The 70186-nt window shown below is 41.0% G+C and overlaps 1 protein-coding gene and 1 long non-coding RNA gene across 13 annotated transcripts in view; one reads left to right on the top strand and one right to left on the bottom strand.

Moving 5' to 3' along the window:
* The first annotated feature begins 9498 nt into the window (after positions 1–9498).
* On the top strand, positions 9499–53256 carry FAM126A (family with sequence similarity 126 member A). Of its 6 annotated transcripts, none has more exons than XM_035317120.1 (12): positions 9499–9618; positions 30120–30199; positions 32624–32725; positions 35911–36090; positions 37572–37652; positions 38028–38143; positions 38466–38561; positions 40504–40620; positions 41424–41511; positions 41976–42135; positions 47560–47774; positions 48708–48870. In XM_035317120.1, the coding sequence occupies exons 2-12, from the start codon at positions 30149–30151 to the stop codon at positions 48720–48722; spliced, it is 1221 nt and encodes a 406-aa protein (XP_035173011.1). In that variant the 5' UTR covers positions 9499–9618; positions 30120–30148; the 3' UTR covers positions 48723–48870. The 6 variants fall into 6 exon arrangements, with proteins under 6 accessions (XP_035173011.1, XP_035173009.1, XP_035173005.1 ...); XM_035317118.1 differs by having other exon boundaries at positions 47560–47854; positions 48708–48844; XM_035317114.1 differs by lacking the exon at positions 47560–47774 and having other exon boundaries at positions 48708–53256.
* Positions 53257–66792: 13536 nt separating this feature from the next.
* LOC118162272 overlaps positions 66793–70186 on the bottom strand; it is an 11031-nt gene continuing 7637 nt past the window's right edge. For 3 of the 7 annotated variants that reach the window (XR_004748370.1, XR_004748371.1, XR_004748372.1), the window contains exons 4-5: positions 69535–70186; positions 66793–67592 (exon numbers count right to left, since the gene is read on the bottom strand). The exon at positions 69535–70186 is cut by the window's right edge and continues 1874 nt beyond it. This is a non-coding gene — a long non-coding RNA (uncharacterized LOC118162272). The remainder of the gene's footprint in view (positions 67593–69534) is intronic. The other 4 variants (XR_004748376.1, XR_004748375.1, XR_004748373.1 and 1 more) reach the window with 4 other exon arrangements.

Below are 70186 nucleotides of genomic sequence, written 5' to 3'. Positions count from 1 at the left end.
TTACAGTGGGTAACTGACAGAAATGAGGAGAAGTAATAAAACTCAGCACTGGGATGCAACAAGCCAAGGAAAGGTACATGTCTGGGTCAGGGAGAGAAAACAGGATCTGTACAGGCTGAATTCCGGGTGTCCCATCTTCTCCAGCTTCGCCTGAGGCTGTGGGAAGAGCAAACAAGGAGCGGGCTGTGCAGTCGGTCCCCGCACAAGACCAGCCAGGCTCACAGCGAAAAGATAACAGGCGAAGCCAGCAGACTCAGGGACACTGCACACAGTCTCCAGGGAGAAACAAACTTCAGTCTGAGACCTTGAAGATGAAAAGGAGTCGAAACACTTGTAAGCGCTTTGACGAAACACAGGAGGGGAAGATCACCTCTCAGCAGCTCCCCGTGGAGACAAACTGGCAGAGGCAAGGGGAGAGAGGTTGTGAAGGAAATTCAAACAAATCCAGTCCTGCCGGACAGGAGGATGGCAAGCCTGACAATTGTACGTGTGGACAGTTTCACTGTTTTAGAGATATTCTTTATCTAATGGCTTTCATATGCAAGTATAAGATAATAGAGTTTAAGTTGGCTGTTCGTTATCGCTGTCATTGATTCTGGAGAAAACAGAAATAGTTATGTGTGAAGGACGAGGGGACTCATAACTCATCGTCTGGAAAGCACAGACAGCGCCCTGGCTGAAGGCAGAAGCATCATATTTCAGCACACACACACACACACAAGTAAAAAAAAAAAAAAAGGTGATAGCCAGAGGCTTGGGCTGTGGGAAGAAACCTGCTCAGACTGAGGTGAGAGGCATTCTTCAAGCACAGCAGTGCTAAGAAGCTGCTTTCCCACATTTCAGAAACACTTTTTGTGTATTTTCCTTCCTTTTGTGTCTTCTTCCTATGCCATATTTGTGACTTTACCTTTTTTTTCCCCCTCCGTTATGATGCCCCTACCTGTGCTGAGGGCAGCGTTTCATGGAGGGAGGCGTTAAATAGTTGCATGCTCTGGCAGCTCCTGTAATTACTGCTCCAGCTTTTTATTTATTTATTTATTTATTTTAAATTATTTATTTTTTCCCCTTTCTAACAGGGGTACATCACTACCGGGGGAGAGGTGCTCTCCTTTCAGCTGTGTGACCCCCACCTCTCAGATCACTCCCGAGCTGCCAAGCACTGACGACATGTTTCTGGCCTGCCAGCCCTAATACCTTGGGCAGGAGACGTCTTCTTTGAGCAGCTGCCATCTGCTGCCAAATTGCTTTGCCAATGCTCTTCTAATTTCTAGGCAGCCTGAAATCCAGGACAAGCATGCTCAGGAAGCTGGGCAGAGGGCATTTCAGGCTTCCTACCTGTTCATAGATGGAGCAGCTGCTCAGCACATGCAATACACAGTGCTCTTCCTCACTGCCCTCCCAGACGCAGGCACTGCTTCTTCCCAGTTGGTCCTACAAAATCTTCCAGTGCTGATTTTGCACTTTGAGTCCTTGAGTGTACCTTTGCCTGTTGCCAAGCTCAAGCCCCAGGGCCCTGCCTCCAAGCCCCCAGCGATACCCACGCTCGGCTGCCCCAGCGGTCTCCTTTCCTCTCCTCTTTCCGCCACGTTCCTCTCATCAAGGATGCCAACTGCAACGATTCCTTCGTGTTCTTCTGTTCTCATCTCACTCTATTATCCCAGTGAATTTCCTTCTTATGAAAAATTTCCTGACTTGTATATTGTGAATTTTCTGAAGAATTCATAAATTTCAGACCACCCACTCATCTCCAGACCCCTGTTATTGTTTCTATTCCTACACTAGAAAGAAAAGGAGACTCCAGGAGACAAATACCTTGTTTTGTTAACGACACTTCCTTTTAGTTTTTTTGGTAAGTCTGGTTTTTTGCAATGCTAGGCTGCAAGTTTATTTGACCAGGACTGTTTTTGTTTGGTTTCATGGCAAAATTTGGCCATGGGAAGGGAAGGGAAGGGAAATGAAGGGAAGGGAAGGGAAGGGAAGGGAAAAGGGCAGTAGATGGACTTGACGCCTACCTTGCCCTGTGCACACAGTGAGACCTCCTCAAGTGAAAATGTAGCAAGAATATATACTAGTTTTTTCATGTAAACATTCAGTATTTTTATTGTGAATAAAATTAAACACCTCAAACATAAAAGCATTGTATACACTTTCTTTTCAGTCTATACTGGTTTGCATAACCAATTTCTAATATCTCATTTATTTTAACAAACCTGTGGACTTACGTATCTTTGGAGTGCCACAGCGACATATTCTTCTAAAGTTAGTGATTGTTATATCTTTCAAGATATATTTAACAAGTTCATTTCCTTTTCATCTAATGGTTTAAAAATATCTGGCTGGGTCATTTTTATTTACACGTTGTAGGTTTGAATCATTTCCTTTAATTCCTTTTTTATCGCGCGTCTCCTGAGGGAGTGTAAAATAGAGCAGTAACATTGACGTGTTGCTTTCTGCCCATTTCACCCCTCCACCAGTTTTTAGTACGTGGATTTGCACTGGCCCTGCTGGCGCTGGAAGTGCTAACACCTGGACAGAGAAATCCGTGTTCAACCCATCCCCTCCAGTAGATGTCATTGTGACAATGGGAAATACCGCTGGGGATCCTTGTGATGAGAGGTCCTGTGCCAAGGGAGGGAAAAGCTTTAGTAGGCTTGCTTTCTGTCAAAATGTGATCGCTCTCTCAGTGTTAGCATCTACAGAGTGCATTTCATTTCTATGACGCTTTGAAAAGCATGGTGACTCTTAGAACATAGCCACCAGTCAGGTCACTGGGCTGTGGTTCGTGGCAGTGGGGTTTATACACCCCGAGGGCGGCCACAAATACAGATGTATACGTGCACACATGCATGTGCAGTTCTCTTTGTCAGCTGCTTGCTTTTTCCCAGCTATAGAGCTTCATTCGTTCGGTGTCCCTTGCGCAATGCCATCTCAGGCTTTCTGCTATACTTTATTTATTTATTTATCTATTTTCCCCCAGTTCCTCCTTAGAAGTGATTTCTCCAAAGGAAAAGCAAAACCCTCCCACTTTTTTTCTATCAACAACGAATCTCCCCGCACCTGCCAGCACCCGACCTTCTGGCACCCGGTCTGTTTTAAGACTCGGGGCTGTCTGAGTGAGCGATGTGTCTTAGGATGGTTATTTAGTGGTGAACAAAGCCACGGCCTGACAACATAACTGGCTGTAATTTTAATCTGTCAAACAGAGAGCAAATCCCCAGAAAAGGCAGGAGACAAGTCAGTCAGAGCAGTGACGTGCACAAGGGCTGCAAGGCTGGAACATGCACATCTACAACAGAGTTAGAGAAATGGGCTGGAAATGTGTTTAGCTATTGTCAAATGCTGATCTGATTTTATCAGGGAATAGCATCTAAGATCGTGAAGTTCTTGCACAAAACAGAAACCTTTTTTCCCCTTGGCAGTCACAGCAGTTTGATGGGATATGTGATACGTACCTAACGCGTGTGGTCCCTTTTTAATTTCAGCCAGTGCTACACCAACGTTCTTCACGACAGAATGATGCTACGGTGAGGTGCTGTCAGATAACACAGCACAAGCTGAGCCACGTGAAGCGAGGTGGCTGCTGGGCTGAGATGTGACTTTCTAAAAATCAACAGGGTGCATCTATATCAAATAACAAGTCCATAATTTGAATGTTCTCTTTTCTCCAGATAGTAGCTCTATGAATAATAATTTTTTTTCTTTAAAATGTCAGGCTTTGAGACAGTAGACAGCAAGAAAGCAGGGCACTAATGGCCTGATAAAGAGTCTGCTTCTCCTCCTTAGCATGGTGTCTAAGACTGAAGCAGGTCTCTGCAATCAACATTGTAAGTTCTAGGGAAAATGGCCAAATGATTAGACCAAGTTTGTGACCTCCCACATTAAGAGGAAAGCAAGCCTTATTGGCAAGATTTTTTTTTATTGTTCACATAAAAAAAAAAAAAAAAAAAGTTGGCTGGAATCTTGTCCTTGACCAAGTAGAAAGGCTCTCTGCTGTCAGGAAAACAAAACAGTTGATGCTCTTGACAGAGCAAGAGCTGGCACCTAGTCTGATTGTTTTGAGTAAGTGAAACCATCTCAAATGAAATATCGGAAAAGCCCCATAAGCATCTATTAAAATGCATGGAGAGAGAGGGGTGCAAAGACTCGTTTGGAATTACATCTCATTTGGGTGCTGTGAAAGTAGTATGGAGCTGGGGAAAATACAGTTCTTTATCCTCAGGAAACATACGAGGTTTTATTACCAGAGTTAATAATAAAACAAACAATAAAAAATAAAATAGCAACACCTTAAGAATTGGAAAGATATAGATGCCAACTATAAAAGGAGAAGGCAAAGTTGGTTATAATCTGTCAGAAAAGGTAACAAAGGTAACTGCTACCTCATGTCTGTTTTGGATTTTGCTTCAAATAGGTAACTTTTTGGTACATACATATTCCTATTTAAGAATACTTACAGTCCCATTAACAGTGTTCTCATTCTTATTCTAAAAGCATTCTATAAAACTGTAATTTAGCATTTCAAGTTTCACTTAAGTCTTAAAATATTCGGTCTGCAACCCATTACTTTGAGAGAAGAGAATAAGTGCCGCTGATAAAAGCCCAAAAGATCAGAAGATAACTCACAAAGAGGTATCGCTCAGTTCTCTGTATCCTCCTTAAATCACGGTCAATACAACTGAACTGTTCTTAAAAACTGACCTGATGGTAATTCCACATTTTCTTCCCACGACCTGCTCCAGCTGCAGTGCTATCTGTGTGGTTGGAGCAGGACTTCCTAACGCCCACCTTCTGCCTCCCTTGCTGCAGTTTAGCCGTGTGATATGTTACCCTATTTGCTTTAAAATAAACGTTATGCTCCCTCCGGGCTATGAACCTTAGTAATGCAGCTGAAGCCTTAATGTTGCCAGGGGAATAGCCTGAAATGCAGAGTCTTTGGACCGACGCTGGCTCTTGTGTCTGGGAGGAAGTACAGCTGGGACTCAGATGGAGTGGTGGCACTCAGATTGGGTCAGATCAAACTGATGTTGCTGTATGGACCTACTGGTGCTGCTTTTTAGGGCTGCTTCCGCTGGTTCTGCAAGGAGCCAACTGCAGGATACATCCTAAGGGCCCACTAACACAGGACATCAAGCCTCTTATCCAGGCTGGCAGACGGGCTTTGTAGGCTTGGATCTAGCCCCTTGGTTTGGGGGTTAATGGGGTTACATCAGAAGGGAGAGCTTCCATTAGCAAAGCATGTGCTTGGGCTTCCAGCCCTTGAGATTCAAAGACAGAGCTCACCAGCATGACCCCGAGGGTCAGCGATAATGCAACGCCAACCACTAGCACCGAGCCCAACCCCACCCTCTTCGCCAGCAACCACAGGACAGCATTGCATGGGGATATTGTATAAAACGCCTGCTGGTTGGCAGCCTTTTGTTTTGGTACCTTGCTTAGCAGGGAGGGCTGTGGTGCTGCGGGATGTGCAAGAGGCTTTGTGCTGCGGTGGGTATCTGCCACCTTCTTCCAGCTCCCCAGCACAGCCTCCCCTGCTTACAGTCCTGTCCTGACGCTGTGTAGTTGCTTGTGTGTCTTGTGAGAGCAACCTCCATGCATTTCTCCTCTTCCCCTCCCTTGCCTCGAGTGCTGGTTTCTAGGACTCTAGACTGTGGGCTCTGAGGCAAGGTTTATGTCTGTCCCTTCCAGCAATTAATCCTGGTAACTGCTGCGCTACAAACCTCCGTGCGTGCTTTTAACCCCTGCTTGATGCTGGTGTTCATCACAGTCCCAGTGCAATGCATTCTCAGGAAAGTGTGAGGAAGAAGAAGCAATGGGCTTCCTGTAAGAACAGTTTATACATTATTTATATTTATTAAGATTTAGTTCCCTTATTTTTGTTAAACTTCGCATTACATTAGTGGTTAAGTGAGAAAAATCTTGTTTATTTTTTATTTTTTATTTTTATCTCTTACTGGATCCGTGTAGTAGCCCCTCCTTAAAATTTAAGCAAAGTCAGGAGCTCTTACATTTTATTTTCTAGTGTTGTAAACATTGTTCCTTGGTTTTGAGATAAGACAAAAAAAAAAAAAAAAAAAAAAAAAAGGAGACTGAGATCTTCGGTGTTTGAGTCAAGCAGACATTAGTGATTTTTCGCTTTCCTGAAAGATTTGGTAAAGAGATTTCGGCCACAGCAGTTTTCTGTCAAAATGTGGTTTTGATAAAACTTAACTTTTTGTAGGAACGTAGCAGTTTCATTTGTGTTTTCAAGAAAAAGTTATCCAAATATTTTATTTGTGGTTGAAACTAGAACATTAAGAGGAAAACTGTAAGTGCAAACTGAACATCTGATGCTGTCAAAATATTTTATTTCTGCCAGTTGTTTCCCAAAATAAAAACTGCAGAATTTGTTTTGCAGAAAGTGTTGACTTTTCATTTTCATTTGAAAGGAAATTTCAGAATATCCGTTTTTTGTTCTTAGGCCAGCATTATTTTCCTTGAAATTGCTTTCAAGGAGGATGTCAGAGCAGTAGCCTCCGGGGACCCTTGCATTTGGTTCGAAGCCCCTAGAACTCTGCTGCATAGAAGAATGACTTGGTGCTTGCTCATGGTCCAAATCAGAGGCGCTATCAAAGGCTCTGTGAAGGGCAGAGCGAGTTCGGGGCGTTGTTGGCAGTGTTAGCTGAATTTCCAATCAAGACAGGACTGCTCTTAATTCTGCAGTGAGCATTAGTCCATCCTGCCTGACACAGATTGCTCCATGGAGGTGCTACCAGCGTGCAGCCACAGTCGCAGCTCGCCTGGCCTAGGCTGGGACTGGGACAGAGCACTGACACAACGTCTGCCTCCCTAAACAGTGCCTTTCTCGGTGTCTTGCAGGCTGTGGATTTGGTATCAGATCAGATGACTGGAAATAACTGCTATTTTTTCCCCAAGGTCCAGATGCACTTTTTTTTTTTTTTTTTTTAAAATGACTGTGCGTTGAACTGAGCTTTAAGAACTTGGTCATATGACCGAGATTACAATTGTTAAGTGTTTATTTATCAAGGATTTCTATTTTTGAAGAGGCTAACAACTCCATCATAGTTTGCAATCTAAATATAAGAACTCACAAGGAAAAGCACAGATCAAAAATAGCCAAACAGGCAGAAGCTGTAGGTTCCAAATTATTTTCCTGAGCAATAAGATTATTTTGTGAAAACTAACGGAAAATGCTTCCTGGAAAAATTGTTTCTGAAACAACGCTGAGCAGCCTTGGCTGCTGGGCAAGTGGAACACAAGTCCTGATTCTTTGTGGCCCTCCTCTTAGAGGGCAACTTGGAATGGGTTTCTAATGGGAAAAAAAACTGCCACAAATGTAAGATTAAAAGGGAATAAATGACACGCACCTCTATGCATGAAAATACCAATACTTAGTGAAAGAATGCACTGGAAACAGTTTGGGGCATTTAGGGTATTTAAGGCTAATGTCTTAGGAATGCCTAAAGCACTAAAATAATTTAAGTAGAACCAGAAGGTAATACCAGGTAAACTATTTTCTTTCAGTAATGTGACCTGAAGCTGCAGAACTGACAATGTATCTCACATGCTGCATGTGAAGTATTTGCCTTTCATTTGTGCATGATTCATTACTTTTACTAATTGTTAGAGTCATAATGCATCAATAACAGTAACATTAATAGCTAATGACAGTATGATCTCACTGCCTCTCTTTGTAACTAACAGGGTCACCTAGCATGTCCTTTATGTCACAACCCACATCAGTGCTGGGATACAGCCTTCACATCAGCACCTGTACTCCTTCCTGATGCTGTATACACGATAGGTCTGAGGATACGGGCTGACAAATGTCGTTTTAAACTCCTCTTGCACTGCTGCATCTTTACTCCCATGGTTTGTTCTGTATTCCACGCTGCTGAGCACAAAACCAGGTCAGGGAACAGAATCAGTTGTTTAAATGGTCTTTTTTTCACTTGGTTATCTTCAGACTGAATTGGTTTGGCTGGTCAGGAAATTCCTGTGTGGTCCCAGAAACCAAAAGGATCTCAGGAACAGGTACAATCGGCAGGCGGGAAGCGTTCTGATGGGAGCTGCTTATGCTTGCACTGTTGGCAGAAAGTGATGGAAATGCAAAGACTCTCTGTTACTTGGTAATTAGAAGGGGGAAAAAGAGCATTAAGCATTCTGGCTCTGATTCAGATGTATGTTCTTTCTAAGGTGAAAAAAAAAAAAAAAAAAAAGATAAAATCTTACTCATAAAGTTCTGTTTAGTTGTTCCTAAGACTGTGTCATTTAACTGTCTCTCTTCATCTTACCGTAGTAAAATAACAGAACTCCCTTACACCTTCGTTGGAACTAATACCATCTCTTTCTTCAGGAAAACAGACCCATTTTATCCAGTGTCATAGAAACTGATGCCAGAATGAAGTTAGACCATAAAACAGTGGGAGTAGCATACAGAGAAATGACTTAGTAAGAAAGACATTTACAATCTAAAAGCAATTTTCATGTATTATTTGTGTTATTGAAGATCCTTGAAAATAACCCGTACGTTTTGTTGTCACCGAACGCGAATGACACGCTGGACACCCGTGGAAACGAGCGGTACGATGGTACAGGTTGAGACGCAGCTTCAGCACGAAGACACCCAAGTATGAACACAGGAAGGATGGATTTGGAGTGAAGGTGTTGAACCTGCCAGCTCCTTGGGCTCCAAGCTCCGTGTAACCAACTGGTGTGGGAACGGAGATCCTCTGTGGAAAGGAAAGGGCAAGGTGTGAGGGAGCTGGGCTGCTGGAGCAGCGGGTGCAGGGGACACCTCTTGGCACAGTGGGACACCCCTTGGCACAATGGGACCCCCTTGGCACAGTGGGACACCCCTTGGCACAGTGGGACACCCCTTGGCACAATGGGACCCCCTTGGCACAGTGGGACACCCCTTGGCACAGTGGGACACCCCTTGGCACAGTGGGACACCTCTTGGCACAGTGGGACCCCCTTGGCACAGTGGGTGCAGGGACACCCCCCGGCACAGCGGGTGCAGGGGACACCACTGCGGGCCCTGCCAGCCCCCGGCGCTGATTACTGATTAATTTAATCCGCATTGATCCCGAGGATTACCCTGAGCATGTGCTTCTGAGGATTAAAAATTAATCCTCGAAGCACGCTTGCAAGGAAAGCGTCGCGGCGCAAACAAAAAAATAATAATAATAAAAAAAAACAGAACTATCATTAAAACAAAAAGTGGCTAATTATGCTCGCTCCGTTTTATTCCAAAGCAATTCTCCGGAGCAGCCCGAGCAGCACAAAGCCCAGGCAGCAGGGACAGGGCAGTGCTTATAACGGGGATCTGCTGCCGGGAGCCGTGAGGCGGCTGCGGGACCCCCGCGGCGCCGCCCGCCCCCCCCCCGTGCTCCCTCAGAGCCCCGCGGCGCCGCCCGCCCTGCCCGCGGGCCGGCCCCGCCCCCCGCGGCGAGAAGATAATCCCATTGGCTAGCGTGACCGCGCTTCGCACGCCCATTGGCCGCCGCCGCCGTCAGGCAGCTGCCGCTCGGGCGGTGCCAGCCCTCCGCCTCCCTCCCGCCGTCGCTCCCCGCGGGCGAGCGCGTCCGTGAGCAGCGGAGGCGCCGCGGGGCGGGCGGGGTGAGTGAGGAGAGAGCCGGGGCGCGCGGCCGCTGAGGGAACTCGGCGGGGCCGCGCGGGACGGCGGCGGCCGTTGGGCGGCCAACGGCTGCGGGGAGCCCCGCACGGCCCGGGGGCAGCCGGTACGCGCCGGTACCCGCCGGGGTGGGCAGGGCAGGGCTGGGCAGGGCTGGGCAGCGCCCCGCCGGCTCCGGTCCTCCCCGTGCCGAATCCGTCCCCCGAGGGCTGCGGGAGGCGGCAGCGGGCTGGGGGCGGCGGGCAGACAAAGAGCTGCCCCCCGGGCGGGCACCGGGAGCGGTGCCGCGGCGTGCCGCCAGCCTCTCCGTGCCGCCCGTCCCTCTCCGCCTTTTATTTTTTAATTCTTTAGCGTTTTCCGCGCCGCGTCGGCTCGAGGCGGTGCGGGCAGGGGTGCGAGAAGTGGCAGCAACAGTTGTAAGCGGCGAGAGTTGGCGGCCGGGCGTCGTGAGGAGGAAGTGCTGCGGGAGGCTGTGCCGGGGGAGCTTTCGGTATTGAGCCCAGCGCGCCCCGAATCGCGCCCCAAATGGCACCACCGCGCCCCAGATCGCGCCAGCCTGCCCCGCGCCGTCTCTCGAAGGGGATATCCAACGCAGAAATAACGCCCGCGGGCTGATGCCTGCGATGCTGAGAGCCGCCCTCCTTGTTTCTCTTCCAGCTGAAGCCTAGCTCTGTCAGAAAAGTTGTGCGTCCTCCAGGAACAGGTTTGGGTACCCGAGGAGTGTGTGTCTTGTAACGCCGACCGTTCCTGATCCGAGTCGCCGATACACGCGACGACCGTAGAGGAATAAAATATTAGCTTCTATTGATTGCCGCTAAATAGTTTTGTCAGCTGCACGTTCAGGCTTAATGATTAGTGTTATTTGAAAAGCGACTTGAGCAAATGACACCGCGAAGGAGCAGTTTTATGTGGCAAAGTGTAGAGTGACGTTGATGATTGGTTGTCACTGCATTTAAAAGCCTTTTCTGCAGTTTTTTTTTTTTTTTTTTGCCTCTAGATGCTACAAAGCATCTTTTCAGAAGCTTGTGCCTTTCACAGCATGCCTTCCTCTGTGACAGTGCCATGCTTTTGTTGTCGTCTCCACCTTCCAACAAGTTCTCTTTAAGTTGTGAAAAGTCAGTAGGGTTGGAAAACTTGGTGAAATTAACTTCCAGTCTATTTCACTTTCATCAGTGAAATACTTGAGCTAATAGTAACAAACTTTAAAGTTGAGCTGCATCCATCTGGCATTGTGCTTGGATACATTTTTTCCTCCAAAGTAAGGAGACAACATGAAAATACTACTTTTGAAACGCAAAGCTCAGCTTCGTCTTTTCTGTGGTAAGCTCTGTGCGAGACAGGGTGCTTTTAACAGGCCTTTTAACAGAGGGGTGACAATTTTGAGGAAGTTCGTGTTGCTGCGGATGATTTATTAATTTTAGCGTTTCACTTCCTTTCAGTGTTGAGCTGTTTTAGGGGACATGTTAAGTTTGCTCAGAATGCTTCTTAGAAGGAAGAAGGCTTTCATGGGCAGAATCATCGCAAACTTCTGCAATAGTTACATATATGGGAGGGTCCTTTTTCACTTGGGAACGTTCATGGTAGACATGTTCACAGGCATAGCTGGATGGTTAAGTCACTTGGATTCTAATTTGTAAAGACTTGTATTGCAAACAAGAATGCGCGAAAGATATTGTGAGGCTAGGCCCTGTAAATGCTATGTGTCATCTGTATTTTACTTAGCACAATGGGGCTGGCCCTAAGCTCTGAGCCCACTTACTGATGCAAATGTTATGACTGTATCAAGCCTAGCAGTAAGTCACGGAGTTAATCTATTAGTACATTATCGCTCACAAGGAAATGGTATCTTGAAGCTTCTCTGCGTGTTCATGTCAAGAAATGCCTTTTCGTTAAATCCTACCTTAGGGTAGGTGGATTCTCTCTGATCTGTGACTTATTTTAGTATGTGCAACGTGAAAACCACCTTGCTCATTCTGGAGATTTATTTTACTATCATTAATTTTCAAACGTTGACTACTGTCTGCCTATTTTGATTAGAAAATAAATATGCATTTTATGAGCCCAACTCGATGCTACTTTGTTTCAGGTTCTGTAGAAGTTTGAGAAATCCGCATGATTTGTAAGAGGGAAGTCACAGTTCCCCAGCTTTCCTTTGGGACTGGGAGCCTGTGGAGTGCTTTTTATGTTTGAGGCCTCCAAATGACATTTGAACGAGTCTTTAATGTTTATGATGATGATAATATGCAAACGCGCTAGGTCTGTTACTCTTGCAGAGATCACCTGGCTGCTCTGCAAACATACAGAGCCTCCACTGGGAACAGCTTAGACTTAACTCCGTTAGTTGGATCGTCATGTTCATTACCAAGCCCTCATTTAGGTAAATGCCCTCTTTGCATGACCTGGCACGCTTCCTGTCTAGCAAATGCAAGATTGGGTGCAAGCTTATGCTGAAGTCTGCCGCTGGATTTGTGCAGGTACTTTTGTTAGCATAGATGGGGATTACGCAAGAATCGCTGCACTTGTGTGTTACTGAAGATATTAACAGTTATCAAGCAGTCGGTCTGCCAGAGTAATAAGCGTGAAGTTTAAACAGGAGATCCTGTCACATTATGCAGGAAACAAGAAGCCTGATGATATGACCTTCGCTGTGTGTATGCTCTGTCTCCTTAAGAGAACTAAGAGCCCAAATCTCCTACGCTTAAAAACAACAAAAATACACAATAAACAAAAACGCACACAAACCCTCCCAAATTGAAGATTGTGCAAATACTGATGCATAACAGCTTGATTGCTGGAGTGGCTGTGTGTAACCTCCTGGACTTCTGTGGTGTTATGAAAATACAACATGCTTAAAACTTACTGCTCAGCATATTGGTTTGGTTATGGTAGGATGGATTTGGAATTTCTTATTGTACTGGAATCTGATAGTTTGCTGTCTGACAGAACTATAGCTTTTCGTTTGCTAATGCTGTTCTGTTTAATCATGGGAGTATTAAAAAAAAAAATAACAGCTCAACCACACACAAAAAACCCCAACCCCCCCCACCCACTAAGTAAAATTGTAGGCATCATATCTTTTCTTTAAATCTGTGTTTTCTTTCTTTTATGAAGGAGTGGCCCTTTTGGCCACCTGCTGCCTTCAGCTGCCAGAATTGAAATGAGTAGTATTAAATGCACATTTGACAGTGAAGAATGTGTTGGAATTAAAACATTGTTTTATTATAATCAGTTAATTAGGAACTTAAATTGGATTAATATATTTGCAATGCTTCTTGAGATAATCTTGGAAGGCAATAACAAAGTGGTGTCAAGATGAAGACTGAAATCTGTGTCAGGTCAGTATAGTTGAAGAAAAAAACGTACTCAAGTATGAAAAATGTTTTTGAATTGTGCCAGGGCTGAAAGGCCCTGCTTAAAGCTTCCAGGGCACTCAAGCTCTGCACACCATTAAAATGATTTCTTAGTTCTGTGAAGCTGAGGGTTTTGCTTCTGCATCTGCTCTGACTGTAAGTGGTTAGGGTTCTGTCAAAATTGGTGTTGGAACTTTGCTAGCTTGCAAACTTGAATACTTCTGGTTTAGATTAAAAGCCAGCTGAAAGAGCCAAGCTTCTAACGTACTGCTCATCTAAAACGATGCAGGATATTAAGTTTTTTAGTCCTCCTGGTGAAACTGCTGTGAAGCCTTTGTCCTAATTAGGATCAGGTTCGAGACCAGCAGAATAAAAATAGAGCACTGGCTTACTCTCGTCAGGCGCCTTACTTATGGTGACTTCTTTAGCTGCATCCCCACGTGAACTTGCATGCTTTGGTAACAACTGGGGAGCTAGTGAATGAACGTAACGTGCCTTGCAGCCCCCGTGAACGCTGCAGCGCTAGGGACATGACCCGTCCTTGTCATCTCACTGTCAGAAATGGAAGAATGGTGCTGTGGTTATTTCAGGGTGATGAATTAAGGGCTCAGTTTATAAGGCCTGGTTGTAAATTCCAAATGGTGCACAAATTTAACGTGTGCTCGATAAACAGCTGTTATCGGGAACATTATTTATTAGATCTGGAATCAATAAAGCACGTGGAATTTGGACCATGCTCAGTAATCATCACTCTTGTGTATGGAGAGTGCCATGAAAAATGAGAGCATGCATGAAAACGTTTTTTACTCTTTTTTAAATGATCAACATTGCAGGAGAGTCGGTCGCATATCATCTGATTGCTGGGAGGAAGATTGGAAACAGGCTATCTCTCCAAAACAGATGTATGTTTGCATTCTTCTGTCTCTAGCTCCCGATGATAAGAAATGCTCTGTAGCAAACAAAGCACAACAAAGAGATGTAGGTAAAAGCAGTACTGGCTGAGCAGTTAAACACGCCTATTGCTGGTGCACGAGTCACCGAGTGTTTGCTCTCCATCCTGACTGGAATAAGTGCTCTTTCTCTAAATTTAGTGGCAGAAGCTTTGTGTGTTTGGGGTGGCTTAGAGAGCTGTTAAAGACAGCTCTCTTGGGTAAGAGTTAAGATACCGTTAGCATTTTGTTACTTTTTTCTATTTTGAAGCTAACCTTTAGCTAAAAATAGCATAGCATGCTCCGAAGCCACGCTGGATGCTAATTACCGCCCTTCAGTGCTTTAAGCCTTGCTGTCTCCTAAGGGCTCCTGTTGTTTGCACTGGATAAATATTTATGCTTCAGCAAGGTGCTAACTCCAACCTGATGAACAGTGCATATGACCTTAATATTTTTGTTAGTACTAAACACTACTATTACAATGTTTTATTGCAATCCTTTTTTTTTTTTTTTTTCTTTTTTCCTTTTATAAATGGGGAGAAGAAGCCCGTTATGCTCTAAATATGCAGCCTTTGCAAAATGAAATAGATTCTTGTGGGAAGATTTTTGATTGGAGGTAGAGAATTAAGTCGAATGCTCAATAATTAAGCTGTCTAGCAGTCTGAGTATTGTACACAAGCTAATGTTGGATAATAAAAGCTCTTCATGAATGCCTGGTTGATGGACAAGGCTGTACTATATCACTGTGGTTTGTTTTCAAGTACTTGAATCTATTCTCATTTCTAAATACAATTGTTTTGTACTTCTAATTAATTTTAATCCTATTGTATTGCTGTATCAAAGGAAATTACTCAAATATCAGTAAAAGTTGTAAGATGGCCTAATAAATATTAAAAATCTTCATTTAATAGTTTTTATTGCCATCTACCATCTCTTACCATTAGGATGCTTGAATGTTGTCAAGCAGCCTATCCTGTAAGGCATGCTGGGTGTGCTGTATGGTCTCTGTTTGTCTCTATAGGATCTTCAGGCAAAACATTGAAACTTTTTCCATGGTTAGATTTTTCCTTAGTGCTTGCTGGCTGAACGAATTTATGTGGTATTCTTCCAGAGGTGAAGCAGGTTCAAAATCAGGCTGCGACTTCCAACATTTTGTGTTGGGCTAATGAAGGGAAGGAAGCTTTTTGAAAGCACAGGGGGGAGCGATGGTCGAAGGGGCTTGGTACTAAAGCAACAATTTAACGTGTCTTCCAGTAACTTCACATTTTGGCAGTGAGATTCTGAATATTCTCCTACAGTTTGCAGCTAGTAGCACATCTGGCTGAGCCAGTTGCTTTCTGCTCAGTTAAGATAATACCTTTCTTATTGCTGTTCTCGAGGTTGTGCTAAAATACTTACAGGTCTCATGTCACGTGCTGGGGACATGCTACTACTTTTACTCAGTTGCAGCTTTTAGGCATAATAAGCTGTAGTCTTTCCACTTACATATTTCACACTCCCAATTATACTGACTCTATATATCAGGTCTAGAAAGACTAATAGGCTCTTGCTTTTTTTTTTTTTTTTTTTTTTTTTTTCCCCCTTTTTTCCCCCCTGCTTTGAACTGAATTCCCAGTGCAGCCGCCAGAGGAGCAGGTGATAGGCTTTTGACAGTAATTCTGTACATCTGCTCACACAGCTTTGTGAGTGCTTGTATAGTATTTACCAATTCCTCTCCTTGAGAAAACGTAATTGACTTTTCATAGTAAAGCTGAGGAGGGAAAAAAAAGTTGTGCCCCCATTTTCTCAGCAGCATTTGCATCATTACTGTGACAGGTATTTTCACCACAGCATTGCTATGCTGTCATGAAGCACTGTATTTGAGACAATCAAATTTGTCATGTCACTTTGTGAAACACACCAAAGGAAACATCTGTTCTGCAAAGTACTTAGTGATACTGCTTGAAGTAGCTGGATTTGTTTTCACCTAGAATTGTTTGAAGTTGGTCAAGATAGCTTGAAGGCTTGAGCTCAAGTTGTGTTGCTATTTCAGTAATTTCTGCAATTTCTTCTAGCACTTGCTAATCTACTCTAACATGATGCAGTCTCTGCTCCTTTGAATTTCTTTTCTGCCTTTGTAACTTTTTTCATATGTATTTTTAATATGGTCCTTTTTGTCTTGCATCAAAATTTAAGAGACTCTGAAGGATGTGCATTAGCAGTGGTTCCCGGAAGGTCTTAGTAGGATGTAATGGTTATTTGTGCGGTGATATTTCATGCTAAACTATTGGTACTGGCAAGCCGTAGATGTAATGGGAAAACCTGACACATATTTTTCACCTGAAACTTAAGCCTAACTAGAGAAGATCTCTGAACTGTGCAGTTCCCATACGTAATGCTTACATTCATTCCTTAAGGAAGTCATGGGTATCTTTGATTTGTTCCCGTTTTAGTGGTACTTAAAAATGTCCTATTTTGTTCAAGGAATGCTTGTTAGTTCATCTGTGTTCCCATGAAATAGTGGCAAGGGCTAACTTGCTTAACTCACCCATTTATGACCACTTTTCAGTGCAGAGAAGTGAACGTCCTGTATAAATTTAGTAGCCTTGGAGGATGTGGGTATTCTTGACATTGGGAGGAGAAGAAACCCCTGCTTGTACAGCAACCAGAGGAGCTGACTGAAAAGCGTGAATAGGAAGTTAACAGGGTGATGAAACCACCAGGAACCAAATGCTGCCACATTTACCCTTTAAGAGGTTCCTCAAATGTGACTGGTGGTTTAAATGATGGGATTATGATCCTTTTGTATCGTACAGTTACACCTCTCCCCTTGAAAAGAATGTCATACTGTTTGAAAAGTGGCCATTCACTGAGATTTTATTTGTTATTTCCTCATGTGATAGCTTGTTTTGCTCTTATTTCATTGCAGTTCCTCTATACTGCAGGCACGGCAGTTTTCATGAGCGTGATGCGCTTCCTAGGGCTGTGAAGCTGTCCTGCTCTCACTCTGCTCTGGTTCATTTGAGTCCACCGTGTCCCAAATACATGTGCAGTCAATGACCAATTTCCATGTATTGTCATAATTGCATCTGCAATTCAAATGACTTTTCAGTTGCCTCTCGTAAGCAGAATGCACTGAATCAGCTTCCAAGCTGAATTCCGTAGACTTCAGGTTACTGCAGAAACAAATTTTGATGACTTTATTGTTAGGCTACAGAAATATTGTCAGACTCAAACTCCTGAAGCCTGTGCTACAAACTAGGGCTCAGAGCTTGTAACCAAATATTGAAGTACTGATCACTTGTTCTAGAAATACTAGGTGTGGAAATCTTAAAGAATAGACTTAGAAACTCAGGCCTGTCTTGAGCAGAAGACATCTCGAGTTTTAGTGACCATGGAAGCAGGAAAAGAGAAATTGAACACGTGCTTATAATTGTTGTTTCTTTAAATCTTAAACATACTGAATTCTGAATGAGACAGAAGTGTGGGTCTTTCTACTACATTAAAAAAAATAATCAGGAAAGAAATGATGCTTTTCTGATGTTTATAAATTGTGTAAAATACACAAAGCTCTATATTGGTGCTGGAAAGTGTTGTTCAAATTAACGTGTCCAGTCTTCTGATACATCAGGCTTGTGTGGGAGAGCTTTGTGGGGAAGGGATGAGGAAGAATGAGAAAACTGCCATGTGGAGATAAAGCAGCCTTTTCCGGAAGCTATTTAACACAGTATTATGTACATTTATTGATGGATCATTTGAGTTCTGCAACTGAACAGAGTGCGATCTTCAACCACTCAAAGCAAACCAAGTCCTAAGATTATTGTCAGTGTTGATGTGCCCCTCTTCTGGAAAACGCAGCTTCCTATAACTTCTTTGTGACAAAATAAGCTACTGAACCAGTCATCAGTAGATCACCACAAGTCTCTTTTTGCTATAAAATGTGTGCTGTATTCCAGATAGCAATGCTCCTGCTTTTCTCTTTGGGAACATGGTAGAATGGTACTCTGAAGGTGATATTTTGGATGCAGTAAGTTATCAGGAACGCTTATGTTGTTGCATTGGTAGAGCAGGGTGATGGAAAGTGCAATAGCAGTTGTTTAAAATAAAATAAATGCTCTGGAGTGAGAATAAGAATCAAACCTTTTCATTGCAGTTGTATTTGATCATGTCTGTTGATGTCAGTGTACTATACTGCAGGCCTGCCCTGGGTAAACACACCGTCATAACTCTTCCTAGGGGTGCTAAGTTTTTGAAGTCTGTTTCTGGTCATCTTAAATCGCTGACCTATCCCAGAATTTATGCCGATAGTATAGTCTGATGCTTGTTTCAAATGCAGTGAGTTAGGCTTTCTCAGTTATGTATGGAACTGCTTTGGAAGGATAGTTCTTATTTGTGGGTGCACGAAAACTTAGGAATGCTTTCAGGAGTTCAGGCTGCGCATGGACCTTTCAGCTGGGCATGTATGACCGGCTGGCAAAGGAGGGTGTGATTTCAGAGCAGACAGTTCTCTTTAAATGGTTTTCATGCTAGTAATATTACTTTAAAAAATTAGAACTTACAACTTAACTAATTTTTTTGCTAAATAAAACAGTCACTTCTGGAACACCAGTAACTTTTGCAACCTAAATCTCAGTTTGTGGAGCTCCCTGCACCTCGTGGAAGCAGAAGGAAGATGTTGAAAAGAAGTCACAAGAGCTGCTACGAAATTTCTTTGTCATGGGGCTTGTGTAGGGTCTTCTACACTTAGGTTCTGTTGGCTTGTAAGTAGGCATCTCTGCCTTTCAAAATAGATAGGGAGTGGATACCTAGAGCGGTGTTGGAAGTAGGCAGAACCTCTTAAAATCTTCTTGCTCTCAGCTAGTGGAGTGAAGAGGTTTTGGCAAAGTGTTGCCTTCTTAATGTTGTTACTGAAGAGTAAAAGGTGTAGAGTATTAGAAGTGCAAGGGGAAGAGCCTGCTCCAACTCCTGACCATTTGTGAGCTGAGTCTTTGTCGTCTGATAAGAGTCACTGCTCAACTATTTGTCAGATGAACTCTCTTCTGCTTGCTCTAGCCAAAACTACGCTGTTGTGGGAGAGGTGTTGGAATTGTGCCTTTGACAGCTGATGCTCGGAGGTGAAGCACAGCCACTGCTCAATTCTCTGCATGCTTTTTAGGTCATGCTTTTTAGATTAAGTTGTTGTGCAGCATCTACTTATGCATGATTTATATTAACAGCATCTCCAACTGCTGAATTACCTGCCACCTTTCTTTTTGATCAGTTCAGAAGAACCTCTGGGGTGACTTGCCATTTTCACAGAAAGGAAAACTTGTTTTTAAAATTAGCTTACAACAAGCAGAGTTCACAAACAGCTAGATTAAACGAGTAACTACTGGTAAAGGTAAATTGTAGTAGCACTAAAGTTTGAGGATGCAAAGTAGGTAACTAGAGATCATGCCATCACCACCAAAATAATGCTCTGTGCTCTTGGAGAGACTTGGTTGTTGGTTCAAGGCTTGTATGAGCACTGAAATAAGAGCTGCAACATAGTTATTCTCTCTATTTAGTTTATTCTATTTCACCATCTTAAATTTTCTTTTCTGGGTTTCAGGGAAACTTCCTGACTGCATCATGATGTAGTATGTGCTGGGCTTAGGGGAACGAGGGCGTAGGAGAACAGAAACTTTATTTTGCTCGGAGCTGTGTAGAGAATGCTCCTTCTGACTTGGTAACTTCTGCAGCACTGCATTTCTTTACAGAAGTCGTAAGAACATTTTGTCATGTACTGTGGTGTCTCTTACTTCTGACACAGGAGCAGGACTCCAGACACAGGTGTGCTGATACATTTTTATTTTTTTTTAAAGAGACAAATTCTAAAGCTTTCTAGTTCTTTCTTATTAGAGCATAAAGAAAACACCTTGATTTGAATAGTGTGGGGTTTTGTGGCTAATGCAAAACCTGGAAAACGTGTGTGGATTGGGTGACTTCAGTAGTATTAGCACACTTCTGTGTATTTCTGTTTATTTCTTATATGTTTAGTTAAGCTTTTGGCTGCTCTACATTTAACACTGCTTTAATTTAAATGATCTTTCCTAACACTGCTTTAATTTAAATGATCTTTCCTATACTGCAAATGAAATAGCTTGAAACAGAGTAGGGCTTGTGCAGGCTGGGGAATGGGATGCGACAAGGGTAAACTGGTTTCCAGTGGCTGGTTTTGACTGACCCCATTGTTGCCAGTACTGCCGTTGTACTTGGGTGTGCTTTTGTGCAGAAGGCAGCAAGGGAGAAATAGTGAAGTATGATTTTAAAAAATAACTTCCAAGCTTTTTAATTTCATTTTTACACCAGTTTGGCGCCCAAGTATTACAGTTGCTTTTGTACAGCTTTAGCAATACAAACCTGACTTACTACAGCTTGTATAAATTCAAGGGAATAAATCACTATGAAATCTCACTTCTCTATCTTGGTAAACCGTTCAGCTGGCATGAGTCGTCTGGTTGTGTTTAAAGAGTTATCTTTTGCCTGGTAAAGGGCAAGTACAAGGTGGGTTGTGTACAAAGGTGGTTTATAATTGTTGTTTGCTAATCTGAAGTTGAGCAAATGTAACTGCCAGCAGCCAAAGGTCAGAATTAAAATCTTCTAAAGTGTATGCTTATAGGGACCCTACCCTCCGCTCAAGATTTGAGAAAGCTTTCTGCAGACATGTTCTGGGCCCTGTGTGCCCATACGACTATGTATCAGCTCTGTAAGTGGCATTACCAGCTCAACTGTTGCTTTTTTCCTCTCCATGTTTACAGAAGTTGAGGGTTGTAGAAGGGTGAGTTATAGCTTGATACAAAAGTTAAATTTGTATGTTTCTGGGCTGCAAAGTGTCAGTATTGTATGGTGCTGTATCAAGAAACAACTGTAGCACAAGAAACAACTAGCACAAGAAACAACTGTATTTAAGACAGCTTTATGTTGTTTCTGTGCAGTTTAGTTAATATACACTTTCCTGCTTCGGCGTAACTATTTTTTTCATTGTCTACTATTATCAGAACTGAATTGTCTGTCTGAATATTATTAGCCTTGTGATTTTTAAGAACTTACTATGAGTATGGTTCAGAAGGATTTGCCCAAGTATCTGTAACTTGGTCATATCTCAGATGTAAACCGTTCAAGGAGAGTATATGCACAAGATGAGGAAATCTTGCTCAAGTCTCTGTCGTGGACAAATTCATTGACCTCTGACTCTCATCTGAAGTGTAACCTGCTAATGAGGTGCTTTGTGCTGATGGACTGGGGAGAAAAATAGAAGCAAAACTGAAAAAACAGCCTTGGCAACGTGAAATTCAAATTGACTGCAGTTTCAGTTCTGAAGGTTCAGTAACCTTTGAAAACCACTGGAAACAAGGGCGTTCAAAACTGCTGTCTTGGTATAGCTTTAGCACAGGAGTTGTGAGGGCGAGATGGCTGAAGGTGGGACCATACGGAGTCAGACCAGAATTTCTGAGATGTTCTTTCTAATGAGGGCTGTTAATTGATGCTTAGAGAGGAAAACAGGGCATATAGTGACAGGGAAAGCTGGAAGAGTATTCTGGGGGATCACCCGATCACTTGGGCTTTCTGAATGAGAGGATGTGCACTTACATTTAATGGCTGTACATGGTTTCTTCCATGAATGCATTCAGGCTTCTTTTTCTGTGCAGTTCTGTAGACTTAACCTACTCTGCCTTGGGACTCAATGCACGTTTCCTCTGCATTGTTTTCAGTAACTCCTCCCGCTTGTTTTGAGCCCTGGCACTTGTTCTCCTGTAAGAAGATGCTGAACAGCTCTTCTGTCATTTTAGGGACTTGTCTGAGCCTGAGTCAGTGATGCTTGGTGCAACTATAGCTAGCTAGCTGACATAGCCTCCTTTTTCACTAAAGGCAGCAATTATAAGAGAGTATTTGACACTGAGGCTTTGAGCATTGCTTGCATTGTGTATTTGAATAGAGCATGTGACTTTCAGGCTTAGCACAATGGGGTTTTTGTTTCTTTCTCCTAGAGTAAATTTGAAAAATGTCAAGAAGTCACACCTGGCCTTGGTGGTTTGTGGAACTTGCCAGAGTGGTTTTTGGAGCCCAGAGCAGCTTTGGTTTGTTTTCTTGACAGCCTTTAATTTGCTATCCATTAGTGCAGTAACAGGTATCTGTTTGAACAGGATAGCTTGACAATATTTGAAATTCCATAATAAATGAATAAAGCATTGTATCAGTAGAATAAGCTGTGCATTAACATCAGGAAAATACATTCACTTCGTTGACAATTTAGTCAAGAACACACTTGCCTGAGTGCTGTTTCCTCTTCAGAGGCCTACCAAGGTTTTGTCTTTGTCTCTGAAAAGAATTGGGATAGAAAAGGGTTCAGCAAGCTGAATTTTAAGCATAGACTGTAGTCCTTAAGTGAACTTGATGTGAGATACAGAGCTGATTTAAAAAACTTCCCAATGCTAATTGTACCACTTCAAAGAGTTTACAAATAGGAAAAAAAAAAAAAAAGAAAAAAAAAGTTTAGTCCTAATTAGCTGTTCCCTACTTTTGAAAATGGAACTGGCATAGAATACAAGATCAACAAGGACCAGGGACTTGGACTCTTACAGACCTGGTGCATCATAACAGAATGCTCACAAGTTTATTTTCTCCCTCTTCAGGGAATTAGGAACCAAATTTGGCTGTTGGTTCTTAAAAATCTTCTTGTTCCGCTCTTAGGTCTGTTTAGGTGAATATGAAGAAAAAATTATTTCTTAGCAAATAGCACAAACTTCCAAACAGATGCTTTTCATATTAAGTAAGGGCACAATATATGCTTTTCCTCTTCTTCCAGCAGTTCCCAGAGGATGGGACTTGAGCAGTTTTTGGCTCCTGGTTTTGTTTTTTCCACTAGCAAATGCCTAGTACAGTGACTCCAGAAGGTCAGTTCTGCAGAACTCAAGAGTTCATTCTTCGTCCAAGTCCAACCTCCTTGTACTTAATCCAGAGTTCATTCAGATACACACATCCTGTGGATAAATTCTACCAAGGTTGGGTAGCTTTAAAGAATAGGAAAGCCACCTATTGTGAGAATTTTCTTTAAGAACAGCCTGTACATGTGTTGTCTGTGACTTGATTCAAGACCATCATTTGATACTAGGAGATTAAAAAAGTCTTGAGTGAGATGGAAAACGAAAGACATTTAAGTAGATGAAGCCATTAGTAGGTTTGCCAGAGAATATAACTTCATTCGTCTTGGCTTGTTCTCCACCAACTTGGTGCGTAGCAACTTTTTCTCCCTGCCCTTATTAAAAGCTTGGTAAGTTCCTGGTGTGCTTGTGCTGTAATGAAAAAAGGATTGTCTCTGCAGTCACTTTGTAGAAGTCTCTCCAAAAAACTCTCTGCTTTTGTCAGGTAAACTTGCTTGGTATCGTATTCCAGATGTACTATTCATTCTGAAGCAAAGCAAAAAGTGCCATCTCCAATATATGGAGAGTTTTATTATAGTATTAGAATGGAGCAAGATCAATTTACAGCTCTCAGAGTCTGCTTATTACTTGGGAACAGATCCAGAAAAGTCCTACCTCAAGCCATATCAAAATGGATTGCAGACTGAGTGGAATGTAAGTTAGATTCTTTTCTTGTTGATATTAGGGCTCGAGTTCCTTTGGGTTCTGATGTTAGAGATTAGCAAGGGCTGTATGATTTCATGTATGCTTACTTTAAATAGGTGTCCTACTAGGGAAGCTTGTTTGTTAATTATTATGTAGTATGAATTCTATTCCTTGCTGCTAATCCACATGAGAGTGTTGTGGAAAATTCTCCAAAGTGTTTCTAACTCACAGGCTAAAATGCACAGATACCTTTGCTGTGTGCTAGCTGGGCTGCAGTACCTACACCTGTGATAAATGTGAAATAACGTGGTAAGACGTGCAATGAGAGTTGCCTAAAGTTGCTTTGCCTCACGCATGATGTAAGCTAAGAATATGTCTAACATTAATATGACATAGACACATAATATATGTGTCTAAGTTCAACAGATGGATGACAACCTAACTGAAATCCATCACAGACAATTTTGTGGTATCATTTGAATCTTTGAGACTTCTCTCTCTGTCCTACAATGATCTTCCATCAGGACATCCAAATGACTCTGCCTGGTAGGCTTTTGGTGTGAGGAGCATGGGGAAATTCAAAGCTGCTGGTCAGCTTTAGTCAAAGGTTTGATTTGTGAGGATGATATGGACAAAAGCTATTTTATTTTAATACTATTAATTTTTTAACAAATTCTCAAAGTCTGTAGATCTGAACTCTTTACAGGGTCTTACAGGAAGAGGCCAAGGAAAAAGCCAGTCTATTCAAAGAGAATTACAAGCTGATGAACAGTAAAGCAAGACGTTTTGGAGGAAATGCTGTGTAGTGCTTGCTGTATTGCTGTATTCTTTGAATTTTCATCACGGTTTTGGTATTTATAAAGATCATTCTCAATATAATTTTAGTGTTTTTGTTTTGTTTTATTTTTATTTTATTTTTTTAAGTAACATGTATTTACTGTACCTACCTTTGTTCCTTTAGTTCTGTAGTGACTGGGGCATCTCGTGCTTTACAGTGGCCTCTGTGTTGCAGATGAATCCACTCAACTGGAGCTGTAATTAAGGCATACATTTTTTAAATCCTCCTGGAATTCGATGCACAAAAGGTTAACAGATGCTATAACTTATGCCCTATTTTGGCCCACTTTTTTTTTTTTTTTTTTTTTTTTTAAAATGTCAGTTTTAGTGCTGATTTCTTTTTTGTAAACCAGAAAAAATGCATTGTTAATTGAAATTTGTTAATACTTCCTTTAGAACTGTCTCACAAAGGATTTGCCAGATCTCTCCATACATTGTTGCAGTGCAGTATGATCTATCTAACTAGCAAAAAATGCAGCAATCCTGAGCAAAACATTAGGTTATCTGCCTGCTTTAAGGCATTTCCCCCCCCTCGCCCCCACCTCATGGGTGGAATTGAGGCTTTTTATATGCAGAGAAAGTCTTACAAGTGATCATAATCATGGTCTTAAAAATTAGATTTCTTATTTATGATGCTTGCATATGTATTGCTGTGGATGTGGATGTGCTTAAGTTTAAACCAGGTATACAGAAGGGTGTGTGGTTTTTCTTGTAATGCATGAAGGTAAAATGAGAGCAGTCTGCTCGTGGATCATGACTGCCTTAACTCTCAATATGATGTTTCCATGACTCAAAAAATGAAGACCCAATCAGCAAAAATGTTTTCTTTTTCTTTTAATTCAGGCTTTTTGTAGCTTTTCATTTCAATATTCATGTTTCAGCATTGTCTGTTATACCAAAAGAGTTGCCTTCAAATACACAGACGTTAAGTCTTGAAGTATTGTTTTTGGTCCAATGGATAGTGCCAGCCAAGGATGTTCGTATTGTTTTAGTGGTCAAATAAATCCTGTGTTCTCTGGAAGTCTTTAATCTATTGATCTATCAAGTGTTATTTTCAGAAATAGGTAAAATAATAATACAAGTATTTGACGAATTTGGTGTCAGCTGCGAACTGAAGTATCCAGGACTCCTTGATACAGGAGTCAGTATGAGGACACGCATTTATGCTATTAATGGGGCTCAGTAAGGGTTACTCTTGTCAATCCTACTGAAGCATATGACATTACAGAAGCCTTTGTCTGCATTCATAGGAATGAAAGTAGGGCTAGCAGATCTTGTGATTTTTGTAGGGAATGATGAATTTGTTGCTTTAGTATTTGCAGTAGGACCTGTTCGTTAGCACAGTGTTGTTTGAAAGCCTCCCTTTTGCGTCAGGGTTTGACACAAAAGCTAATTAATCTAGAGGTTGCTAATCTGTATCTTCATTATTATACCTTTAGAGATTATCAGAGCTGGTCAGAAAGAACTGGTATTTAGCTAGATGAGTTTCCTTCATTACAATCTTTCCTATTTCTTTGTTGATACAGTGTGGACAAGAGATGCTCCAGTTTGTCCACCATCTCTGTGGCCCTTTCCTGAAGTCTCTCCCGTGTGTCTGCTGTGGTGGGGAGCCCAGCATTCTGGTTGTGTCCCACTGGGGCTGAGCCTTTGCTGCAAGGTGTGGCTGAACAGGGCAAAGTCTGTGAAGGTCCAGGGTTTCATCTATTCTTACATTGATACTTCTTCCTCTTGGGATCTTGTGTTCTCCTGTGTCGCGGTCAGTGCAGCTGTAGCTGCTCCTGACATTCACATTGCTGCCCAGTTTTAACGTGTTTGTAAGTATGAGGTTCAGCAGAGTGCCCGCCCTTGTCGCCTCCTCAGTATCCTCTTTAAGAACATTATCATCAGTGGAGTCCAGAAACCTCCTGGGTTTCTTGTTGTGCTGAAATTTCAGGAGACAATGAGGTAGTTAAAGACCCCTGTGAGGACCAGGAACCTGTAAACATGAGGCTGCTTCAGTTGTATGAACAAGGTCTCATCTATTTTGATTTGAGCAGGTAATGTGTAGCAGACACCTGTGTGGTGGTTTTACTCGGGTGGGTGGCCGACCTCCACCACAACCACTCTCTCACTCCCCCTCCTCAAAGAGGAGCGGGGAGAAAATACGATGAAAGGGGCTCAAGGGTTGAGATAAGGATGAGGAGATCACACAGTAATTATTGTGATGGGCAAAACAGACTCAGCATAGGGAGACAGTAAGATTTATTACCTATTACTAACAAGCTAGAGAAATGAGAAACAAAGGAAAGAAACCAAAAGCACCTTACCCCCATCCACCCTCTTCCACCTCCTCCCCCCGAGCGGCGTGGGGGAATGGGGGTTATGGTCAGTCTGTAGCGCTTCTTCGCTGCCGCTCCTTCTCGGTCACTCTTGTCCCCTGTGCTGTGGGGTCCCTCCCACAGGATGTAATCCTTGCCAAACTGACCCAGCGTGAGCTTCCCACAGGCAGCAGCTCTTCAAGAACTGCTCCAGATATGGGTCTGTACCACGGGGTCCATCCCTCGGGAGCACACTGCTCCAACCTGGGTCCCCCACGGGCAGCAGCTCCTGCCAGGTCACCTGCTCCTGCGTGGTCTCCTCTCCACGGGCTGCAGCTCCGGCCCGGAATCTGCTCTGGCAGGGGTCTTCCACAGGCCGCAGTCTCCGTCGGTGCAGGTCCACCTGCTCCACCGTGGTCTCCTCCACGGGCTGCAGCGTGGAACCCTGCTCCACTGTGGTACTCCATGGGCTGCAGGGGGACAGCCTGCTTCACCATGGTCCTCACCACAGTCTGCAGGGGACTTCTGCTCTAGCACCTGGAGCACTTCTCCCCCTCCTTCTTCACTGACCTTGGCTCCTGCAAGGCTGCTCCTCACTCCTCTCACTCTCCCAGCTGCTGTGTGGCACAGCTTTTTTTTTTTTTTTTTTTTTTTTTTTTTTTCCCTGTCTTAAATATGCTCTCACAGAGGTGCAAAACAACAAAACAACATCACTTATTGGCTCCGCTCTGGTCAGCAGTGGGGCCCTTACCAAACATGGGGCAGCTTCTAGATCCTTCTCACAGAAGCCACTCCTATGGCCCCCTGCTACCAAATCCTTGCCACGTAAACCTGCTACAACCTGCCCCAATGCAGTCTGTGTTGGTGTGCCCTTCTATCTGTGACCCCGAAGCTCTCAGCTGGCTTATTGCTCAGCCTAGGCCAGAGCTCCACACGCCCTTGCTGTTTTCCCAAACAAAGGTGACTTTCCCTCCTCACCATCCCACTCCGATCTTCCTACAGAGCTTGTGCCCGGTCGTGACAATGGCTCTGTTGTGTGAGGTATGCTGTCACATCTTTGTGATTGCAGGGAGACTGTAACCACGCAGCTGCATGCAGGCCACTAATTCCTCCTGCTTGGTCCCTGTGGTGTGTGTGTGTGTGTGTTAGCAGCCAGGCTCTGCAGAGGGGCACCCGGTTATGCTGATAGCCTGGAAAAGCTACGAGAGCTTCATCATGCCTTCCTGTAGGCACTGCCTTAGTTATCTGTCTGCACTTGAGCTGAGGGTCTTGTTTAGCTCTGTATTTGTTGACTGAGTCTCTCTTGCCTTGTCACCTTGTAACCCATTGCAGCCACTTCCCCACTTGACTGTGGGTTGTTGTCTCCCTCCCTTGATGCTGCTGGAGTCCTTCTAATGGAAGTGCTGCAACTCTCCACCTGCCAGGAGAGGTGTTTTAATGGACCTGCTGCTGCTAGGTTTTTACAGCTACCACTGCTGTTTTCTCCAGAAATTAAATCTAATCCTGCGTGTTTTATACTTCCTTAGCCCTTGTTCCACTTTCATTACTGTCCTTCTACTTTTTGCACAGTCTTTGCTATCTTTCTGCAGCTGCAAGAGGAAAATTCAGTAGCTGGTTTCCCAAGGATTTTAGGTTTCACCTGACCAGATAATTTATTTAACAGACTAAATTCTTTCCCAGTAATGCTGAGTTCTTATTCTTTGCTTATGTTAACCATGTCAGTAATGTAAATGCAATTGACTTTTTTTTGGTCGTCATTTAAAAACAAAAACAAACAAAACCTGACCAATTCCAAAACCAGAAATGAACCTTTGGTATATTTTCTTCCAGTAAAGTTTTCCCTCCGACCAAGGGGATAAAAGAATTGTGTTCTTAGAGTTTTCCTGTTTATGTTTTGACCTTTCTAATGCATGTCCATATAGATCATAGCTATTTTGAATTTCACAGTAATTTAAAATGGATCTGGTTTTCAGTGTGCCTCTTTATTGAATTTCAGATCATTACGAGCTCCTGACTTCAACTCATGATTAAGCCGATCATCTGATCCCCTCCCCTTCCCTGCCCTTTCCTTTTCCTTTGGCATAATCTGGGTTTGTTTTAAACGATTCTTTCTTGAACAAACTGCCACCCCCCCTGAATTCCTTTGCCTTTGTAACTAGTGGACATGAAATCTTGCCTTAAGTCTTGGGAGAACTCGAAGCCTATTTTCTCTTAAAAGGAAAATCTCTGCCTGCTTATGCTATTACTTTTTTATGAACATGATGCAAGAAGTTGCTGGACAGCCTGTCCAGTTTCATCAGCTTTGCAGTGTGTATCTGTGTAGTTATTCCTACAAATCATGTACTTACTATACCTTGAAAGATTTCAGTAGCTTTCTCTTTAAGTAAAGCCTCTCTTAAGTAATTTTTTCCCTTGCTTTGGAGGGCTTATGGTGAGCTCCCACTATTACCATGCCTGGTTCTTCTCCTTTTATTTAGGCTTTCTAAAATTCCACTGCAATCTGTATTTCAGAGCAAAAATTTGCATCTGTGTTACACGAGGCAATTCTTCACTTCCCTCTTTACCCTGCTTGTCATTTCGCAAAGAAGCCCATACTTGGGTATCAGAACTTTGTGACTATTTTTAAACTAGCAAAGGGAAGCTTGATAACGTGTATCATGACTAAACATTTCAAGTAAGTGTTAATTATTTCATCAGATGAGTATTTGTTGTTGTCTGAAATCTGTGACCACAAGGTTGTAAGTTAATGTAGAATAGTTTTCACGTGCCTAGGATATACTCCACAGCATGCTCTTAACTTTTAATAGTTTTATATCTTAGTGTATGTTGTTCTTAGTTTCAGAATAAGCCCTTCCAAAGAACAGCTGCTTTAAAATGTTTCCTAAAAACTTAAGGGAAATCAGAAATGAGTTTCCTAGCCGTTCTGCATCTTTTGTGTTTGTTTCAGTACAACTGGTCTTGCTCTGTCTGAGACTGTGTGGGAAGTTAGGGAGGGGAGTCCATCTTAGGCTACATGCTGAAGCTGCAGACTCGTTGTCTTGCAGCTGTGGTGAGGGGGAGGCTTGAAAGGTCTCCCTCAGCCTTTCAGCGTCCTTTTCCAGGTTAGGAATAGCAGTTGTCAAGGAAAAACCTAAATAGTCATTTCTCTTCAGTGAGTTTGTACAGTTTTCTCTTGAGTTCTGTAAGCTGAAAAATAAATAGAAATGAGAAGGTAATATTTTCTGTTTTCAAAATGCCAGTTCTGAAAATCTTTGACTTACTGAGCTTCCCACGCAATACATATTTGGAATTTATTAAACTGCTGTATGCGAAGGCTCCCATGCTTAATGCTTTCAGCAGCTTGCGCAAGTGAGGTAGAATGAAAGTTCAAAATAATGTCAGCGTGTGAAATGTTAATGAGTAAAAGCATGGTAAGATGCTTTAAATATTCCCAGGAACTTAATTTTCATCATCTGTTTAATGCAGCAACTGCATGCTTTTTACAAACTGCTTGCTTGCTCTTTCAGGCTGAAGGTTTTGGAACGGATGCTGGAAGATGTTAGCTGTGGATACTGGGATTGTGGAGGAGTGGTTATCGGAGTTCAAGGTAATACGCTGTGAGATATTTAGCCACTAGTATTTGAACTGCTGCTGGAGCAGCATGCACGAGTGCCTGATTGCTGTAGAAAATAAAGGCACCCACTAACCTTGGATTTTGCTGAGGTAATCTGATGTATACAAACGTTTGTTGGAAAGATATTTTTTTCCTTGTCCTTTTTGGGACTACATACTACAGCAGTGAAAATAATCGTGAGCTGTGGCAAAAAATTAAGAACTACAAGCTATAAAGTTGTACCCCAAATCTCAGTCTTTTCATTTTTTTAATTAACACCCATTGTCTCTGGAGTGCCTTCTTTAAGTTTTATCATTAGAAATTCAACACTGTGTGATAGTTGCTGTTCACTTGTTGAACTTGCTGAACTTCTGTTATATCCTGTAGTTTTGATCACTGTATTTTTTTCCAGTCAAAGAACTTGTTTACAATCAGATGTCCAGGTCTGTTCCTTGCAGGTTGCATTCCTCTGCCGTCAGTCACACTGTCATTATGTTAGATCAGGTCTGGCTCTAAGTAGGGGAAAAGGTATGGAAGAGAATTTCTCAAAGCAGAGAGCAGGCATCATCGGTCGTCTCTGCCTACCTTTGCCATGGGAAAAACACTTGGGTATACAAGTTTTTTTTTTATTTTTTTTTATTTAATTGTTGATTAATGATAGAGTTTTTGCTCTATCAACAATAAAGACAGCTTTGAAGTAAGGAACTGTTGTTTTACTACTTCCTCATGCGTAACTTGATTGGGCCGCTATCTGGTAACTGCAACAGCAGATAGATAAGCTGGCTCTAAGGAAGCCAGGGTTTCTCTATTTTCTGTTGTTATGAAGCCACAATCTTTTGTTACTTTAGAAGAAACTTGCTATCAGTGTGTAAATGTAGCTTATGTGGTTTGAAGAAATGTTGCAAATTCAAATACCATCTCTCTGACACCCTTCTGATTCAGTATTTTCTGTCTTGAAATGTGATAGAAATTTTTTGGGCACAGTCAATGGCCCCAACCTTTAAAAGAGGATGAGTCATACAGCTCTGTTTTATTAAGGTGTACTCTCAGCCTTGATGTTAGGAAACTGTCCTGCCAACAGCCAAAAAGTTTAACATGTTGGTTGAATACCTTTGAAAACTTAATTGATAGAAATAAAAGCTTAAGATTGTAACTCTAGCGTACTTAAACCCTTGTGGTCCTGGCCAAACTGTGTTCTTGAAACACCTTGACTGGAAAAGGCAAGTGCTATGTGAATATCAATAAGATACTGATACTGAAGACACTAAGTATGTTGTGTAAGTGTAGGGGAAAATGCACTGTACCTTTGTTATGGATCCATGTAGATTATAGACCGACCTTATTTCTCTGTTAGTGTTTGTCTCCGTAACTTTTTGGTTGCATCAAGCTATTGTTGAAATGTTCCGTGAGCCCTCAGCGTTCTGTTCAATAATCTTGTTACTGAATAACTGAAAGTTTTTATATGACAGAAGTTGAAAGTTATGCACAAAAATCCTAAACCCCAGAAATTATGTTAGTTGCCATTTGTGAAAATTTTGGTAGCCTGCTGGATTTCCAACCCCTACAATTCTGTGATTCTGTGATTCTCTTCCATTCTTTGTTTCTCCTTCTGATATTCGTAGTGTTTGGGATGAGGCATGCAGTGTGGTCTGGTTGATTTGAGTGTGGTCTGGGACTTAATTGACCATAGATTTTATTCGTTTTTCATGGTCTGCTAGGAATCTAGGAATCACTTTTTTTTTCCTAACTGTATAATGGAGTACAATCTCCTTTGAAAGACTGCAGACAAGTAGTACTGTAAGAGCTATGAATAGTAAGTTTAAATGTACAGCTTCCAAAGGTTTGTTAAAAAGATTAGATTTTGAATCTCTACTATCAGAAATCCTGCTTATGTTAAAGAAGAGCTATCCATGCCAACCTGAATTTGTGTTCTTTCAGGTAGTCATGTATCCTGTAATAATATTCACTGTCTGTCTACTGTCATAAAGTGTGGGTCTGCAAACTGAAAAGTTTCACAGTATTTAAATTTCATAGTGGGCATGTGTTGTCACTGACACTAGCAAAAAGAGTGGGAAGTGAATTGTGATTTTTTTTTTCCTGCCTTCATCAGTATATTATGTATTTTCAATGAGATTGCACTTATGAAACTCTCATTTTTTTATCTATTTCCATTCCACTGTCATTAGTTTCTCAATGAAACTGTCTGCAAAATGAAAAAATGTGGTGTCTTCTGGCAACTTTGCTGTCATGAAAAAATGATGTTTTCTATTGTTCGGATTTCCTTATGAAACAAATTCTAGTTTACAGTAAACTCTGATGAATAGTAACTTGTAATGGAAAATTATTGAAATAGCTGTTACATTTTAATGATAAAATTTGCTTTTTTTCTAGTAGTTATAATACACTTTTTTTTTCCAGACCCTGCCAGAAGCATCCATATCCAGCTATGCGACAAACTTGAAAGACAAGACTGCTCTGATTTCATCTCTTTACAAAGTAATTCAGGAGCCACAGAGTGAAGTGAGTATATCAGGTCTTTCTCACACAGTGTTTCACAGAATATCAGCAAAGTAAAGTATTGCATGCTGGTTAACTGTGTTCTAACTATGTGAAATAGTTAATTCTAACTATGTGAACTACATGAAGAGTCTTTATGAAAATGTTCTTCTAATTTTATTGAGATGTGTTCTCAGCAATGACATAACACTCTGGAAACAATTCGTAAGTTTTGCAACCTGCTGATCATAACTAAGCTTGTGGATCATACTCAGGGGCTTCAGGTCCTGGGTATAGAATTGAGAAATAAATTTAGGAATGGAGATGTTTGAGACTGAATTATTTTTGCGTTTCAAAATAATTTGAGTGTTAATCTATAGCTATCAGAAGCTTGTCTTTTATAAGCCAAGAGACCAGTGTTAGGTTTGCATTCCTTTTATGTAATTGCTTACGTCTTATGGCTTCTTGCTTTTTTGCCATCACTTCAGCAAATGTACATCAACTGTATAAATACATATATTTACAAGCATGTAAAACAACAATCTGCCAATTCCTAAGAAATTTTGGGGTGGAAAGGGGCAGGTTTGTTCTGTATATCTGTAAGGAATGGTTCATACACCGTGACTGCACTTTTGTAGTGTCTAGGTGAGACCAGAACATGCTGAACTGGTGCTAGCTGTGTCCTGGTAATTGTATTGTCTCACTTCCTACCGTCCAACATACATTTGTGTATTTTAAAACTGCACTGAGTCCTTAATTCCTGTTCTGGAAAGACCCAGCATAATGAACCTCTCCAAAGTTTGAGATGATGCCAATAGTGGGCAGAGGGTAAGACACTTCCTGATACAGGTACAATTTTAAAGAGTATGCTGATTGAGAAATCCAAGTTGTACAACAGAAAAAACTTGTCACTTGACTTTTCTTTGCTGCTCTGATGGGCATTCTGAGTCATTCCAAATACCAAGTCAAGCTCGCCTGGTCTTCAAAGTGTGTATCAACATGCGACTTAATCTGATGAGTCTCCCTATTGATGCTTTCTTGAGTTCTTTGATTTATTACTACTACTGGCTATCACCAGGTTTGTTATTGTATGTTTGCAGCAGGGCTGCCAAGGCTGTGAAAACTCTGCTCAAAAAGATTGTTGGGATAATTCTGGGGCAAGGTATTGAAGATTTTCCTGTTAGTGAAACTTTGAATTGAAATGGAAAGCCAGTGCTGACATGTGAATGTTCTGGCTTGAGAGGATGCTCCTAAAATCTTAATTTCTACAATTCTCCAACTACCTGGCACTTTATGGAAAGTTAATAAAGGCTTTATTAGTAGGGAAAATTGTAATTCAATAAAAGGAGAGTCTTCAGTAGATGTGAAAATGTAAAGGACTTTTAATTGAGCAGATACTAAAAAGGCAATTGGCATTTTTTTTTAATTTTTATTTATTTATTTATTTATTTTCTGAAGAGGTTTGTTTCTTCACAAATTCAAGATGTTTTTGTCTTGTACCTAAAGCACTATTGCTGCTGATAATAGCCATTTAGGTCTTTGCATCAGCAAATAGAAGGTGTTTGAAGTGCCCGATGTGTCTGGTTGCAGCATTAAAGAAGGAAGGATAAAATTGCTTGAATGTTCTTCTGTTCCAGCATGATTTTTTTTCAGTCTAGTTTTCATACCCTTTAGAACTGGTTTAGTGTAAAACATTATCTAGAAGCAGCAACAACTCATCAGTGTGTTTTGATATTAGGTTTTAGCATGTGGTGGCATTTTAAGGAGGAAAATCTGTTTTTGTACTGATTACGCATTTAAAAGTGCTGATATAAAGCTGTCTCAGCTGAGATAATGATGTGAACATGGATACCTGTCATAGCTATTTTTGTGCCTTCTAAAGTTCAAGCACATCGTTCCGAACTGGTATTTCATTAAATGAAGCATGCAAATTGTGTGAAATATGTAAGCTGAAGATGGAAAGCACTTGTTCTGATAAAGTTTTCCAGAAGTATCTTTGATAGTCTGCTTTGAAAAGTGACTGGTAGTTTAGCTTGATATGCTTTTTTTGTCTTTTCTGTAGGTTTTCAAATTTTTTTGAATGAAATGAATAAATCAAATGCAAAACATTATATGCATGTTACTAGCAATAAAGTACATATTTATATCCCGGTTCTTAAGGATTTTCAGAAAGGTGTTGCATAATACTTCGCTTTCTGAACTGAAGTACAGTGGCAATTCTAATTATTACAGTATCTCAGTGTAGTCTCTAAAATACTCTTTGGTTTGGATCCCATCATTCAGACCGAAACTTTTGGGGACTTTAAGTAACGTATTTCAATCTATTACTATCCTTGACATTCCTGGTTTTGAAATAAATTAGAGTCTATTTCTGGGAGTCATGTAGATGAACCATTAAGATGTTAAGTCTTGGAGGAAAGGAACAAGGCAGCAAAACTAATCCTTTAGGTATGTTGCACTTGAACCCTGTCTTAGAGATTTGCAATTGGAGAATGTCACATTTTTTGTAATGCTTTTTTTATATACTAGCTGAGGTTGATGAAATGAGTACTAAATAGCTGGAATCTCAGATTTCATTTTGTAAAGTTTGTTAATACAAGTGCACTGACTGTCATGATTCTCTTTCAAAGAGTAGCTTTTCAGATGATAATATCCTCCTATTTGTTATTACTTGCAAATGCATGACTTAGAATATTTAACTAAACATCCTTTTTTTTTTCCTCCCCTCTCTTCCTGACCCCACTTTTTAGCGACGTTTTGAGGAATGTAAGGAAGAAATCCAGATCCAAATTCTTACCTGCAATTTGCTGTGTTTGCAGTCAAAAAGAATTTCTGAGACTGTGCTTTTGATTTTTTTTGTTTGAAGTTTCAGTATCCAGTTCAGCTTGCTTTTAAAAGTGCCTGCTAGTGTAGAGAACATTTACCAGTTGATTTGAAATCTCTTACTGTCATGACCAAACTGTTGGGAACTGTTGGAACTACTATTTCTGAGGGGGTGGAAGACTATTTGTATCATCTGAAAGTGTAAGAGACAGAAAGTGTGTAAGGTGACTTGTGCACCTACTGCTCTGGTCACTCCTTGACAGCTACAGCCTAACATTTATCACCTTATAGTTTTGTCCAAAGGACTAATCAGTTTGTTTCCACATAAAGTTGTGGTTTCTGTAATGTTTTACTCATTAACAATTGTAACCTAATTGTTACTTCAGCTTCTGGAGCCAGTCTGCCATCAGCTCTTCGAGTTCTATCGCAGCGGTGAGGAACAATTACTGCGGTTCACGCTGCAGTTTCTCCCAGAACTGATGTGGTGCTACCTGGCTGTCTCAGCCAGCAGAGATCTGCAGAGCAGTGGATGCATAGAGGCCCTTCTCCTAGGAGTTTACAACTTGGTTCGTATTTGCACATAGTTTTTCAGGCCTAAAAATATCAGTGTGCATTTGGGGGGACACTACAGAGTACTTAACCGGGAATAATAAACAATTTTGTTTTAGAACTGAAAATAAGTGATTATTTCAAATTTGTCTCTTCAAATTGATGTCCTAGTTTGAAATCAGCAACGTGAACTTAGATTCTTTTATCTTGGTGAATATTTCTGCTCTTTTTGCAGTTTTTGGAAAGTGTGATGGCTGAAGGAGCCAAAGGATTCCTCGTTATTTATTTATTTTGTTTTCATTAATTCTTAGTATAGTGATTAAACTTTATGTTCTGCTTGAGAGCTTTTCTGTAGTATTCTAACTGTCACTTTCAACAAATTCTTAGGGCTTGGCTGTTGAACAGTTTGTTCAGTTTTGAGAACATAAAGGTCGTCTTTCATTTCTGTAATAACCTTGACATCTTTTTTTTATATATATATTCTCTATGAAAAGATACTGTTTGATGTTAAAATAGTCCTCTGAAAAACAAATTTATGGGGGAACCTTTAAGAGCACCTTATTTTAGTTACGGGCAAAATGCATTTAGTCTGTGTTAGACATTTTACTGACTCTCCTCTCTAATGTCTACCTTTTGGATATATGAAATCTGTTGCTAAGATTAAAAAAAAATAAATTGTTGTGTGATTTTGGTCAGATCTACTTCAGAAGTTATTTCTGAAGGTTTTTGACTGAGAGTACTTCAGCGCTCTTCTGTGATACGTGGGCACCTTTTTTTTTTTACATAACCCGTTAGTCTTACACTAATGAACAGGAGTGAGAAGTCTGCAACACGCCTTCCAAGATACTGCCATAGTGGTATCTTCTCAAAGATCTTTGCATCCGTGTTTCTGTTTTCCTAGTCTGCATCTTTTACAACTCTTTGTAAATATGTAAGTATCAAGGTTGAGCTTTTGCAAATATTTTGATGTCTGCTCCTATGTCAAGCCATATGAGGCTGCAATCTTTTGAGAAGTATGATGTTTCCAAAATGACTTGTAGAGTCATTATTTGATGGGTAAGTATTTTCCAAGCATAACTGACACGTCCTTCACAACTAGGAAATAGTGTGTGATTTACCTCCCCGCCCCCCCCCCCCGCCAAAAAAAAAAAAAAAGGCAAACAAAAACAAAGCAATAACAGCAACAAAAATGCAAAACCACCATGCTTTAAACTTACTGAGATCTCCAGGTTAGGATTTTAAGGTGGCCTGCCATAGCATGTGCCCTTTGCTAAGTCATTTGAATAGTATTCAGAAGCAAGACAAATGTGCTGTGATAAAAAGCAAATACAGAGATGACTTCTAGCTTGTAACTTGAATTGTTATAGTATCCACACTCTGTTCTTATAACAGTTCATTTTGCTGTCTTTGTCCACTCACCCCACTTCAACACTTAACCTTTTTGAATGTCTGGTTCCTGTAGTACGGTATAACCATTGGTGTCTTCTGACTTTTTCAGGAGATAGTTGATAAAGAGGGACATAGCAAAGTGCTGAGTTTCACCATTCCGTCTTTATCCAAACCTTCAGTATATCATGAAGTAAGTAACACCTACAACACAAACTTGTCACTGATTGTGAAAAGCGGTATTATTTTTGGTGCCTGTTTAAGAATAAAACCGAAAATTAGTTTTAACACTTCGCATAAACCTATTATTTGGTCTGATTACTACTAACTGGCCTCTGAGGCCTTTTTAGGTTTTAGTTGTCATAACTCCATAGTATGCATGCTCCAGCTATGTTTTTTTTCCTGTTCTGAAGCCTTATACTTACATTATACTAAGACAGCTGGGCAGATAATCTTAAGCCCATTGAACATTATGTGCAAATATGGTGATGCTGTTCTGTTGTCTGTTTTTTCTTGCATTGTAGCAAGGCTTCAGGTGGATGTATTTTTTTTTTTTTTTTTCTTTAAGCCTTCCAGCATTGGCTCCATGGCTCTTACTGAAGGAGCTTTATCCCAGCATGGTTTGTCCAGGGTTGTATACAGTGGACCTCATCCTCAGAGGGAGATGTTAACAGCACAGAACAGGTAAAATTGTATAATAGGATTTTGCTTGGGAATCGGCAATGAATCTTTTAAGATTTTTTCATATAGACAGAAGGTATAGAAGTTTATGCTGTGTTTTGTTCTTTTTAATACATGTAAACATAGATGCAGAAAGACAGGAGTTTTTCCACATGAAGAGGAAAAATTTGCAGACCCAAGATAACCATTGGTCAATGATTTTATTGAATCATTGAATTTATTGAATCAAGTTTGTTCAAATAACTCCTGCAAATTTCTGTGTAAACATGTTTTTTTTTTTCAAAGTAAAATTGATAACATAATCTCTGTTTCCTGTAAACTCCAGGTTTGAAGTGTTAACTTTCCTTCTGCTCTGCTACAATGCTGCCTTAAGCTACATGCCTGCAGTTTCTCTTCAGTCACTGTGTCAAATTTGTTCAAGGTAATTTCTGTAGGCTGATTATACTTGAAATGGCATTGCAAACTTGAAATGCAACCAGTTTGAATTCTAAAAAAAAAAAAATCTTCAGGTTCCCAGAAGTTGCTTGTAAACTTGACTTTTTTTTGTAAGTATTTATTGCTGTGTTACTTGTGTTTAAGTTACTCTTATCTAACTAGGGGTTGAGTTGGGAGAAGCAATGACCTGGTTTACATGCAGTGCTGTAAAATGGAGAAAGAAGTCAAATCAAGGAAATTCTTTTTAATTAAAGTAGTTGTAAGTGCTTTAACTAAATAAAAGCAGAAGTGTCTTCTAAAATCTTGGTAAACTCTGCATTACATGCTTACTAAGTATATTTAGATGTAGTGCAAATTGAAACTTTCTCGAAGTTATATTAGATCTCGAAACTAGAAATATGCTCATTCTTACAGATATTGCGGGTATTTCCAAAATCTGTTGTTACTTCAAAAACAAAATAAAACCTCGGCTTGTACTGGTGTCCATTTTTCTTCTCTTTCTTTATTCAAAGAGGAAGTACTGGTATTGAACATTTCCCTCTCTAGAATTTCCAAAGTGGACTTTGTGTTAAGGAAATGAGAATACTCTCGTTAACCCAGAGAACCCGAGAGAGATGCAGAAATCAACTAAGCCTGTCTTCATAAGAAGATTATCTTACTGAGACATACAGCGAAGCAGTTCTGTTGATTTCATTCTAGCCTTTTTACAGGAAGTAACTCAGGATAGAGTAGGGCTTTTTGAAACTGATCAATACTGGCATTAAAGAAATGGCTATATTAAGAGGGTCTTTTCTGTATCATTGTCATCGTTAACTGATTATGTTGCTACTGTGAGTTCACTGCTTTCGCCCCTAAGTACTTGACATATCCCTATGCTGTAGCATCTGGTAAATGCATAATTATATATATTAGCAGCATAAAAATGACCTGGTTAGATGTTTTTTATCTAAGCTATATTTTCTTTGCATTATACTGGACACTAATTTTTCCCTGCCTCCGTCCTCCAGGCTTTGGACAATAGTGATATGCTTATTACTTCACTTAAGTATGATAAATTATCTTTGAGCCAAACCATTGATAGAAGTTATGGAATATCTGGAACTAAAGTGTTGCCCATCTTGTATAATAGTAACCTCTACCTCTGCTGGGGGATAAAGAGGAAGAGAATGGATGGGATTTTTTTGGGGTGGGTTATTCAACCTAATTAATTTCAGTAACTAGCTCATGGTCTTAAATCTGTACTGAAGCTGAAGAATTTAAGGTTTCTAAGACTAAACCTGTCAGTCTGTGCTATGAAGAAGAGAATACTGATGAATGTCATTAAAGGTCGTTTGAGAAGTCCAGTAGCAGTCAATGAATTGAATATTTAACCACCCCATATCTTTGTTTTTCAAAATCTTTTGTCTACAGAATCTGATGTGGAATTTGGATCTGATCTGTGACTAATTCAAATGCTGACTTCTACTGGATTTTAGAATGGTTTCATGAGCATGATGCTTCTGGTCTCTTTGCTTGAAAAATCTGCGTGTAACTTTCATATTTTATGGAATGATACTTGCTTCTGTCTCTTATAGTAATAGTTTCTATGCTGCTCTATTTCTTTAAATACTGTTAGTTTATTTTTTCTCTTCTGCAGTAAATGCTTTGAATTGAGAATGACTTCTAATGGCTGTTTTTCCCCATGTTCAGCTGTGGTATAAACGTAACATTGTCTAGGGTATCTCTGCTTTGAAGGATTTGAACTCTGCCAGTAGAGGGCATACCGTTCTTCCATAATAAGAAATAGTCTGCTTCAGAACACAGTTGTTGATGAGCACTTCTCTGGGGTCTTTTGCAGTTAAAAAATATACTAAACACTTGACTTGGTAGTGTTCTGTACAATGGTGGTTCTACATTATCTGCTAATGACAAATGCATGATTTCCTTAGAATTTGTGTCTGTGGATATCCTCGCCAACAAGTGAGAAAGTACAAGGGAGTAAACTGCAGGATTCCAGTTTCATCTGAATTCATGGTGCAAATGCTAACTGGGATTTATTATGCCTTGTAAGTGTTCTTGTTTGTTGTTTGTTTTTTTAATATGTGTACAAAATAAATAACAGCTTAATTTGTACATTCATTTAGGCATGCTACCTTTGAAATGTTTTATTTTCTAATGGCTAGATGTAACAATGAAGTCTTCAAGAGCAGAACTAGTTCACCAACTAGTTAGATGACACTACCTGTGTAATAATGGGGAAAGAGGACTGGACTAGCACTTGGGAGTTATAACTGGTGATGTGAAAAAATGTCTAAAACCCCTTTTCCAAATTTGGTCTGCTGTCCAAATTTCTGCTTGCTTACTTCTGACATCAATCTAGTTAAGCAAAAAAGTCTTCTAGTGTTCTTTCTCTGAAATGCTGAATGCCGACCACCTTTTTGATAGTCACGTTGATGCATAAAGCTCTTCCATTAATTGAAATAATCAGAGGATAGTAACACAGGAGTAATCAAAAAAGGTGGAGTAATATCAAAACCATCCTGTTTGAATTTCAAGATATTTCATGACTGGCTGATCAATAACTAGTTATGTCACTTGTAAACTGCTCAGGCTGGTTAATGGAAATAGAACTAGTGTCTCCATATATAATAATTCAGAACAGATTTTCTAAGTAGCAGGCTTACTGGTAATAAACACAAATAATTCCACAGTTAATTAATTCCACAGTTAATTAATTCCACAATTAATAAACACAGTTAATTCCTCTCAATTGAACCTTCAAGGAATACTGTATTCTTGAAGGTCATGATCAAGAAGGTTCATCCATTGACGCAGATGCTTATTATTCTGAATATATTTACCTTTGCAGTTATAATGGAGAATGGGATCTGGCTCGTAAAGCTATGGATGACATTTTGTATAGAGCACAGCTAGAACTGTATCCAGAACCTCTGCTGGTAGGTAACATATTTCAACATTTTTAGAGTAGAATTAATAGTCTAGTAAGTCCTTCCAGTGAACATCGTGCCAGGAATCTAAATCTCATGAGGTCTGTGTGGCTGCGCTTGGTTATTTTATCGTCTTCCCTAGTGAATAAGCTATTTACAGTAGAACACTTCCAAATCTTGAAAGCTTAATGATAGTGCAGAAGTACTCTGAGGTTCATGATAAGTAATAGCCACATCTTTAAATTGGAGACTTTGTTTTAAATAGTGACAAGTGTTAAATATAAAATAATTCTAAGAGGTAATTGCAACCAGCATTCCTAATAACCTGTGCAAAATGGTAGCATACTTATCTGACCTTAAACTGGAATTGTACACAGTGATCTTCATGGAGTAATAAGAATCATATGATAAAAGCCTTCTCTAAAATTTTGATCTTCACGTTAAGAACTTAACTGCATATTTCCTCGCTCTAGGTTGCTAATGCAATAAAGGCTTCACTGCCTCAGGGTGCCATGAAATCTAGTAAAGAAGGCACAAGGTGCATTCAGGTTGAAATTACACCTACTTCATCCAGGATATCAAGAAATGCTGTGACTAGTATGTCTATCCGAGGGCATAGATGGAAAAGGCATGGTAAGAAACACATTTTACAATGAATTCTTAGCTTTTTACACCTGTTTAAAGTAGTATTGAGGATTTTGTCTTTGCGAATCTTCATTATTAATTAAATTGTCTTCAGTGAGCCAATGCTATACATTGGTTCTTTTTAAAATGAGATTCTTCCTAGGAACAAATTTAATCACATTTTTAAAATGGGCTTGGAGCAATGCTAAGATTGACCATGTACTACATGAAGCATGTCACAGTTGGACTTGGGTGCCATTTTGCTGCTGATGATATGAAAGTTGATGATATGAAAGCCTTTTTTAAAGGCTGCTGTACAAAGTTTTTGATTATTTAAAGAGGCTGTTCTCTTCTGAAGGGTAGTGTATGGCACTTGAAGCAAAACCACAAAGACTCATCTGTCTTAAATTATTTAAATAAAAATGGGACTTAAGGGTAGAGGGATAAATTACGATTTTTTTGGACAAACTAGTATAAGGGCTTCCCTAAAGTGAAGCACATTTCTGTGCTGAGAAGTAGAAAAAAATGGTGCTGAATATACTGCCAAAGGACAAACATTATATTCCACTTCTTCTACCAGCTTCAGATGAGGGAAGAGCTGCTGGACAAGAGATCAGAACTTCAGATTGCTTCCTGTGCTGGGCTTGTAATTGTGATGAAAAGCTAAGGGAGTGAGTGTAGATAATGCCTTTTTAATAGGTTCAATAAAGATTTGGAAGCAGTATCAGAATGAATTCTGTATAATATGTACTGTATAGACTTTTGTAGTAGTTAGGCAGTTCAGTTAGAAAAATACTGCAGAGTTCTGTGTCATAAAAGAACCTAGGAGTATTTCAGGTAAGTCTTGGAAATTATTTATAAATACGCTGGTAGAAGATGACTTTAAAATAGTGATAGAGCTTTCTGAGCTGTTGGTATTAGTGGTACCAATAGCGTAAGCTTTCGAAGGGGAGGAAGGGAGTTAAAATAATTGAAGTTCTTTTTCATTTAAAGGAAATAAAAATATTTCATTTATAAACTGTTTAAAACTGTCAGGTAAAGCTGAGGAACAAAGCAAGAGTGTCTTTCCTACTGGATCACACTCATAGCAAATCATTACTGAAAGCTGAAGACTGCTAAGGAACATTTTAGCCTTCAGTGTTTGTTTTCCTTTATTCAGGCTTATGTTTTTTAAGAAGGGAATATTGACCAGGTCTCAGAAAACTGATAGCTTAGCTTTTAAACTCAGATATGCCCTCCGAAGCTTGGCAGTTTTGCTAGCTATTATTTTTGAGTGGTTCTGATGTTTGTACAAAGTGGATGGGAACACAGATCAGGGATATTGAGTGTTCACTCATTCAAAGGAATTGAAAGTGTATTAAAATAAACATTCCCTTGCTCCTGCATTTACAGAAAAAATGAAATGCAAAAACCACTACAGAACTTGCTCTGGAACCATCCTGATGTAAATCCATTTTTTTCAGCAAATACAAGAATCTGGAAGCTTTTACAAATACTGCCTTCTTACAGGGGTGATACTTGGATGAAGTTCAAGAACCAGTGGGTGGCACGAGAGTGCTCTGCAGCAGATAACAGATGAAAGAGAAATAACAGTAGGATTCATAGAAATGGGGGGAAATGCAGTGTTTTGTGGAGCTTTCATATAAAGCAGGACAATTGGAGATAAACAGTGATAATCTAGCTGGTATGACTGAAGCAAGTCAGTATTTAGGGATAAGGATTGGAAGATCAAATACTAACAAGCTCTTGTCAACATTTTATTTGGGTTATTGGAAAAACTTTCTCTTGGTGATAAAGTATTTAATGAAGAAGAAGAAGAAAATCAGTTGTATTGATGAGGGGGGACAAAAGCTTGTACAGCAGATTTTGGAAATAGCAATAAATTTGAAGGCTATGTAAACATTAGGCTAGTTTAAAGGCAGAAGATGAATCTACAGCATTTTTGACTTACCGATTGGCCCATTATTTTGGTTTAAGTGGCATACATTCCAAGCATGTAGTGCTTCAGCTAGCCTAGTCAAAAAATTCATTACAAAATGCTTAAAAATAAATTGCTTATAACTGGAAGTCTTTTAAAGTCAGAATAAATATTCTCTGGATTTCAAAATTCCTAATAAAATTTAGTGCCGCCCAACCCTTGATAAAAGAAAGATGTGGAACAGATCCTCAGGGTGGGTGTAAAGAATGGCAATGCTTATGCTTACAGAAGCGTGTTTGAATTAAAATGAGTACTGGAGTTGTTAGAAATAGGATGACAAACCTTGTACCTCTTGACCACTATTCTCTCTTCCACAGTGACAAAGAAAAATATATTCAGGGATTCTATTTTTGTGCTTCAATATGAAATGAATTATATAATGGAGGATACAGCTAGATGTAGTTTGATCTTGCCCATTATGTGGACAAGATCTTACAAAGCAAAATATCCCTTGTAGGAGTGAGAGCAGTGATTTTCAATCATTGTCTATTTGTGTAAAATAATAATAATAAAAAAAATTAGAGCTGGTCGTATTTCCAGTTGTGAAGCATGTACTTTTTTAAAAATTAGAAAAAAAAAAAAAACAACAATGTAATACCAAAAATTTAAGGCACTAGTTCTTGCTAGCCTGTGTTAGAACTCTAGATTGGCGTCTGTTTTGGAAACAGGTCAACTTAATGCTTGTTTTTTTTTTTTTTTTTTTTTTTTTTTTTTTGAATCAAGCTGGTTTTGCCAATTTGGACTTCTGACAGAGGTACTAAATGTAAAGGTCATTTGCAAAGTGGATCTGTCTACTCAAATAATAGGATTTATAGACTTCATTGATATTAGCCATCCCTTAACAACAAATTACTTAGTGCTATTGAATTGGATTGCCCCTAAATTTGTAAAGCTTGAAAAAGAGGATTTGATCTAGCATTAGCTTTTTTCATGCATTCGTTAGTGTTTGTGTTTTAAAAAACAAATCCTGAGTGGCATTTATGTTTCCATTCAAAAGTAGAGGAAAAGCAAAAAAATCATAGAATTTATAAGGTGCACAAATATTTAAATGAGTGGCTGTTTGTGGAAGCTAGGGCAAAAAAATAAACTGAACACTAGCAATGCTTTCCTTGGTAATATAAAAAGTATCAAACTACCCCATAAAAGGGCTGTTGGGGAAAAACTTCTGTGCAGGTAAGAAAGATACCCTGATGTAACAGACTCAGTAAGAATGGCTGAGCAGGTGCTAGTAAGATGTATAACAAAAACAAAGATAGTGACTAGACAATAGACTAGATGATTTTTTCCCCCATTGCAGAAATTGACTTTCAAGTAGTGTACAAAGTAACATAAGTCATTGAATCTCCGTGGAGATAATTTTCTTACCATTTTTTCAGCAGCATTAGTTATTTAAGTAGTTACAACATTTTTTTTGGGGGGGAGGATCTGGAATGTATGTTAATTTGGGGTTATAAGCTTGATAATAATTCAAAATACTGACATTGTTGTACAGGAAATGCAGCTTGAGCTTCTGATGGTTAAAACTGAATTACAATCCAAATGGGCAGTTTGTTTGTGCAATCTGAGGTAAATGATGGAGGCAATTGTAATAGGGTAGATGATGATTGAGATCTCTTAAATTAGTCCTTAGCAGCTGGTAATCATGAAATTAATTTATCAAGGTTGGTTGTACTAGTCCTCGCATTCAGAAACACAACTCCAAAAGTATTTTTCTTCAAATGCTACAGCATATTTATATTAATTTTCAAAGTGGCATAATTACTTAGTTTTATCTGTACACTATTTAGCAGTTCCTTGTTTTCTCTTTTGCTACATTGCCTTGTACACTGGGTATTAATATCTCTTTCTCAAAGGATAGACCCACAGAGTTGTCCAGCTTGAAGCAGTATTATCTTCAAAACCAAATACTACGAAGCTGAAGGTTTGTTTTAGGTGTTCTTAAAAATTATAAGGATGGCGTGCTAATATAAGGAACCTTGATTGTGTAGCCTTATTCCTTCCAGAGGACTTGTAGATGCTACGGGAGAAAGTGTTAAAAAGAAGTTGACATACCCCAAATACTCTTCATTGATTTCCTCCTGTAGTTCAGTGTTAAACTCAGAAAGGTATATTACCTTTCATTAAAAGTAGTTAATAGAACTTAGCATAATTACATTTAATCTTTTATTTGAGTAAAACTTTTTTTTTTCCTAGTTCATTATTGTAGTGGTTACCCAGCTGTGGGAATCCAGCAATGATGGATAAAGTGCTGATACACAATAGGATATTGCATTTAGAAACACATGCCACTAAACAATAATTAAATATCACTATTACAACAAAATCTGTGATAAATTATTCCTCTGTTCCTCCAGTCTCTGCTGAGCCCTGGACTTCATGCACTCTGAATCTCCTTTCTTTGGAGCTGGGTGCTGCTAATCAGTGCTTTTCTGCCCTTGGTGGAGAAGGGGCTGACAGCGAGTTCTGTTCTGCCCTCTCCTCTGCCTGGTTTTTAGCTGCCAGTGAAGTCTCTGGGCTTGTGCATTTGGAGATCCGTGGATCCTGGGAAGAGGTGGTGCTGTGAAATAAGGTGGCACTGACGGGGGGAGGAAGGGGTTCGAAGATTGCTGTAGGAGAGGCACAACTGCCTCACCCCTGTGCAGTGAGTCCAGTAAGGCCAACGAGAATGTTGGTCTTCTCACTAACTTTCTGCTCCTGTGTTTTTAGAAAAAGTGCTATATTTGATAGTATGAGTACTGCAGTAGTTCACAGTGCTCAATTGCAATTCTTACCTTGTTACTGACGATACAAGACGTTTGCAAAAAGCGCTCTTAAAGGGAGTAACACAACTTTTAACTTGTATTTCATGCCTAATATCAGGAAAGTAGTGGCTAATAGCAGCTATTATTAATGCCATTTCCACTGCATAGTACAACTTGTTAGACAAATACTTTTGTTAATAGCTGACTAGTTAATTAAAAAGAATCATAAAAATTATTTTTTGCTGGTAAAATCAGTGTTAGCTCTTCCACTGGGGGACAGCGATGTCCATCCCTGCCAAATAACCTTCTACCCCAGAGACTTATTTCCCTTCTGTGGTGAGTGCAGACAGCACAACAGTAAGGAGCCTGGCTCTGCAGCACGCTGTACACTGCCTGTGCAGGAGCCCTCGGTGTGGGGGCCGGGGGAGGATCCCCTCCAGTTAAAATAAAATTTCAGTTTTGAAATACTGAGTGTGGGGTTTCCCAGTAGTATGTGGGTGCAGGCCAATAATCAGAAGATTGATGCCCAGCATTTAGAAATAAAATTCCATACTCACTAATATTGCTGATTAACAAGACTTTGACATGTGAACATCTGCTTTAATTCATAATGCTTTAGTCATGTTCCTGTTGTTTTTTTGTTTCATGTTTTGTTTCAGACATCTTTTGTGTGTTTTTTTTTTTTTTTTTTTTCTTATCCATCTTTAATTCTAGAACAACCAGAGAATGGTAATGATGCTACTGAATTGGGCAACTTTATCATACCTGAGATTAGTGTCACAAATGTGTCTGGAGAGAGAACCGGGAATGGGGAAAAGAGCAGAGCACTAGCAGAGAATGATGTTCAGCATATACAGGGAGTACAGGAAACAGCTACAGATCCTAGAACTGACAGCAAAGGCATGCCAGAAATCAGGAGGCAAAAATCTGTAAGAAAAATGATGGATGATGGAATAAACTCAACTGGCAGAGTGCAGTTTTAGCAGACCACTTGTAGCTGCACTCTAAGGTACCGCTGTTGACTGAAAAGATCACTGCTGCATGTTTGGAGAATTAAAGTATGCAGTTAATGTATTTGCATGCGTAATAACACAAATGCATGTATTGCACACAGCTTTGTCTGTGCCACAGACAATGATGACATACTTACAAGTAGACACATTTAATCTGGAGGCTGTATGCTGTGAGACTCAACACTTCTTTGATTGTATTGAGCATATTTACTGGATTTACAGATCCAGTGATCAATGGTATGAAGAATCAATCAAAATGGATGTGAAAATTAGCTCACTGTGTACCTAAGGTATTCCAAATTGGACTTTTCATGGTATACAGGAGATTTCATGTTCCATTGTGCTTGAGTTTCCAACTTAATACCACCAGACTTACGATGCAGAAGGTGACCTTTCAGTCCTAAGGCATTCTTGGGTTGCTTAATGAGCAGGTGCAGTATTGGGTTTTCTGGGACATCGATCACAGATCTTTATAATTAATCAGCTTTGCAAAATCATGTATTGGAGCACTTGCTCAAAATTAGATTTATCCTTTTTTTAGTTTTGTGTGGTATCTTCTAATATGTTTCTAATCTCCTGCATGAATTAACAATAATGCATTTTTTTCAAAATCACTACGAACTGAGGTTGTGGGCATGCTTTTTGATCTAGTTAATGCAGTATTATTTGCTGTAGCTTTATATCCTAATGAATCTTAATTCCAAAATGTAATAGGTAAGTGTTCTGTCTTCTGTGCTCTTTTCTTTTGCTTTATGGCTTCATGCTTGTAAATACCAAAGCCTAGTAATACTGAAAGTCAATAAAAGTGAGAAAGCCAAATGTTAATTTTTTTTTCTCCCTACCCCACAGGTAATACTGATCTAGGAATTGAAGAAGAACTGATAGAAGTATCTGAAACTGATGAAGGGTTTTACTCTAGGGCTGCATCTAGCACAAGTCAGTCCGCCTTATCTAACAGTGGCAACACAAGCAGCAAGAACCTTTTAGGGAAGAGCCAACGAAGATCTGGAGGAGGCAAAGCTGGAGGAAAAGAAAAAGAAGGAGAAACCTGCAGAGACCACTTGTCACGAAAACAAACTCAGAGAGCCCTGAGCGAGAATCTAGAACTTGTTTCCTTGAAGAGACTGACACTGACAACCAGCCAGTCCCTGCCTAAACCTGGTAGCCATAGTTTGGCCAGAACTACCACTACTGTGTTTAGCAAATCATTTGAACAGGTCAGTGGTGTCACAGTTCCAAATAATCGTGGTGGTGTATCTGGTACAGAGGCAAACAGGTTCTCAGCTTGCAGTCTTCAGGAGGAAAAACTGATCTATGGAACAGAAAGAACAGACCTTCCTCTTTTAAGCAAGCAACCTAACCAGCAGCGACCTCCTAGTATTAGTATAACTTTGTCAACAGATTGATATCATGAATTAGCAAGTATGAAAAATGAAATATGGAGTTGTATGCCAATATTGGTACTGTACAGTAAGCTCCTTAATGTGCTCTACATTACTTTCTCAAACCTCAAGCCCATAAATTCTTACTCAGCTCACATTTGACAATAATAGTGAATAGACTACAGTTTCAATTATTTTGCATCAACTTCTAATAGCTTGTTATGTTCCTCTTTTGACTCACTGTATTTATACTCCTGATTGCTTATGGCTTTGTGTGAAGTTTACAGCTTTACCAGATTTACAAACGTTGATTGTTCAGCCACTGGTCAAGATATCTGGCTTTTTACAAATGCACACCATGGGAACAAATAGATCCTCTTTCCCAGATTCTACTTTTCAATATTTCTTGTCATATGCAAAACTGCAAGTATTTTTTTATTATTATTATTTAAGAGGAGCCTTATGGCATGAGCATAGAATTTTGGAATGGCACTGTTAGGATATAAACACTCTTATGTGAGTCATGAGAAAGCTGTACTTAGATGCAAGGTTAAAACTGGAAGGCATTGGTCAGTGTGTGATGTTATGGATGGTTTTTGTAATGTTGGTCAGTATATACTGCAGTGTTCATACTTCTGTATGCCTATACGTGTCTAAGGTGTAGATGCATTTTGGAGTATATATGTATCTTTGCAACTGGGTCAAAAGTCACATGGTAGCAGTACTTGTGTACGGCAGTTCTTACCAACTGCTGTAATAGCCACTTTTCAGGCAACAAGTGTGACTGACTATGTATCCCTTTCGTACTTTTAAATAGCAAGCACAAAACTACTCACTGAAAAGTTGCCACCATCAGGAGTTACTACTTATGAGGAAGAGATGTGCTTATGTAAGGGCATTGTAGAAAATATGGTATGAACCCTTTGCACTGAATCAAACAAATCAGGAGTGTAAATGCATTTCACATGAACTTGTTACTTGAGACTAAGAGAATACTACCAAAGGATGTGTACTTTCAGTAACTTTCAAGCACAAAGGGAAATTATAATGTAAATATAACTAGCAGTGTAATTCCTAGTTTTTTGTATCTATTATTTTTCTAGTTAGAAATTCTAAAAGAACAACATGTTCAAGGTTACTTAACCTTTAACCTTCAGTCAGTTGGTGACCTTGTTTGATACCAACTTTTATAAGCTTAAGACTTCGATTAAAAAATGAACATTAAAACTACTTATGCAGAAATTTGGAGAAGCAATAGCAGACGAGCACTGCAGTGGCAGTGAGTATCCGAGAGACAGCGTATTATTGTGTGTGCAGAATCAAGGTGAGGATCTAAAGCACAGTCATTCCCAGCTGTCCAGGTGTCTGCAGCTAGTCATCCCTTTTTGTCAAGAACATAGAAAGACCTTGTGACAGACCAAACACTAAAATTCTAGGAGACTTTTCTGTCTGCCTGGAGATAAGTTTAGGTATACCTTTTTTACTTATACTGAAGCACAAGTAACTTTTAAGCAGCTAATGTTATACAGGCTTATAGCTGGTTAATTAATGAAAAGAGATAAGAAGACATAGGTGATAGGGTTAAGTTGTAGAATTCTACTACTTAGACAGCAGACTAGATGTGTACATTTCTTAATATTCACTAAAGCAGCAGAATAGCTATGTTGGTCTATAGATGTTTGTCTTCAGCTGAGAGCCTGAGCTTAAATGAATGTGCCACACTTCTTGTATTCTTCAGTTTGTTGTGTGACATTGTTTTGTTTTAGTAATGCAGTATTTCACCTTACAGTGAATGTTTTGGTAATTGTACATGAAAATTTACATTCCCATTGTATAAACAAGAAGCTTGTCTTGTTTAGTGCTTAATACTTTGGCCAGTAAAATAAACTGGTATATTTTTTTGGAAGTTACATACTTTTGTAAATACTTAATACAGCAGAAAAATTTGCCTTTTTTTTACCCCCTCCCCCCCCCCCAAATACACATTAGATGGCAATGTGTTTGTTTCAGATTGACTAATATATGTGGTTGCTGGAGCATGCATAATGACAAGCAATGGAAAAGTTTCAGGCAGCTGATTGCAGACGTTGCCTAGAAGTACACATACCGAATGCAAAGCTCTTCCTTTCCTTGAAATTTTTATTAGATGTGATGAAGAAATAACCTGCAGAACTTAGGGCTGCCTCCTGATCTGTTCTTGCAGTGTCATGTTTAACAACACTGTGGAAACCCCTTACAGTAACTAAAATAGAAACACAAACTGGGATAGATGAATAAAATTGCAATTGACAAATGTTTGTTGTGACAGTATTATTTATGAGGTAGTGCTAAGAAACTAGCACTTATAAGTACTTCTGTTGGGTTTGTTTCATTTAGTTCATGATCCTTTCAGTTATCTCCACAGTAGATACTGTTTCAAGCTGGGTGTTGATGTCGAAGGTGTTTATTATACTTGGAAGATCTGGCTTCTTCAGCTGTAAATCATTGGAATTTTGAGACAACTAAAATGCCATAAAGTGTAGATACATAACATGTTTGCAATGCTGTTGGCTACAAGTCAAACAGTGTTAGTTGATCCTTTTATTTTATACAGCTAATTATTCTAACTGTGCTCTGGCTTGAATCCAAAATAGAAACTGTCATTGGTACAACTGAAATTATGTAAGGCTTTATACTTCCTTTAGAAAACGGTAAAAAAGAAAGTTTCTTGGTACCAGACACTGCTGCTTCCATACATGTGTGGCGTTGTGTAGATGTGTCTGTGTTAGTCTCCGGAGCAACTCGGAGAATGAGCATGTTTTTGTGAACTGACATCACACTTCAATACTGATCTAGTCTACAGAATTTCTTTACTGATGTAAGTAATAAATCTTTCAGCTGTGTTTCTTTCTTTTCTTCAAAAGTGTGGAAAAAATGGGGATGGGGGAAGAAGGGCAGAATTACTTGTTGTCCAAATGTGCATTGTGCGTTCTCCATAAGACACGTTGTGCTGTTTCCAGTGCAGAACTGGAGGGGTTGGGGCGGGAAGCATAGTTATTAATACTTTCCCAGTGTTTCCAAAACTTGGAGGGCCTTGGATTTGGAACACCATCTACTCATTTTATACTGACGGAAGGAAAGCATGTATTAAAGAAGCAGAGGTCTTCTAACAGCATAGGGAAAATATATGAAGACATTACATATTGTAGTCTACCCAGTAGTAGGTAGTTCTGATGAATACACTCCAAATGTCACACACAGTTGCAATGTTCTGCTGGAGAAAAATGTTATGTAGGAGTGAATCATCTCAAATTATAATGAGAGAAGTTGTTTAATGCTGACATTTATAACTGACCTTACTGCTTTAAATCAAAGGGAACTGTTTGCGATGGTGGCTTTGAAAAGAAACGTTTTTGAAACTCTTGACAGCGGGATAGAATTGTTTTTGTTGTGAGAATCTGTAGCATTTGTGCAAAAAGTGCATGACCTCTAACCAGTTGATCTAGAGCTACAATGACTTCTGACAGGGAATGTTGAATTCTCTTATATACCTGACAGATTCATCAGGTACAGAAATACATAACTTTTAGCCACGCTTCTCTCTAAGTAGGTCTCTGCTGATTTCTATGAGAATTTTAGAGATTTCTAACTTAATTGTCTGATAACTTTTGTCACAGTTTGAGGCTTACAATGCTATATATAGATGTGTTATATATTGATACTTGTGTAATTCTACTTCTAAGACAGCAGAGTAGATGCGTACATTTCTTAATATTCACTAAAGGCAGCATAATAACTGCATCAGGTGATAGATATTTATCTTCAGCAGTCTGAGTTTAAATGAATGTGCCACGCTTTCTTATATCCTTCAGTTTGTTGTGTGACACTTTTGTTTTAGTAATGCAGTATTTCACCTTACAGTGAAGTGTTTTTGTAATTGTACATGAAAATTTACATTCCCATTGTATAAACAAGAAGCTTGTCTTGTTTAGCATTTAATACTTTGGCCAGTAAAATAAACTGGTATGTTTTTTTTTTTTTGAAGTTGCATGCTTTTGTAAATACTCAATACAGCAGAAAAATTTAGCCAATTTAACATTTTTTTATTATTATTTTTATTTTTTATTTTTTTTTAACAGGTGTTGTTGAAATATACGTTAGACAGGGTATTGGGTTTTACTTGGCAAGGACTTGCTAGCATGGGGCTGCGGGGGTGGCCTCTGTGAGCAGAGCCAAGCAACTGCCCCATGTCAGGTCAAAGACAGCTCCAGCCCACACAGGAGCAGGGGGTCTGGGGGGAGCTGTCACCCGTGGGCGAACCGCACTGGAGCACTTTGCTCCTGGGGGATGGACCCCGTGGTACGGAGCTGTGTGGGAGCAGTTCCTGAAGAGCTGCTACCTGTGGGCAGTCCCCACAGGCTCAGTTCGGGAAGGACGGCATCCCGTGGGAGGGACCCCATGGGAACAGGCAGGGAGTGACCGTGAAGGTCACTTCACTCCTGTGAAGGTCCCTGTGAAGGCGGTGATGAAGCCGTAAGGTCTGACCGCAGCCCCCCATTCCCTGTTCCTCTGAATCCTCAGGGGGAGGATGTAGAAGGATGATGGGAAGGTTTTCATAGTTTGGTTTTAGATTCTCACTGCTCTAGTCAGCTAATGATAGGCAATAACTTATATTAATCTCCCTGTCCTGAGTCTGTTTTGCCCATGACAATAATTGTTGAGTGATCTCCCTGTCCTTATCTCAACCCCTGAGCCCAGTCCATTGTATTTTGTCCCCTTTTCCTTTTGAGGAGGAGGAGTGAGAGATCGGTCATGGTGGAGTTCAGCTGCCCAGCAGGGTAAAACCACCACAGGCAGCACTATATTTGTTCAGCTTTTTCATTATACACACCTAGAAGTCTCAGTAAGATTGACTGCGTTACTTTATTTGTGCAGAATACCTGTTTTACACACAGCGAGGCTTCCTGTCAGTCAGTCTGCCAACCTAACCCACTTGGCTGGGAAGCACTGGTTCTCAGGTGTGCATAAGAGGTGAGTTGTAGACTGGTTGATGGCAGAACTAGATGCCTCCCATCACTGATGTAGTACTACCTGGGCACCTTGCAGTCCCCCACGGGAGCACAGACTGGGAGAAGAACTCATTGAGGGCAGCCCTGCAGAGAAGGGTCTGGGGGTTCTGGTGGATGAAAGGCTCAGCAGGAGCTAGCAGTGCGTGCTTGCAGCCCAGATGCCAACTGCGTCCTGGGCTGCATCGACAGAGGGGTGGCCAGCAGGGGAGGGAGGGTATTGTCCCTCTCTGCTCTGCCCTTGTGAGGCCCCACCTGGAGGGCTGCGTCCAGCTCTGGGGCCCCCAGCAAAAGAAGGATGTGGGGCTGTTAGAGCAGGTCCAGAGGAGGGCTACAAAGGTGGGGAGCACCTCTCCTATGAAGAAAGGCTGAGAGAGCTGGGGCTGTTCAGCCTAGGGAAGAGAAGGCTCCAGGGGAGACCTCACTGTGGCCTTTCAGTACATAAAGAGGTCTTATAAAAAGGATGGAGGAAGACTCTTTACTTAGGTAGATAATGACAGAGCAAAGGGGGAATGGCCTTAAACTAAAAGAGGAGAGATTATATTAGACATTAGGAGGAAATTCTTCACTCAGAGGGTGGTGAGGCACTGGAACAAGATGCCCAGAGAAGCTGTGGATACCCCATCCCTGGAGGTGTTCAAAGCCAGTCTGGATGGTCCTCTGCTCCAGAGCCTCTCAGCCACAGATCCTCATTTTTTCCTAGTCTTCCTGTTGCTAAGTCCATAAATACCTTTCCTGTCTACCTCCCACTGCAGATTCAACTTCATTTAGGATTTGGCTTTCCTAGCCCTATCTGCACGTGCTTGGGTAGTGTCTCTGTAGAACTGTTTGGTCTGCTGCTTCTGCCTCTTGTACGCTTGTTTTTAATGTCTAGGTTGAATCATAATCTCCTGGTTTGTGCATGCAGGCCTCCTGCTGGCTTTGCCTGATTTCCTGTGTACTGGTGTGGGCCATTTCTGAGCCTGGAAGAGGTGGCCTTTGAGCAGAATCTAGCTCTCCTACATCCCTTTTCTCTCCCGGACGGTCTCCCATTTCCAAGCAGATTTCCTGGACAAGACGAGGTCTGTTCTCCTGGCCGTGTGGGGTTTTGATCCCACATCTTGTTCAAGGCTCCTTTCCCTTCACCTTACAAACATGGTCTCTGGTGCAACACTGCAGAGAAACCTGCATGAACGAAAGAGCTTTTAGAGATGGCAGTGGTGGGAGAGCTTAGGTTCTGGTAATATAAGGTAAGATAACCTGCGTAAGATTTGCTCCTTCAGTGACAGTCAGTAAAAGGGAATTTTTAAAATCGGCTCTTACATCATTTCAAGTAGGAATACTGATCGATCAGTGGAAAAAATATATATATATATTGAATTTGAATCTCCTCTTCACAAAATGTGGTAGGGAGTACAAAGGAAAGTAAGAGAAGGACCTGGGAGTAGTGGTTGACAGTCGGCTGAATATGAGCCAGCAGTGTGCTCAGGTGGCCAAGAAGGCCAGCAGCATCCTGGCTTGTATCAGAAATAGTGTGACCAGCAGGGCTAGGGAGGTGATCGTCCCCCTGTACTCGGCTCTGGTGAGGCCGCACCTCGAGTACTGTGTTCAGTTTTGGGCCCCTCACTACAAGAAGGACATGGAGGTGCTTGAGTGAGTCCAGAGAAGGGCTACGAAGCTGGTGAAGGGTCTGGAGAACAAGTCTTACGAGAAGCAGCTGAGGGAGCTGGGACTGTTTAGCCTGGAGAAGAAGAGGCTCAGGGGTGACCTTATTGCACTCTACGGGTACCTGAAGGGAGGCTGTAGCGAGGTGGGGGTTGGTCTGTTCTCCCACGTGCCTGGTGACAGGACGAGGGGGAATGGGCTAAAGTTGCGCCAGGGGAGGTTTAGGTTTGGATATTAGGAAGAACTTCTTTCCTGAACGGGTTGTTAGTCACTGGAATAGGCTGCCCAGGGAAGTGGTGGAGTCACCATCCCTGGAGGTCTTTAAAAGACGTTTAGATGTAGAGCTTAGGGATATGGTTTAGTGGAGGAGTTGTTAGTGTTAGGTCAGAGGTTGGACTCGGTGATCTTGGAGGTCTCTTCCAACCTAGACTATTCTGTGATTCTGTGATTCTGTAATAGCACCCCAAAATACAGATACCTTTGAAGGTAACAGAAGAATTTAGTTACAGAAATGACATTTGTTTCTAAAGACTTTGCAACTAGTTGCCTGCCTTTAGTTTGTGATAACTATTTGTCATGTTTTACGTTAACCTAGCTCTGTATTAAAGGGGACTTCAATACTCATGTTTTCTCACAGCCAGCAGCTGCCAGGTAATAAATACGCCTGCTAATGCAGTGTGACTCTAGAAATCTTTGTGAAACAAGCCTTTACATTGCAGGGTGCTTGCTTCATTAACTTGATTTTGAAAATGAAGGCATGTTTAATTGCCTGTTACTCTAAATTTCCTGGGACAATACTGAAATTTAATGGCATGGAAAGACTTGTGGAAGTTAGACTGAGTCATGCAGTCCTTCTGACAAGCTACCTAGTTGTTATTGTTGTTAATGCTGACTAATACTGGCAGTCCTCTACCTATGGTTTCCCGGTCTGGGTTATGGTGGTGGATTTTTCTAGTGTGAGAGAGTAGACTTCTGAGGAAGTGAGAAGGAATGTCAGTGTTAACCTCTGCAACACACAAGGTAAATGAAGGAGTGTCTGGTTTTGGCACAAGAAGACCTCAGCATGGCTGGAATTTGCTGATCTTTCTGCAATACTTCTAGTGAACCAAAATAAAGGACAAAGATTCATCTGAATCTTTTATCTGAAAAGACACTTTGCCCAGGCTTGCAATGTGAATATCATCTTTTATTCCTATCAAAGTAGGAGCGGAACTGTGATTCTTTAAAAACATGCATACACAAACGTTATGCATGTGTACATATATACACACATATGTATGGTTTCCTCCAGCTTCCCATCAGAGGCACCATCAAAGCGATCCTGCACATTAAGAGAGAGGGATATCCTCTCTGACACCTGCAGAGTTCACATCCCATCTCTCTCTTGCTTTTTATCCTGGACAATTGGATACAATACTGCCTTGTTACTGCTTCCTATTGCACAGTCTGTGCATCTCCCTTCTTGCTGCACAGAGCCAAAATACACTCAAATAAGATTTTAGATAAAATATTTTAGCACAGTTCTGAATAATGTCAGCAGCTGTCCTATTTTTACAGAAGTCTAGGAAGAATAGACCTGATTTAGCAGTTCTCCTGGCTGGGAGGTAAAGATCCACTTGGAATAATGAGGACAGGTGCTGGGAGCTACAATGCTACTGGATCTGTTTGGATTACCTGAGTAATTGTGAAATAGCTGCATTTCTAAATGTCTAAAGCAGGGAAGCAGGAAAGAACTGGACCATGGGTCTCTTTACATCATTCTTGCTTTTTTTTTTATTTAAATCAGAATCCCACTTAAAAATACACAGTAGTGTTAGCTGCTTTGGGATTTAATGGTAGAACAACAGCAAGGTTGTTAAAGCATCTCTATAACTGAATGATAGCTATTCAGCTCTAGCTGAATCCTCTGACAAATCTGAGCCTTGTTTCTTAGCTATTCAGGCTGGGAAGGAGCTTCTCAACTGCCTTGCAGACCGCATCACATTCATAGCTTTAAATTTCTTCAATTACCCATGAAATTTTACTTTTTCCTGCTACTAGTGTAGGAAGCCTCACTGCAAAGACATTGTCCCTGACACTGGCATGAACCTCAACATGTTTCAGGCATTCAAGACTTGCCCAGCTCAGTGAATGGCTGAGGAGAGATTTTCACCAGTTTTTCAGGCCGATGGATTTCAGACATGTTACGATGCCAGCAGCTGGGTACTTACTGGAGCACTTGTATAGTGGCAAGTTCCCCATATGGCTGCAGGACTGGGAGCAACACACTTGCCAGCTGTGGACTGCAGCAAACCTCTGCTGTGTGAAAGAGCAGGAGGCTGGATGTGTCCCCCAAAGGGCCAGCTGGAGAGGCAAGTTCAGAATCTCAGGCTGGCCCCAGCATTGAGCCCAAGCAGCGTTTCAGCTGCCAGTCTCCTGAAACACTGCGATCTGGCTCTAAATGGATCAGTTCACTGCTTTGGCATCATTCCCCTAAATCAAATGTGCATAGAGACAAACAACTTGAAGAGTAAGTTACTGGGCAATGGAGTTGTCCTGGATCCTGCACTGTATCATCCATATTTCTCCAAAGCCTGGCATGCGTGATACATACAGCAGCATGATACATGCACTATGTTCTTAGTGAGTGACAGGGTGTTTTTGTGCCTTAGGAGCAGTATTGGATAAAAAGCTCTGTGATGCCTGTGAGCACAAAGAGTTTTGACGCATTCTGGTAATAGTGAGATGAGTAACTTCTTAAATATGCCAACAAAATTAGTTACTAGGTAGATCCAAGGCAGTTGATGCCACAATTTAATTTCAGGCAGAAAAGCAGTGCTTTAGGTGGAAGAATCTCTATTCTATTTTGAGATATTGAACAGCTTTAATATGCCTTGACATTCAGCACCACATTCATAATCCCTGTAATTACTCCTTCCTACTCTAATAAGAGCCAGCGCAGTACAGCACAAGTGCTGAGGGACGGTTTTGTTCCACGCCTGGAAGAAGGAACACGTTGTATAAAGCACGCTCTGTGCTCAACTGTGGGAAACAAGGTGAATGGGAGAGTGAAACAGGAGCCTTCAGAGCAGCATTGTGACAATGCCTGGTGCTCTTCCTCCATATCAGTCTCTGCTGGCAGTTCTGATGAGTGAAGAAGCTGGGCAAAATGAGAGAGACGTAAAGGTGAGAGCTTGCTGGAGACAGCACGGGAGCCTTGGGAGGAAAACTATTCTCCTGTGACTCCCACCTGGCTCCAAGGGCAGGTAACGTCCCACCAGGCAGGGCTCGTGGTGTGTTTGCCCTTCCCTCCCCCTGCCTGCAGCCCAGGCCTCGCTGCCTCCTTCTGGGAGAGGACCCTGAGCGTGGGCACATACCCCAGGAACAGGGGCAGGGGGTTACTTCTGAAACAACCTAACCTGGGAACAAAAGGGCACTTTTGGGAAGCACTGGGGGCTGCCTCAGCTCTGCGTATCTAAGCATTGATGGCTTTTCTCATCATACTTTCCTGTTAAGAAGAACATGACTGGTACCTGTAGATAATACGTCAGGAGCTGCTGGTCTGTTTCTGTCAGTGGGTTAAAGAAGAAGAGGAGATAAAATGAGTGGGTGTGAAGGATTCAGCCACTAGACTGGCTGCTGCGGTGCCCCTTAAGCTGTAAGAAATAACAGAATTAAGGGATCTTGGTGAATGTACTAGCCATGAGCTGGATGTCTTTTTGGAAGAGACCCTGCAAAGGCCACAGCCTGGTCAGACAAGAAGTGGAGCCAATAAAGATGGAGGGCTGGAAGCTGTGAAGACATGTCAAGATTTGCGGATGTCAAGCAAAGTGGTGAACGAGGAACTTGTGGTTCATGAGGTACATAGAAACAGCAGGTCTGCTGGGATGGAAAAGCAGGGCTGTCCAGTGGGGCAGTGGTGTAAGAGATCCATCCACGCTGAGTATGAATGAGATGCAGATCTGATTTTACAAAAGATCCCAATTAAAAAAAAAAAAATGCCCACTGTCTCACTGGTTTGGTTTGGCCAGCATAATGTGACTTAGAATTATTATTATTATTATTCAGTCATGCAAGAAATCTGCATAGCAAGACTAAGTGAGAGCACTCATGCAGCAGTTTGTGGAGCTTGTTACTATAGAAATAACTCCCTGGCATAGCTGTTGTGCGTGGAGCATGGGCATGGAGAGACCACGGCATGGGTAAGGGGGGTGCAATGGAGGCTGATTAAGTAAAAATAGGAAATGGCTGTATGGCCTTTGGGCAAAAATCTCTTGGTTGGGATGGTGTCACAGGTCTGCCTGTGGGGACACGTTTATAAACGTGGTGGAGGAATATTACCAGAAACTTCCCTTAGGAGGGACTGAAATTTCTTGATTGGAAGACAAATTGTATCAGTAACTGTAGTTCCTTATCGCTTCTGGAAGCTATAAACAACAGACTTATTAAACAAAATAAAGAATAGGGCATACTGTTTCAGACTTCAAGCACTTTTTGTTGAATAGTGTAGGGATTAGATTTCTGAAACTGGGAAAAATTAATTAACCTCAACTGGGAATGATGCTGGTGAGACCAAACATCTGGCATGTAAACCACTTTATTCAGCAGGGGTTCTGGTACTCCTATGCAACATTTCATTGTACCACTGTACAAAGAAGTAGGAGACAGTTTCAGAAAAGAACCTGTTTTGGTTTTAAAGAACAAAAAATAGACCTGATTTGAAGGAGTTTTTATGTGCAAAGGGTGAATTTTGAGAAATGAAGGTGGCTGGCCAATGAAGCTTATTAACCAGGGATAAAGCAAAACAAACAGACAAACAAAAGTATTCAAATAAACTTTAGTCAAAGGACAGAGTATCCAATATTTGCACCTTAGAATGGGGAGAATTCTTGTATGGAAAGCTGGCATTGGACATATAATTAATTCCCTTTAAAAGTTTAGTTGTGCACCTGTAAGGGACTGAATGGCGGGGAAGCAGAAAAAAGTATGCAGGTTAGCAGGATCAGAAAGTCTTGGGGATGGACTGAATTACTAGAAGACAAAATAGTTCAATGTTTGCAAAGGAAATTACAGTACATGTAAAGTTTCCTTAACTATAAAAAGAGAAAGGGGAAAAAAAGAACGGGAGGAGAGGAGAAGGGGCTGAGACCACCAAACGTAAGAAAAAGTTTTGAAGAAGATCGGCGTTGGCACCACACGGTCACTCAGTACATGGACATAGCGATGCCCGTTCACAGGCTAAAACAAACCCTGCGGCAAGGTTATGTTCCTACAGCTAGTGTCACAACTGCTTCTCTGGATTAACAGTGAAAGGTCAGACAGCCCCCGGCAGTGCACGGCCTCAGCTGGGCACCATTCCCTGCCACAGGGACCAGAGCCACCTCCAGGGGTTACTCCAGGTGCCATGGTGTGTGATCTGCTTGTGGGGGACTCCTCAGGCCGAGAAGAACAGCAGCTCGCTCGGTGAATCACGGGGTCAGTGGCTAATCTCCTTCAGGCTTTTAATTATCACAGCAGATTCAATTTCCCTGAGGCTTCAACCAAATGTAACAGAAGCCTTTGCACTGTTGTGCTGTGCTGTGCAGAAGTGCTTACATTAATTTTTTTTTTTTTTTCTTCAGCCTGCCTTGCCCAGGCACAGGGTGTGCAGCACAGCAGGCTTGGGCTCAGCTGAAGCCACTGCCTAGGCCTCTAGCGGTTGGAGGGAAGATGCCTCATAACAACCCAAAATGACCATATTTGCCCAAATTTCTCAATACCTACTCACACAGTCAGCAAGTTATTAGCTAGCATAAATTCCCCTAGGAGCCTTGCTGCTCCCCTCTTTTAACCTCTACACTATTCTGACATACAAATCAAAATATCAGATAAAACACTGAGCATCTATGAAAGCAGGCTTTCATAAGGAAACCAGAAGAAAGCAAAACAGAGAGGCAGGGTGCTCAGCCAGTCTTCCAAGGGACTAACATGCAGGTAATGCCCTCAGAACAGGCAGGACAGAAAATACCGACTCTCCAACAGCAAACATGGAGCATTCATGTCAGTTTTCACCTGTCAATCTTCCTCTCAGTAGGGACGTGCAAATTCCCTCAGCTGAACTCATCCCAATTTATAGTTCTTGGGGAAATTTTCTTTTTCAGTAGAATTATATAGAAAGAAGGTGCTTGACTTACCTGAAAAAACCTACATGGAAGTACATGAAATGAATGCTAGAAGGGAAATGCTGGTTAGCTACTTAATAAAACTGATAAATTGTACCTTTTTATAAGCTACTACATTGCATAACTGAGATGACAGTTTTGCTGTCATAGCTGACCAGTGTTAATGACTGCAATTATAACGCTCATGGAGAAGGAAATCTGCAGAAATTGTATTTCGTGTGTAGTGCTCAGCTGCTTGTCAGCTGAAAGGAAGGTCCCCTAATTGAATGTAACACAGCCTGTCCTCTTCCTGGTGTCCATCAGTGGTTAATTATCGCGTGCGGATGCATGGCTGCATGTCACACGCTCTTGCATGACAGGGCTGTGTCACGCTACCGACTGCAGCACTGCTGGGTCTGGAAGCTGCGCGTCCCGGCGCTAGCTGCATCACCAAAGCCCCGCTGCTTTCAGCTCTACATAAATATAATCTTAATTGCAAGAGTGGGATTAAAATGAGGCCGAGTATCCTACCAGAATCTGACAGGCAGCTCCATCCTTGCTGGCTCCAGGGCCTAACAATTTATATATCTGTCACAAAAGGTGGTACAGCATGGCGGAGAAGTAGGCCTAATGCTGCTAACCGGCTGACGGCGAAAGGGGGGCACTTCACAGCACAGGCCAGTTTACGTCTTCTGGGTTGCTTCAGGTGATTCATGATGGGACATTACACAAAAATGTGACTTTTTGGTGACAGGAAGGCAGTTATTAGTCCAGTTTATTAGACTGTGCCTGCTGTAGTCAGCGTGTTTAATCTGCTTTGTTCCCTACCAACTAGAACAAAAACTGTTGAGTAAACTGAGGCATTTTGTTGGAAAGGGTAGTAGAGACTTTACAGCATTTCGTTGCTGGAAGCTGAGAAAATGTCCAGCTGCCTTGAACTGGAGGAGAAAGCCCACCATTTACACATTTATCCACCCATATCTAGAGAACAGGGAGTTAGCCGGCTGTTTTCACCAGCTTACACAAAGGACTCAAAAGCATGGATGGAAAATGAAAGGATAATTAATGGTTTGCCCATCTACAGAAACCACGTTCTCCTCATGATAGCCGCAGTCCGAAATGTTTGCTCCAGAATGACAGCACAGACTTAAGCTGATTTCAACCTCACTGAACATGCTGCAGCATAATGAATTGTGGTTTTCCCCTCTTACCTTAGCTGAATCAGTGCAGCACTGTTCAGAAATAGTTCTGCTTCCTTCTGTCACTATTTACACTATGTAAGAGGAGGCTCTGGTATTCTTTAACAATATTTCCACTCACCTGAAATGAAAGTGGATGTTGTTTTCCACCAGCAGATATCTTGGATTCTGCATTCAGTATGCGTGGCCTTGTGGATGCCCAGGAGAGCAGGCTGTCATCCTTCATCCTGAGTGTGTGCTCATTGCATCTACTTTTGGAAAACTTGACCCGTCTTGCTGTGGGTACATGCATAAACGTGCACCTCTTGCAGGCAGGTATATCCCTTAAAAATGATGGTGTTCACATTTGTTTTTCTTAGGCCAGCACTTGTGGAACCAGAGCTTCCAACATGTCAGATCCATGCCTTCTGCAGCAGCAAGGGGAGTGTGGATCCAATACTTTGCTCTGCTTGGTCCTACTCTTCTGGAGTTGCTGATCCACTGCTGGTGCATCTCTGGAGCTCTACTTTCAGTCATAAGGTAGCTGCTCAAAAGGTTACGTTACCCTCTAAGGCACAGATAGGAGCACACTAACTTGGCTGCTGCTGGCCTCCAGGTACATCTCCTTGCCCTGGCCCCCACAGGAAGCCACAAGCAGAAAAGCAGGTGCCCGCTGGGAGTCTTTCTGGGGTGCTCTGCTCCAAAAGGCTGAGCTGAATGTCATTTCTCAGAAGCATTTGCACTTCTGAAAGCACAGAAATCTATCCATGAGTTGGTATCTACTAAAACACCAGACGGTTCAGGGCAGTGTGCCCAGAAATGTTGGTATTTGTGCTGAAAATGTAAGTATTCGTACATCCCCCTACCTGCTTTTGTCTTTGTTTAGTTATGGCATGCAATTGTTTTGTCAGGCTGCAGCAAAAATACCATGCTGCCTTTTCCATTCTAGTTGGGGATCAAAGTGATATTTTGCATGGCACGTATCTGGCACAGAGTTGCACAGAGATGAGCTCTTCCTGGGAGCTGCTCCTGTGTTCACGGTGGTAGCCTCCACGTAGCCACATCTAGACTTACTTGGAAACTGCAGCGACAGACAACAAAGAAATAAGGATAATTTTTTTTGGTGCCGATATCTATATTTCTGGGTAGGCAGCTGTAATTGCTCTCAGAGTCTTGCTTATAAAAGTCATATTTGGAGCGCTTTGTGCAAGGCACGATTACCATTTGCAATGCCTGTGAAGGAGAGACGTGGAATATCCCCAGTGAGCAGGGTAAGACCAAAAGCACCACATGGCAGTATTAACGCCACCAAAAGCTTACACAGGAGTCACGGTGTTATGGCTTGAGGTCAAAGGAATTTATTTCTTCCTGTCGTGTGATGGACTGCACATTGGCAGATAATGTGGAGTCTTTTAGCAGTGTTTATCTAACTTTTTGTTTTCCGTCTGAGTTAATAGAGCCTCATTTGCCCTAAGGTGGGTGAGAACAAACTGGCTGCAGTATAAACCTTCCTCTGGAAGAAGGAGCTGATTCCCCTAATTAAAGGTATTGTGTAGTTTCAGTGTCAAGACATTGAGTCAGTAATTGCAGTTTCTTCTTACTGGCCTGGCCAGGAAAAAGTGCCTTGCTGCTGAGCAGCACTGTTTTTCATAATGTTTTGTACTTTGCTTGCTGGACCTAATTGTGACCTTGCGATCCAAGAAACACTTGTCGTCAGTACAGGGCTGGCCGGGAGCACGGACTTCTCTTCCACAGAAATGCCAGCATTTTGAAAGGCTTTGTTCCTAACTGGGACTTTCGCAAGAAAAAAATACATCAGAAACACTAGCATGTTTCTTTCTCATTGTCCCTGTGTATGTTCCATATAAAATATGTAAAAGGAAAGAAAAATTATTGTAATTAACAACATTGCAATTAAGCCTGCTTAATTCTGAAACAAGCATGACCTACAAAAAAACAAGGAAAAGCATTGAGATTTCCCTGAAAAATGTTGAAATCATGGATTTGCCTGGTGAAAAGATTGATTTTGAGAAAGGACATTTTTGATGGAAAGTGGGTTCCTGAAATGTATTTCAATTAATGTCATTTGTATTACTCACTTCTCACTGCTGAACTGAACATCCTGGATTTTAACATACGGCGTGTGCTGTGTGTTCTAGTTCTTACATTTAAAGTGACTGCAGCAATGCTAAATGTGTTTGCTAGAGCAGACCCTTAGCTGAACCCAGAGGTAGTCCATCTACTAAATGACTGTCCCAGAGGAGGTGACATTTCTTGTGCCACGTCTGTGGTATCTCCTTGCTGATCTTGCCAGCTCCCAAACAAGTTTGTGAGTGTAACTGAATTCTGGTCCTCACGATCACAGATCTGCCTGTGATGGCTTTTTGTTGTTATCACTGCTTCACATAATCTTAAAGCCAGGACTGTTAGAGGCCCATTAGCTTCCCTCAGATTTATCTCCTGTGGCTTGGGTGGCCAAACCCGCAGGAGGCAGAGTGGTGCCTTCCCTATAAGGGTGCAGTAAAGCCCCAAACCTTTCCTCATCCTCCTGGAGATTTGACAGTTTTAAGCTTCATTTGCAAGTGGAGCCTGGGTCAGCCTCTCTTTGCATCACACCCTTATGCATGCAGGTTCATGGGGCTTTTCATGATGTTGATGAGGTTGTCAGCTTTTTTTTTTTTTTTTTAATGTCAGCTTGTAAATAGAGTTGTTACGCAACTGGATGAGAGCTTGTTTACATTCTGGCAGCTGCCCACGCACCTCCTCCCTCCAACCTCTTGTTACTGCCGTGTTGCCTGCTACAGATGTTCCAGTCTGGTGGAACTGAGACTGAGCACATGTGGCGTGGCTGGATTGAGTTCCTGGTGCTTGGCTGCTTTCACAGCTTAATTAAACTTCAACAGTTTAATTTTGGGGTTCTGTAATTTAAAAGTGCTTGAATTAAGACTCCTCATCCTTGAAGATGATCCCCCCCCCCCGCGCCCGCCAACTTCTTACTGTTTGTCATCTGGCTGATGTGGTTCCTAGCAATCTAGGCTTTTTCCCCCTAGTGCTCACCTTTTGACTTGAGATCAGGTGTGTGCCAAATAGATACCATGGCAGAAGCTTTGCAAGCCTTCTAACATCAACTGTAAGAGAACAAGTACAGAGTGAAATTCTGTTCTTGATCTCTGTAAATCCTGAGGTACTCCAGAGAAGACAGTTTTGAGATTGCTCTAGACTTAGAATATTTTACCTGGGTAGAGAATCCAGTCCGTGATGGGAATTGTAAAGTATCTGAGTGTTGCGCTGGCTTAACACCAATGGGCAGCTGAGCATCACCACACTGCTCTCTCACTCCACTTCTTCAAAAGGATGGGAAGAAAAGACGATGGAAAATTAAAGCTCACAGGTTGAGATAAGGACAGGGAGCTCACTCACCAATTGCATCACAGGCAAAACAGACTCAGTGTAAGGGTGATTAATATAATTTATTTACTAGTGATAACAGACTAGAGCAGTGCGAAGTAAAAACAAACTAAACCCCCCCCCCCCCCCCATCCACCCTCCTCTACATTCCCCCCCCCAAGCAGTGCAGGGGAACGAGGAATGGGGGCTGCTGTCAGACCCTGACACTTCATCTCCACCGCTCCTTCACGGTCACTCTCTGCCCCTGCTCCACGTGGGGTCCCTCCCACAGGATGCTGCCCTTCCTGAACTCTTATCATGGGGTAGCCCCTGGACTCCTTGCAGAGGCCACCCCTGCAGCCCCCATGCTACCAAAACCTTGCCATGTAAACCCAGTGCAGGGCTTAGCCCTGGTCTCTGAAAGCCTTCACCTTTCTCAGGCCTCTGGTTAATATTGCCAGGCATTAATCTCCAAGGAGCCTCAATTCCTACTAGCATCTGCCCTCTTTTCCTTGACTTGCTGTGAGGCAGGCTGTTATGCAGTGATCGTGTTACTGGCCTTGGCAAAAACTGCAAGCGTAAGACTGTCAATAAGCATTTGGAAAGACCAGCTCATGGTTAGCCCTGGGGACAGCAGAAGCCAACTGGCTGGTGAACTACCAGAAGTCTTCCTGCTTTCTGCAGAAGCCCGATCTAAATTTCAAATAATAAATAAATAATGGTGTCAGAGCGAACATGTAAGCTCTTTTTGTGATAACTAAGTTCAAATACAGATGGCTCCCAGGTAACAACTGATGTCTAGTCCTCTGAGAGGAAGGCTTTTGCAGTACTTACTTACTAGAAGGATGTCAAGGCTTACCGGCATTTCTGTGACCAGTTCAAGAGTAGAAACTACTAAGAAAACCAAACACCAAAAAAGTGGTGTGAACAACATTCAGACTCATTTCTGCATATGGATATGTTTCTGGCTTGGAGCCACCTGGGGAAGAAAAGAAATTCCTATACATAGAATCCCAGAAGGTATAACAGGAGTTGCAGCAGACTGTTGGATGCTGAAGGATGTCAAGAATGAGATTTGTGATTAGGAGCTCCAGCTAATTTAAGCAGAGCCAGCTCACAGGTAGCAGACTCCACAAAATTCTAAACAAGGAATACATGGGTGATTCTCTGCTACCTGTGACAGTGAATATAAACATAGGCATTTAGCAAAAGAGGGAAGGACACTTGAGCACTCATTCAAGGGCAATGGCAACCCGACAGTAATAGGCTTTACTGTCAAGTGATGTGGAAGTATTTTTTCAATGTCATTACTCTCACATTTGAAAGCACATTGCCAAAGTCCCTAATTTTGATAACATACGAGTGTATTAGCATTAAGCATGGTATATTTAAATTTATCATCTTTTTTGATTTTGGCTTTGTTTATCCGAAACTAAGAGTACTTTGCCAATAAAATACTATTTTATTTTTGTCCGTAAGCACAATAATGTTGTGTTCTTTTTTCATAAAGAGTATACCTATCCATGTTTTTCCATGTAGAGAAATATAGCAAAAACGTTTGGTCAATCTGCCCACAGCAATAGCCCCTGCTCTACTACAGCTATTTGGCATTATCTGCAGCTCCCTCGGTAATCAAGATGGGCCTGCTTGGCAGAACACAAGTGTACATGCTTCTGAGGTAGTAATATCTTAACTACTGCTTCTGAGGTAGTAATTTTATGCTTCTGAGGTCGTAATATCTTAACTACTCCTAAATCAGGAGCTTTTTGAACTTTTTATATATTACAAATAAAAGGGAGAGTTGAGTACAAACAGGAAGATATACCACCTAAGACTGGTATAAGAAAAGATCAACACGGAAGTGCAGCTGAAAACCTGTGAAGCTTACAGCAGGAAACACTTGCCATGCCCTCAAAAGCACAAGTGTATTTACCCTTAACAACTGTTAATGGTTTTAACTGAAAGATGTAATTAGTCACACAGGTAACAATAACAAGGTAAAATTCTCCTTTAGCTCAGTGTATTGAACAGATAGAGCTGGTGCAGTGGAACTATCCTATCCTCTCATTTTTCCCCATCTTCAGGGCATTTTCAATGTTAATTTTCATATACATCTTATTTCAAGTAATTGCTTCATCACTTTTATATTTGTACGTGATTTTTATGCTTATAGCTTACAAGCTGCCTGACAATAAAACTTTAATTTAGGAGTACAGAATGGGTTTATCTCTGGTTGTAATCTGAAGGAAATTTTACCAAGGAGAATTTCTGTTTTTTTATGGAGCAGAAGGTAAACAAAGCCAACTACAAACTGGAAAGGTGGACTTAGATTTATCTGGAGACAGATGGATGCTGTCCTTCTCATGAAGCCATATCTTTGCTCTCCAACTGCTCATAGTGCGACTTCCTCCATTTTATTGTACTTCTGCACTGAGGATGAAGAGAATATTAGTGCTGTTGCAAGAGACTGAGAGGTGACATTAAACAAAAGAGATAAAGCTTTTGCATGCTGAAATACATTAAATCTAAAAGATACTGGAAGACATTGGTACAACACTGGAATTAAGATTTAATTTTAAACTATGGTATCCACGTATCCTTTCATGTATGCTTATTGCATTTACCCGGGGAGTATGAAACATTATTTTTCGGAAATTTACAAGTAGCAATTTAAAATTAGGGATGAATTAAAGAATAAAGAAGTCTGACAGTGGGAAACATATTTCTTAAAGCAATAGTTTTAGTTAATTGAACCATTAGCTTTCTTGCTTTTCTTGAGCTAGCAGGTACTGGTTTGCTGCAAAATCAGTCTGTAAATAAACACCTTCAACTAGTGGTCATTTTGAGAAGTTTTCTTCCCAGATAGCTTGTAAGCCATAAACATAAAAATCATTTACAAATAGAAAAGTGTTGATGCTTACTTTGTGCAGAAGAGAAAAATAATTTCTTCCCTTTTGAATTGCATCTTCAGGCCTCTGTGAGTTATGGAAAGTTATGAATATTTGGAGATGTCAACCCTTTGTGGGGTACACAAAGTACGCAGAGAAATTATCAACCTGAAATGCATTGCCTGAATGTACAGTAATAAGTTTTGGGATAATTGCCACATTGTACTTTAAATCACTGCCAGACATTTCTGACTCCGATTTTAACGAGATTTGTCTGAAAATAAACGAAAAATGAGTAACACCGTAATAGGTTATGCAGTTTTTGAGTTCAAGCTCTAAGCGCCCACTCATTTACATTCTAACTTATGATTTTCAACGTGGTCCTTTTCATTGGAGTCATAAACCAATGACTAACTCACACCATCAACACGATGGCCACTGCAAACTGGCAATAAGAAAAAAGGAAAAATGCATTGTGCAATGTGCTCATTCATTCTACAAATGGAGTTTTTAATATGCAGCACCAAATGTTCTCTGGTATATCTTACACAAGTCTTAGGCATGGGAGGCTTCATAACAGTATGCCTCCAGTCTTTTCTAGAAACAGAACAATTTATGCTAAGGCTTACGCATAAAAAATGCAGAGCATTTTAATACTTTAAAAAGCTGTTACAATGGGTGATGA

Source organism: Oxyura jamaicensis, chromosome 2, assembly GCF_011077185.1.
Source record: "Oxyura jamaicensis isolate SHBP4307 breed ruddy duck chromosome 2, BPBGC_Ojam_1.0, whole genome shotgun sequence".
Classification (NCBI taxonomy): Eukaryota; Metazoa; Chordata; class Aves; order Anseriformes; family Anatidae; genus Oxyura; species Oxyura jamaicensis.
Note: the sequence above shows the minus strand (reverse complement) of the source record. Positions and strands in the feature narration are given on the sequence as shown.

Excerpts from the sequence above, each read along its gene's own strand:
- FAM126A (XM_035317114.1), top strand. The coding sequence starts at position 30,149 with ATGTTAGCTGTGGATACTGGGATTGTGGAGGAGTGGTTATCGGAGTTC. Across the intron at positions 32,726-35,910 it reads TTCAGGAGCCACAGAGTGAA|CTTCTGGAGCCAGTCTGCCA; the intron begins GTGAGTATATCA and ends TTGTTACTTCAG. Across the intron at positions 38,562-40,503 it reads CTGTGTCAAATTTGTTCAAG|AATTTGTGTCTGTGGATATC; the intron begins GTAATTTCTGTA and ends TGATTTCCTTAG.